General features: G+C 42.7%; 2 protein-coding genes across 2 annotated transcripts; both read left to right on the top strand.

Annotated features, from left to right (window-relative positions):
- Nucleotides 1–29,129: 29,129 nt before the first annotated feature.
- On the top strand, nt 29,130–38,925 carry SNRPB2 (small nuclear ribonucleoprotein polypeptide B2). The gene is made up of 7 exons (XM_082671454.1): nt 29,130–29,190; nt 31,363–31,452; nt 31,831–32,003; nt 35,635–35,775; nt 36,557–36,607; nt 37,982–38,070; nt 38,551–38,925. The coding sequence occupies exons 2-7, from the start codon at nt 31,389–31,391 to the stop codon at nt 38,708–38,710; spliced, it is 678 nt and encodes a 225-aa protein (XP_082527580.1). The 5' UTR covers nt 29,130–29,190; nt 31,363–31,388; the 3' UTR covers nt 38,711–38,925.
- Nucleotides 38,926–46,871: 7,946 nt separating this feature from the next.
- OTOR (otoraplin) lies at nt 46,872–49,402 on the top strand (the record flags this gene model as incomplete). The annotated part of the gene is made up of 4 exons (XM_082670827.1): nt 46,872–47,002; nt 47,369–47,508; nt 48,419–48,529; nt 49,379–49,402. The coding sequence occupies exons 1-4, from the start codon at nt 46,888–46,890 to the stop codon at nt 49,400–49,402; spliced, it is 390 nt and encodes a 129-aa protein (XP_082526953.1). The 5' UTR covers nt 46,872–46,887.
- Between the last annotated feature and the right edge of the window lie 22,687 nt (nt 49,403–72,089).

Here is a 72,089-nt window from a genome sequence, read left to right as displayed (position 1 = left end):
AGATCCCACTTTTTAGTTGCGGCACGCAACTAAAGATCCTGTATGCCGCAATGAAGATATCGCATGCCGCAATGAAGATCTCACGTGCCGCAACTAAGACCTGGCACAGCCAAATAAATACATATTTTTTAAAAAATAAAATAAAACAGGACCAAATGTACCCTGGAGATGAACTCAGCTTCTCTCTGTTTAGAATAGGCTTGGGTTCCCTCCTCCCCCCCGGGAAGGCACCCCAACTGATGCCGCTCCATGACCACACCTATGATTCCCCTTTGCTCCCAGCACTTAGGTGAGGGCTAGTGGTTTTGCCTCTTCCATCAGACTAGGGGCCCTCAGGTTCAGTCTGGCAGCCTCTCTGGGTCCTTAGCAGGTCACCATGCCGGGTGGTGGTGGTGGAGGTGGGTGGAGAGAGGCGGGACAGAGATGATTCACGGAGTAATAGCAATAATAACTCGCGTGCATGGAGGGCTATCTATCTGCTGAGCACGCTTCTAAGTGTTTTATATATTATTTCTTTATTTTTTAAAAAAACCTTTCTACTAGAAAGTAAAACAGAGACAGAAAATCAAATAAAACAAATAATGAACTATTATAAAGGAAATACCCTTAGGAACACCACTCAGCTCAATAAACAGAACCTCACTGGTGACCCTGGATCCTCCCATGTGTCCCATCCCAATCAGAACCTCTTGTTTCCTTTCCCCACAAAACAAAACAATTATTTTAACTTTTTAAAATTGTGGTAAAATACATAGCATGAAATTTATTTTATGCCATTTTTAGCGTACAATTCAGTGGCATTAAACACATTCACACTGTTGTGTACCCATCAGCACTCTCCGTCCCCAGACCATCTTCCCCAGTTGAAACTCGGTCCCCATTAAACAACACCCCATTTCCCCTCCACCAGCCCTGGCAACCACCATTCTACTTTCTGTCTCTATGAATTTGACTACTCTAGATCCTTCATATAAGCAGACTCATACAGTATTTGTCCTTTTGTGACTGTCTTATTTCACTTAGCATAGTGCCTTTAAGGTTCTTCGATGTTGCAGCATGTCAGAATTTCTTTCCTTTTTAAGGCTGAATAATATTCCACTGTATGTCTGTACCACATTTTGTTTATCCATTCATTTGTCACTGGACACTTGGATTGCTTCCACCTTTTGCCTGTTGTGAATAATGTTGCCAAAACATGGGTGTACAAATATGTATCCTGACTTTTATATAATAAACACTTTATTAATAGTTTTGTCATCCCATTGTGCATTTCCAAGCACTTTCATCTGGTCTTGACCATTCCTCACAATTTGATATTTCTTTTAATATACACGTTAAAAATGCTATTTCTTGCCCTGGCAAACCCTGTACAATAGGTATTATTACTGCCCCCATTACGCAGATGAGGACACTGAGGTTTCTCAAGGCCAAAAAGCTAGAACGTGGTGGAGCCAGAATTAAGATACAAATATATGGATTCCCACAAGTGCCTTTTTAACTACACTGGCCATTGTTTATAACTTTGGGTTCATTACGTTAGCACAGACATTCAAGACCCTAGATGCGTATTAGCATCACCTGGGCAGCTTTAAAAACAAAATCATGAAAGGGGGCCGCCCTAAACCAATTAAATTTTAAATTTCTTGCTTGTGGGGTTCCAATGTGTTTGAAAAGCATTCCAAGGGATTCTAATAATGCATTAGCGGGACTTCCCTGGCGGTCCAGTGGTTAAACTCTGAGCTTCCAATGAAGGGGGCGCTGGTTCCATCCCTGGTCGGGGAACTAAGATCCCGCATGCCCGAAGATCCCACGTGCCGTGCAGTGAGGCCAAAAGTAAAAGAAAAGCATTAGTACCTTCCTCATCCACCTGAGAAATCCTTGATTATTTGATAAGCATGTACATTTCCATTCAGGACCTCCAATAAAAAAATTCAGGAAGTAACACTTGCCTATTTGAAGTTAGAAAAAAATCCCCATCAAAGCGGTCCTCTTGCACTTCAGATATACCCCTGTATATTTGATGAACCTAAGAGTCAGGCTTCAGTTGTCATAGCAACAAGACAGGTGGGAAAGGAATGACCAAATACACCTAGAAGCCTTAACTCCCCTCTGCCATCCTGCAATAAGCTGAGCCTTTGTTTCACGCATTCAGACAAGTTATTGATTAAGTGAGCTTTTCTAGGGCAGATCCATGGAGACTGCTCTCTGAGGCACTACTTGTTGCGCTTGTCATGACCTGACCCATTAGGGCCACCTGGTCCTGGAGCAGTTGCAATTCTAACTTCTTTCCCTGGAAGCAATAGACCGAAGTGCACTTGCAAGGATGAGGTCATGCTTTATGGGATTTTGTGCAAAAACAGAAAAAGAAGTTAGACTTAGTTGCCTAACTAACATTTTCTGGTTATCTTCTAACTTTAAGCAGCCACATTTCAGAGATGCATTCCCTGAGCCAACCATTAGTTATTGCAGTAAACTGTTTGCAAAAATAGCCACTATAATTTCTCTTGCTGCACCCACACCCCCCATGCAATGTGACTTTGCAGCATCTTTCATCAAGAGATAAAAGCCTTGAGTCTGGGCTGGTCTTGGGACTTGTTTGGCCATTACGAGGTGGCAGAGCTTGCAGTGTGCTAGTTCCAAGCCTCAGTGTCAGGGGAACTTGCACACATTTTTTTGCTCTCTTGGGATCCTTTCCATCATCACCATGATAACAAGTCCAGGCTAGCCTCCTGGAGAATGAGAGAACATGGGAAGCAGAGATGAGCACCTGAAGTACCTCTAGATCAGCCAACTCAGCAGCTGACTGAGATGCACGGGTAAGCCCAGCCAAGACCAGAAGAACCAACCAGCAGAGCCCTACCCCCAGGGCTAACCCACAGAGTCATAAGCCAAGTATTCATAAATGGTTATTGTCTTAAGCCACTAACTTTGGAGTGGTTTATTACACAGAAAAAGCCATGTGACATGTGTATATGCACTAACACAGTAAAGTCTTTATTTTCTTTTAAGTTTAAAAGATTTCAAACATTTACTGAGTGGATGTCCAGACTGTGATACAGAAACAAAGTGAGATTTCATCCTTACCCTTCAGAAATTAATAGACTCTTTTGAATAACGAGGCACCCTGGGCCTTTTGCCATCTGGACAAACCAGTTCAGACTTGCTGAGGAGTCCTAAGAAAGCTTCAAATTGCCAAAACAATTCCACATGGCAATGATCTGAAGGTACTAGAGAGAGAAATTTGGGATTCACCAGTACAGAAGTGATGGGTAAAGCTAGGGAAGTGAATACATACTCTGGGAGAAAAAGCATACATAGTCTGGTTTGGGGTGGAGGCTACTTCAGGTGACATAGTCCTAGAAAGCCTCTCTGATGAGGTGGCATTTGAGCTGAGCCCCAAATGACAAGAAGGAATGCTCAAGGATCAAGCCAAAGAAAAAGGATTCCAAGCAGAAAGATCGGCAAGTGCAAAGGCCCTGAGGTGAGGAGACAAGCTCCTCAAGGAACAGAAGAGTTAGTGTGGCTGCACCAGGCTGATCAAGGAGCAAGCAGGAGAGGCAGTGGAGAGGTGGGCAGGGTCCTGTTGCCTGTGGTAAGGGCTCTGGATTTTAAGTTAAGTGCAATAAAGAGGAAGTCACTGGGCTTCCCTGGTGGTGCAGTGGTTGAGAGTCCGCCTGCCGAGGCAGGGGACACGGGTTCATGCCCCGGTCCAGGAAGATCCCACATGCCGCGGAGTGGCTGGGCCCGTGAGCCATGGCCGCTGAGCCTGCGTGTCCGGAGCCTGTGCTCCGCAACGGGAGAGGCCACAACAGTGAGAGGCCCGCGTACCGCAAAAAAAAAAAAAAAAAAAAAGAGGAAGTCACTGAACAGTATCAGGCAGAAAAGTAGCATGATGTAACGTACATGTTAAGGGAATCATGTTTCCCGCTGGGTGAAAACTGGATTATGGGGAGCAAGAGTGCTGGGTGCAGTTAGGAAACAGGGCAGTCTTGAGGAGGATGGTGGAGGCTTGGAACTGGGGGTGGCAGGTCATGGAGAGAAGAGGGTGAGCTTGGGAAATAGAAACCAGTAAACAGAGAAGGCACTTTCAGTCTTCAGAACTCAGTATTATGAGCTCCTTAGATGAAACGTGCCCTTAACATAAATACGCTATAAATACATAATGACATGGATATCTTTAAAGGTGACATTTCACCCCATCATTTTTTAAATTCAAGTGGTAAGAAATGGGAAGTTGATTGAATTATTCCAGCTCTTCAAATCCTTTGAAGACTATGATGATTCCAAAGGGAAATGATTATGTTTGGTGATGAAAGTGTCAAAGTTTTCATTTATCGACCGATTTAAATGGGGAGTAATTTTCCAAGTAGAATTTTCCCTTCCTTCTTTAGAGAAATTAATGCTGCTCAGGGATGTCATTATGGTAGAAACAGATAAAGAGGTCGGTATGATATGACCTGGGTAGAGAGTGAGTTGCTTTCTATTGTATAATGAATGCAGTTGAAAATATGGTCAATAGCGGGACCTGCCTTTTGAGTGTGTACTCTCTTTCTGGGCTTGCTTTATGGCTAATCTGGTGTCCTTTAACATCGTACTCCTTGAACTCAAGAAACAGAATATCTGACAGGATGAATTATCATATAAAAATATTGTGATTAAAGCTATTTCCCTTGGACACAGCCTCACTTTTGTGGTATGCCTGCCATAAATACCGAATGACTCTCATCATGAGAAAACATCAGACAAAACTAAATTGAGGGACAACCAGCCTGTCCTCTTCAAAATGTCAAGGTCATAAAGAACAAAGAAAGGCTGAGAACTGTTCCATATTAAAGGGAAATGTCAGCTGTATGCAATGTTTGATCGGAGATGAAAGAACGTTATTGAGAGAGTTTTTGCAATTTGAATACGGGCTGTATATTTGATCACATTTTACCAATATTGTAAAATAACCAGGATTTGATAATGGTATTGTAATTACAGAAGGGAATGTCCTTGTTCTTAGGATACGAGGGCTAAAGTTCTTAGGATATGAGAGGTAAAGAGTTATGATGTCGGAAGTTCTGAAGTGGTTCAGCAAGAAAAAAAAGCAGGAAAAAATACATAGAGATGTGTGGCACAATACGTTTGGTAGATCTAGACAAAGGGTAAACAGGTGTTCACTGTTTCATTTTTGAAACTCTTCTGTAAGTTTGAAATACGTAGTTTAAATAGAACGTTTAAAAAGTTAAAAAAAGAAAGAGCCATTTTCCTTAACAGGTCACCTCACAGACTGTAGTTTCTATGTTGGGCAAACACCAAAATTAGGTATTTCTAACTGTGACCGCTCACACAGAAGGAAACCACAACAGCACAAGGAGAAACTGCTCAGGAATCACAGCAGAAGGTTCTGGGATTGCTCTCATCCAGACCTTCTGCGTGTTGATATCTGAACCTATTCTGTCCCATGTACAGCCCCAGTTCTTCTCCTGGATATTTTCAGGATCTCTCTGTTCTCTGTCTATGATTGTTCTCTGGTTTTCTCCCCTCCGCATCTCTTTGAATGTCTGACATCCTGCATTCTGCTCTGGGAATCATCTCTGATTTTAGCACCTTAGAAAAAAGCCACCCGTAGTGAGTCCCTGTGGCACACTTAAAGACACTCCAAGCAGTGATTTACGTGCTGGGGCTACAGGACATGGAAGGGTGCCCCCCAAGGCACTCCAGAGGGACAGTGCAGCCCGAAGACTTGCAGGGAGGAATGTGGAAGGAGCACTGCTGAGAAGCTGCGGGAGCCACATCCTCTGATGTTACTTTCTACAGAGCTGCAGGGGGATCCAGAAGAGCTGAGTTTCCATCTTAGCTGTTTCAGGATCCAGCTCTGTGACCTTGGACTTCTCCCTTAACCTCTCTGGGCTTCATTTTCCTTACCTGTAAAATGAATGCTGAGGCCCTCTCGGGTTTAAATTATTCATTATGACCCTTCAAACTCTCTGATTCAACTCCCTCTTCATGACATCATAGGGTGTTGCAACCTGAGGACTGTCCGTGAGATGTGCAATCATCGATTGATCACTGAGACATGGTGAGCAGGTTCTATGAGCCCAGGCCTGTTCACAGTGGTTACAATTCAGAATCCTGTATCAAGCAGACCTACTTTCAAATATTGGTTCTTCCTGTTCTTAGTTGCTCTCAGAATTTGGACAAGTTATTTACTCTGCCTAAAACCTCAATCGTCTCATCTGTAAAATGGGATCTGTAATGGTACTTATTCTCAAAGGTTATTGAGAAGATTAAATGAGATAATGCATAGAGTACCACATAATGAGCATTCATTAAAAATAGTATTTCTAAATACTATTAATGATATTCTATTAGAATGTCAGAAAAATCCCTTTCATCCAGGATACTCTGATTGAACTTACATGATTGAAATTCATTTAACAACCCGACAACAGTGCAGAAAGGCAAGAAATTTAGTGATAAAGTCTGTGTGTCAGAGACAAACAAGATTCTAGTAGGTGAAAAAGTTTTGGCCAGGATTGGAATTATTCCTGGCTTAAATATTCAAAGTACTACTAAGTATGGAACAACTTAAAAATATATATGTAAAATCTTATTTATTTTTAAAATGTATTAAATATAAAACTAATACATGGATACATCTAACTTGAAAAAATAATTTCAAGTAATACAGAGTTAGGAAAAGTCTTCTTTATTGTTACCCAAGTTTCACTCCACTCCCCAGATGTAATCACTGTTATCAGTTAGGATGAATTTTTTGAAAGATTTTGTCCTTCTATTTATTTTTGTTTAAATATTCTAAAGCTGGGAAATAAAGGGCCGAGAGTTTGTGACTGTTACGTTGGTTAGTTGTTCCCTTTATCTATATGAAATATCTCTTCGGGACTTCCCTGGCGATCCAGTGGTTAAGTCTCCGTGCTTCCAATGCAGGGGGTGTGGGTTCAGTCCCTGACTGGGGAACTAAGATCCTACATGCTGTGCAGTGTGGCCAAAAAAAAGAAAAAAGAAATATCTCTTGTCCCTTTAATGCTTTCCAGTTCTAACTTTGCCTAGAAGTGTTGTTTTTCAGTTCTATTTTGGTAGCATGTACCTCCTATAGCTTTTATATGTATTTATTTTCAACCTTTTGACATGCTTATACTACTGATACATCTCTTGTTGATAACACAGGAGTTGGGCCTCTTCAACTTGCGTGATGGTTTTCTTTAGTTCTGTGATTTCTTTTTCTAGTATTGCGTTCAGAGCTCTCACTCCATTCACTCTGTTCTCTCCTAAAATTCTCATTAGATGTCGGCACTTCTGACTTGTTCCTCCAAACCCCTTAATTTTTCTTCTATACCCCATAATTTTTTTGCTTTTTAAATCCTGCATTCTGGTAGAATTCCTCCCCTTAGTCTTCCCGGCCACTGGTTTATGTTACACCAATGTCTATTTTGCTGTTCGGCCCATTACTTAGCTGTTAATTTCAACAGTACATTTAAAAAACATTTCCTAGATCTTTAACTGAGCATTTTTCATGGCTACAGTGTCTTCTTAGATTTGTCGTAGACTAGGGATTATAATCAACTCTGTTTCTTTTTTTTTTTTTTTTTTCTTTTTGCGGTACGCGGGCCTCTCACTGTTGTGGCCTCTCCCGTTGCGGAGCACAGGCTCCGGACGCGCAGACTCAGCGGCCATGGCTCACGGGCCCAGCCGCTGTGCAGCATGTGGAATCTTCCCGGACCGGGACACGAACCCGTGTCCCCTGCATCAGCAGGCGGACTCTCAACCACTGCGCCACCAGGGAAGCCCAACTCTGTTTCTTAATTTGTTGAGTTTGGTGCTGCTTTTCCACTTGTTGATCCACTCAAATGTTTGCATATTCTTGCCGATTTCCTATTGCCCCGACTCTGTGACTATTTTGTCTTCGCCATGACAACCCATTCAATGATTCATTCATTATGTTGCATATGGGGGATCTGCTTCTAGGTGGCGTGGACCGCAGCCTCTCTCCAGGTTGGAGAGTAGCAGGTGGGCACAGGATGTGTTGTTCAGCAGGGCACGCCACCTTCTGGACAGGAGCAATATCTAATACGTTTGGTCACCATCGTCCTCGGTGTTGTCCCTCCTGTCCCATCTGAATGCCAGATTCTTCTGCTCAGACTAAGATGGTCCTGTTGAGCACTTTCTAGCCCCGCAGAGAGTTGGAAGGGGAAGAGGAGTCAACTGTTCAGTTTGTCTGTTGGTGGTATCCCAACCAGAGATCCAGAAGCCACCACACCCCAGGTCCCCTCCCACCCCTATCTTTGCCACCTCTAGGCTGGAAGCGCCCCACATTGTACAGAAGTCCTCTCCTACATGGGTTTTCACTTTGTATGGTACAATTTTACTTTCCTTCTGATCTACCAAAAAAAACCTCTTCTTGTTTTCCATCCTGATTATATATTTATTTTTAAATATATATTTCTCCTATAATTTCTAAGATGGTGCAATGGGAAGAAGTTACAGAATATTGTCGGGAGCCTATCTCTTTCTGAAGCGACTTTAAAAACTGTTTTCTTTTAAGTTTTATTCTCAAAGAGCACAGGAAATAGTGTTGTATTTATTTATTACAAGGAGTTATCTTTATATTCTGTCAGGGTTATATTTCAACTCCTTGAAAGCATATTCATTATAGAGATGCTCTTGTTAAAAGAGAAACCTTTGAAGAATGCCAAGGGTTATCTTGGCAGAAATCCACAGTAAACAGAGCTCTGGCTCAAAAAGACAACAATAAGCAGTTTTCCAGATAAATGACCCTGTAAGAGAAGGCACAATTCTGCATCCGACAGTGTTGCGTGTGTGTGTGCACGTGCATGCATACGTGTTTGTGCTCTTAATAGAAAGTTTTATTTGCAATTTCATGTTAATTAGTGGCCAGTTATTGGCCAAGACTTGATATTAAGTTAGGAAATAAGTATAATGAGAACTTGTATCCATCCCATGAGGAAGATTCTCTTACGGAGAAAACGAAATATAACTTCTGCCTTTTCCTCCATAAAATAGCAAATTCAGCACTAAGGTTCTGCTCTCTTGTATATAAAGTCTAGGTTTCAAAAGAAACCTCTGACCATTTACTCTGACTGGCAATAGTATGTTCTCCCCTCTTGAACTCACTTCTATGCTTATCATTCATTCTTACATTCACTGTAGTGGCTAATTTTTGCTTTGCAATAAACCACCCTAACTATTATGGGGCTTAAAACAACAGTCATTTATTCAGCTCAGGCATTGACCGGGTGCTCTTCTGTCCGGGTGGGGCTTCGCTGAGCCCAGGCGGCCTCACTCACACATCTGTGGTCAGTGGGTGATTTGGCCGAGGGCTGCTGGGCTACTGGCAGAGGTGATGGGGATATTGGTCTGACTGGTCCACTCATCTCTCATCAGCTTGCAGCCTAGCTTCCACTCCTTCACGGGGAAGCTGGGACCCAACAGCAGAAAGAGGGTAAAACCGAAAGCATGAGCCCCCCTGGGGCCTGAGCTTGCCTCACACCTGTTAATGTCCCATTGGTTAAAGCCAGTCAGTCACAAGGTAAAGAATATATTCAAGGAGTGAAAGAGGGAAAGAATTTGTGGCCATTTTGCAATCTATCAAGTCACATTATAGCTAATTCTATGAATTCAGTTTACCCAGACACATTTAAGATTTCTCCACAAAATTCAAGCGACGAAGAAAAAAATATCACGGGGAAATTACAGCAATTACATAGTAATTTCTTATTCTGAAATAACACGAGATTGGGTAGGAAGACTGAGTTCCAGACCCAGTCCACCATTTTTTTTTTTAATCAATGTGATTTTGGGCAAATCATGTAGTTTCAGAATTAGATTTTTTTTTTTTTTTTTTGCGGTACGCGGGCTTCTCACTGTTGTGGCCTCTCCCATTGCTGAGCACAGGCTCCGGACGCGCAGGCTCAGCGGCCATGGCTCACGGGCCCAGCCGCTCCGCAGCATATGGGATCTTCCCGGACCGGGGCACGAACCCACGTCCCCTGCATCGGCAGTCGGACTCTCAACCACTGCGCCACTAGGGAAGCCCAGAATTAGATTTTTTAACATTTAAAATGAAGGGGTTGGGACTTCCCTGGTGGTGCAGTGGTTAAGATAATCTGCCTGCCCATGAAGGGGACACGGGTTCTAGCTGTGGTTTGGGAAGATCCCACATGCCACGGAGCACCTAAGCCCGTGCGCCACAACTACTGAGCCTGCGCTCTAGAACCCACATGCCACAACTACCGAAGCCCATGTGCCACAACTACTGAAGCCCACAAACCTAGAGCCCGTGCTCTGCAACAAGAGAAGCCACCGCAATGAGAAGCCCACGTACCGCAGCAAAACATAGCCCCCACTAGCTGGAACTAGAGAAAGCCCGTGCAGCAACGAAGACCCAACGCAGCCATAAATAAATAAATTTAATTTTAAAAATAAATTAAAAATAAAATGAAGGGTTTGGACTGGATTATCTCTGAGGCCTCTCTTCTCACTCCATTATTAATAAGAAGAAATTTGACATAAGGTGTATAAAAGCAAACAAATTCTTTATCTGGAAGAATTTACATGAACAAAAATTCTTCTGCACCCAGCAAAAGTATAGGAATTTCTATTCCAAGAATAGAAGTATTCTATTTAGACATACTTAATACAATAAGTATTCCCAGATTTGGACTTTGGATACTTAATCCCCAAAGAAAAACTTTCATCTCTCTTTCTCCAACCTGTCCACTCCATCTTTGACCAGATTTCCTATGACAAGATCAAACCAATGGACTTGGGCCTGACCTTCCTGCCTTGCTGTGCTCTCCCACCTTAGGTTACCTTTGATCTCGTTGAGACAGACTGTGTCCTCTACCTTCTTCTTGTTCCTAGAAGTTAGTGTCACATGTCAATCATCAATAAACATTGGTTGAATGAATGGAATAAAATTGAGCTGATTTTCCACACTGAGTAGATTCTGCATATGTTTCCTTGAGGACCAGAACAGCATATTTTGGGTGAAACTGGAAAACAGTGGCAGCTACACCTCCAGGCTCAGTTAGAGGCTTTCTACCTCCAACATAAAGCGATTTGATTTGCTGTGGCCATGGGAGTGGGAATGCACTTTGCTCTGTAAGATGGAGGAGCAAGCCTTGCATTCTCCAGAACACGAATCAGAGATCCCATTCTGTTTGGAATAGAAGAAGGTGGTAAGGAACTCAAAGTTCAGCCACCACCTGGGCATCACCGATCTGGAACGCTAAAGGCACTTGAACCTCAGTTCTCTAAGGCTGAGCCTAGGACTGGCGCCAGCCCTCTCAGCAGCAGGGAGGCAAGTCCGTTCATGCAGCCCTGTTGGTCTACACATATATACTCCAGCCCATCTCCCATCAACGGCACGAGCACCAGGAGGGAGACAGGGAGGAAAACAGTCTCATCATGTTCTCCCAACAAAGCCAGCATTTGGATAATCAGCAGGTGACCAGCAACATTTTTTTGAAAGTCATTGGCTTTCCATCCAAGGTCTGTCATTATTCCGTCCTGGGTTTTGGCCAAGATTATCTCTGAAAGTAAAAGATGGAAATAAGCAAACTCGTATTGAACAATGAGATTTCTTCCATTTAACTTAAATAAGCAAGAAAAGCAACAACAAAATTCAATAGCAAAGGAAAAAAAATCCCGGTCATTTTCATTGACTCATGATAGAGCTACTAAATTTAATGCAAGATAACTTATTGATTAACCCAGTGAAGTAGGTACTAGAAACGAGTCTTGCAGGGGAAACAAAATATCTGATTTGGGAAAAATTATATGCAAGAGGTTCATGTTCATTTTAAACCTCAAAAGGTAAATAGTAATGAAAAATTGAGGGCTTAAGCTTGTGATTAAAACTGATTTAGGAGTGGCCTTACCCAAAGCCAAGGAAATGCAGTAGGAGTCCTCATTCTCTCTCTTGCATGGTTGTTCTCCAATTAATTAATTAACCCTTAATTGTTCCACACCATACTCCTGTGAGAGGGAAAGCTGGTTAAGTCCTGCCATCTTAATGAGAAGGAACGCGAGGCAATGGGATGTAAAATGATCTCTTAAGTCACAGAAGGGTCCATGTTAGAACCAGTGCAGAACACACGTCCTCCCAGCTTCCTGTCCTGTGCAAAGAAGGGCGTCTCTGAGTAAGCAGATGGTTGCCCTTCGTTCTCCACCAAAGGCAGCCTTTTTGACTTAAAGCAAGAGGAAGTTAGATTCTGCACCACATTTTCTGCAGCCTTTCAGGACAAGCAGCTATGATGCCATGTACCATAGTACCTGGATTTCCCAGTGTTGACTATTTGCAAAGGGTTTGAAAAGGAGAGAGAAAAATGCTCGTATGTAAACATACACTGATCATTATTTTCTTATGACTGGCTGCCTTCTAAAGGGAGCTAGACATGTAAAGTTGGGAGCAGATTTTCAGAGCACTGTGAAGGTAACGCATTGTGATTTCCCAGCCACACTTACAAACATTTCTAAGTGGTTCTTCCGCAATGTCTCGAGGGATGGAAATAAATAAAGTAAGTGTTTTGGTGGATATAATACACTATTGGGTCCCAAAGCTCTTTAGTTCAAGATTAAGAAGACTAAGAGAAATTGTAATCGGAATAAATCTGGAAAACTGGAAGGAGTAGGTGCTCTTAATAAGTTTGCAGATAGATCGTGAAATCCCATTCAAAGAGCAGGACCAACTTGGCTCCTAGCGCTACCTTTATTCAAATTCATGGAAGGATAAATCAACAGTGTTTGAAGTGCCTCAGAGCGAGTATGTATGTGACAAGCACAAAAGAATTACTGAAGGCAGGAATCCAGCTCTGTGTGGCAGGGTTACTGAAATCCACATTGTTCACTTTTGAACTATTCAAAGGAAAAAAAAGAAAGAAAAATATAGTATAAGCAGATGTTTCCTTTTCAATGTTTTTAGCAAACGCTCTGAGCAATTGGACACAGCTGCTTCCTTTGGCCCACACAGGCCACCATTGTACTGCAGGTGGTGGACGGCTGGATAACAAACAACATGGGGGATGCTTCAGTGTAGTTCACCCGCCGCACTACTCGGCCACTCCGAGTTCAGACCTTCTTGTGAATCTTGACGTGGCTGGGGAAAAGGAACCTTCCAGCCCCAGCTTACAGGGATGAAGTTAAGGTCCCACTATCTTGCTCAAGGAATCAAATCGTCTTCCCAGCTGTCATGGGATGACTTGTGTCCATGCCCTTCCCTCTTTCATATGTTCAGAAAGTGACTATATTTGGAGATGGGGTTTTAAAGAGGTGATGAAGTTAAAATTATGCCAAGAGAGTCGGCCCTAATCCAGTTTGACTGGTGCCCTTATAAGAAGAGGAGATTAGGACACAGAGACATCAGGGATACACAGCACAGAGCAAAGGCCACGTGAGGACATGGAGAGAAGCTGGCCATCTGCAAGCCAAGGAGAGAGGCCTTGGGAGAAACCACATCTTCAAGGACTTCCAGCGTCCAGAATCGTGAGAAAATAAAATTCTGCTGCTTAAGTCACCCGGTCTGTGGTACTTTGTTAAGCAGCCCAAGCAGACTAAGGCACCAGCTCTTGATCCTGCACTCACCTGCAGAGGAGCAGAGCCCCTATATCCAGGCAAGCAATAGGAGAAACGTTTGTTGAATGAATGAATGAATGAATGAAAGAAATGGACATGCCTCTCCTTCAGTTTCCTTATTTCTCTAAAAGAGGCACAGTTCCAGTAACTCCATCCCAGTACTATGGCTGGACATACCGATCAAGGGCTTAGCACATTGTGGCCGGCACATGGGAAACCCATAAAAGTGTTTGCTCTTATGACATTTACTATTAAGCTTTGAATAGTTTTCGTCTTTCGGTGGCTTTATAGACAATGAGCCTTAACGTAGGCAGTGAGATGCATTCTTGAGCACCGGGAGCATTTTACTTCACGCAGTTCCAATAAAACTCGGGCTGTTTATCTCTATTATGCTCAGTTGGTTTGTGGACCAGAAACATCACAGAAATTAGAAATGGATGCGATGGGTCCCATCACATCTGTCTCATTCTTTAATGGTTGGATTAGGTTGTTTTATGACTGTATATCAGGAGTGGGAATGGAGGGAAGGAATGAACCCATATTCTTTACTTTCCCCACTCTTCCACCTCTTGAGTCCCCGCAAATGCACTGGACCCAAAGCAGGCAGAACTTGGGTCTGGACTGTGCGTTGGGTAGAAGAGGGTGGGGTGGGAGAAAGGCCAATTTCCTACAACAATGCTTGTAGTATAATGAGGGTTAGAACATTCACGGTTTTTGTCTTAACGCTTCCACTATGGACTAGATTTTACTTATCCTTGCTCAAAACTTTCCTTAGCTTCACACGATCACATTAGCTATCCCCCTCCCTCCTACAGCACAAGCCCCCTGGTTAAGCTAAGAGAGCCAACTCTTGGGATCCCTATGTTTCCTGATTATGGAGTCAGCCTTCTTCATGCTCCATTAATCTCTCAAACCAGCCTCAGACTTGGGCTGCGATCAAAGTGTTTCCAATTTTAACCTGTCTGCCTTCCATGAAGCTTTGTTTATGTGATGCTGTCTTGGAGGGCCCCATGCCCCTTTTGTGTCCCTGTGTCAACTTCATTTCATCACTGCATTATTATTAATTTGAGGTTTCTCACTGCTGATTACCTGTACGTTTGCCCGCATCCGGCATCCCTGTTAGGTCAGGAGCTTGTGGAGAGCTCACCTGGCAGGGTTTGCATTTTCTGTAACCCATATGTGAGCGGAGAGTGCTTACTAACTAAGTGATGGGATGAGAGGGGCCAGTCACCCATCCATGTCTACCTTTGATCCCTCCGCCCATCTGTAGCACCACGATTGTTTATTTTCTCCCTTGATTATTCTTTTCTGAGCAGTCGGTGTAGTGCAGCACATTGAAATTGACAAGTATGCCACTGAGAGGTAAGGCAGAGAGGGAGAGTGTTTCAAGTTTTAGATTTTGATGCCGTGTGCGTCCAGGAAAAGCTAACAGTGCAGGTTCGGCTGTTAGGTGGGTGGGGAACACGGCACACAAAGGTTGCATGAGCTCACAGCCGCAGCCATAATAAGGTGAACCGAGGCAGGTGCCAACGAGGGAAGAGAAAAGGGGGAACTTGTCCCAGCCAACTGTCAGCCCTGAAAGCAAAGTGTGCTAGCCGGGAGAGCTGTTGACAAGGGAAGACAGAAAGAGGATGATGGACGAGAAGGTGAAGGAGAAATCTAGGAAGTACGGCTGCAGCACAGCCTCCCGCCTCTCACCTCTTCAGGAAAGGATGCTCTGCCCCACCACACACTGCTTGCCCCCCAGGACGTGGGACACGTGGATAGTCAGCTCAGGCACAGAGGGCTGGCTGGTCGCAGGGTCCCCTCCCTGGCAATCAGAATTTCCTACTGTGAACTAAAGTCAAAGAATTTTCTTCTAGTCTTTCCAATGGAATCATAGAAGCATAGGATATTAGAGCTACAAGCAAGTTTGGAGATTTTCTTATAAACCCTTCATTTCACACTGCCCAGTAGCACACAGGGAACTCGGAATGGGTGATTACCCACTGTTTGCCAACCACAGCTTGCCATTTCTGTGTTTGTTTTCCAGCGTGCTTTTTATTGAAGTATAACATCCTCAGATAAAATTGCACAAATCATAAGTGCATGGCTCAGTTTGTGTTTCACAAAGGGAATCCATCTACCCATGGAACCAGCATCCAGAGTGAGAAATACAATGTCCCCAGCACGCCAGGAGCCCTCATCGTGCCTCTTTCCCAGGGCAACCCCTTCCACCTCAGGCGACCTCCATCCTGATTTCTAATTTCTAATCCACTTAGCAGTTTTTGAAATGTATATAAATGAAACCAAACAGCAAGACCCCTTTTATGTTTGGTTTTCTCCACCCAGCATTATATTTGTGAGATTTATCCATGTTGTTGCATGTAGCAAGAGTTGGTCCATTTTTGTTGTCATATAATATTCCATTGTGTGAATATATACTTACTCAATGTCTTTATCCATTATACTATTGAAAGACACGTGGGTACTTTCCAGTTTGGGAATACTATCAGTAGTGCTCTGAACCTTCTAGTGCATGTTTGTTGTTGCTGATTTTGCATATCTTTATGCATATCTATTGAGCATTAAACTTGGAGTGGAGTGCTGGGTCATAAAATATTCCTACATTCAGTTTTAATGGATACGGTCAAACAGTTTTTTGTTTTTTTGCGGTACGCGGGCCTCTCACTGTTGTGGCCTCTCCCGTTGCGGAGCACAGGCTCTGGACGTGCAGGCTCAGCGGCCATGGCTCACGGGCCTAGCCACTCCGCAGCATGTGGGATCTTCCCAGACCGGAGCACGAACCCGCGTCTCCCGCATTGGCAGGCGGACTCTCAAACACTGCGCCACCAGGGAAGCCCGGTCAAACAGTTTTCAAAAGTGGTTGTACTAATATACACTCCCCCAACAATGTATAAGTATTGTCTGCCCTTTCCATTTTAGCTATTCTAGAATGTGGGTTACAATTTGCATTTGAGACTCACAGGTATGGAGTGAGGTTTTTTTTCCCTTGATGGAAACATTCAGTGAGCTGGTTAGTATACTCTCCTCTGGTTTCTGATGCCTACTGCCGGAGCAATCTACAGGACTCTGCCAACCTGGAAACGTTTAATGCCTTAGGTGGAATGATTCAGAGAAGGTATGAGGCAAAGAAGTCATACTCAATTTGGAAAGTTAAGAATTCTACATATGACACTAACAGGCCACAAGTAACTACTAAAGTGTTTGGGACTAATGTTAAATGTTCTCTCAGTGTGTGTTAAGTATTGGGTACTAATTGTTAAATGCAAACAGTAGAATTGGTCCCCGAGTGCAGAGAGGGGAGAGACGACAGAGCACTGGGGCCAAGGAAAGCTTCAGGAATGAAATGGGACTTCGGGTGGGCCTGTGAGTATAGGATATTTGCAGGCAGAGAAAACTAGAGCAACATTTCATGACATTTTCTGTGCAGATGGGCGTGCACATCTGTGTCTATGTAACACTGAGCAAATATTTTAATGTTGACAATTGCCTAAATTGTCAGCACCTCGAGGAGAGGCACGATTATGTTAGAAACACGAGGCGCAGGCATCAGCTCACGGAACATTTCAATGAAAGTGCCATCCTTTAAGTTCCAGATTGTCTTCTTGTATCCTGCATTAGCTGCGACTTCAGTCATTTGGAGCAAAAGGCGCTCTGAAATTAGGGGGAGGTTTAAAACATGGTTTGTATGTTGTCGTCAACTGTTTAGAGTAGGGAAATGGATTCTACCGATTTTTTTTCCACCTCACATTTTGAAATAATGAAGTAAATCTCTCATTTCTTGTAGGTACTTAAAAGGAATAAATGTTATCACAATTACATATCACTAGAAAGGTCACTATGATGCATTTAACTTGGTGGGTATCTTTTTTTACCTCTTAAGTAGGAAATGTAACATAGATGGCCTTGCCTCCAAATACTAATTTTTCACTTTTTGTCTTTAGAAAACAAAACCACAGGCAACATCTTCTGCTTAGGAGTACATTTCCCAGCCTTGTTTGTAAATAGGTGAGCCCATATAACTAAGTTCTGTCCAAAGTGATATAAACAGAAGTATAGTCTGAGACTTCTGAGAAGCCTGCCTAAAAGACAGTGGGGTAAGCCTTCCTCCATCTTCCTTTCTGCTGCCTGGAATGTGGCTACAATGGCTGGAACTCCAGCAGCCACCTTGGACCATGAGGTGATCTTTTGAATGGATATGGAAAAATAGAGCAAGAAAACAGAGCAGAAAAATAGAGGGAAAACTAACCCATGAAGACTGTGGAACTGTCCTAACCTGCTGATTTTCAGTTGTCTCTTATATAATAAACCTTCGTGAGTTTAAGCCACTGCAAATGAATCTCTGCTGTTACAAATCAATCTCTGTTGAACATGACGTTTCCCACTGATGCAGATGGATAGAAATGTATAATCCATACTTTCCCAACATGCAGACTATGGCCATTCAATGGATCCTGATGGTGTTTCCCTCCCCACAGGCATCCCAGTGGAGAGGGATACGCACCCAGCCCCATGTTTGGCTTCCTGCACTATTCATGAATGTCACTATTAGGTCAGTCCTGTTTATTCCCCTTCCCTTGCTTCTGGGTTGATCTCAAGACTATGGGAAAAAGAAGAAATACCTCTCCTCCCATAAGGAGGAGAAGAAATACCTCTCCTCCCTTCAGACCTCTGTTATGACCTTTGTATCAGAGACATCCATGGCCCAAAAGACTTGAGGTACCTTGCGGGAGGCATGATTATGTTGCCTCGACATCCTACCCAAAGATATGAGAAAACCGTTCCTCTAGAAAGCTCATGTGGCAGTTTGTATTTTCCAAAAGTGAACACAAGAATATCTCTGGTCCCACATGAGCTTCAAAAAATTGTCCACTGGCTTCCCTGGTGGCGCAGTGGTTGAGAGTCTGCCTGCCGATGCAGGGGACACGGGTTCATGCCCCGGTCCGGGAAGATCCCACGTGCCGCGGAGCGTCTGGGTCCGTGAGCCATGGCTGCTGAGCCTGCGCTTCCAGAACCTGTGCTCCGCAACGGGAGAGGCCACAACAGTGAGAGGCCCACATACCGCAAAAAAAAAAAAAAAAAAAAAAAAAAAAAAATTGTCCACGTCTCTCATCACAGGTGGAGTCTATGGCCCCTTCCTCAATACCTACCCCTCCCCACCACGTGCATTTCTAGTTCCAGGAACTGACAGTCACTGAGCAGGAGTGTCACTACCTATACTTTATCTGTTCAACTGTTTAGCTGTAAAAATACCACATACTCTGCTCAGAGGGCCTCATTATTATCAGGACAGAACCAAAATGTTGCTGTTGGGATTCATGCTCTGTGAGAGAAGGCAGGGACCGTTAGGAGCAGCCATTCATTTTATAGATGAAGACACCAGGCCCAGGGAGGGTAAGTTAATTGATCAGTTCGCACAACCAGTGGCATGAAACAGGGCCTTGATTTCAGGGCTGTCCCGGAGCCAGCTTGGACCAGCCTGCAAGGATCGATTTTGAAATTTTCAGGAATTTTGCAGGCCTGTGGCCATGGTGGGAATATTTGCAACCTGGGAATTGGCACACTCTCCAAATCAGGGCTTTCCTCTCCTCTCCTCCCCCCTGGGGAGCTAGTTGTCACACGTTTGCCAGCACACCATTGGCCTTGGTGTTCCCTCCTGTCTTGAGAAATGGAATGGAGGTCCCCTGGGCTCTAGGCTTTTCTCTCTGTTCCTGCTAGCCAGTTGTCCTGCACTCCCTTGCTTGTCCTTCAACAGGCTACAGTTCCTCCAACATAGGGCTTGCCGTCCAGATTGCCCTCCGAAACCTCCAGACTTGTCTGTCCGAGCTTGGCGTCTCCACCTGGACGTCTCAGAGTCATCTGAAGTTTAACCTGTTCCAAGTAAAACACCTGATTGCCTAGCTGCTTCCTCCAGGCTGCTGTCACCTCAATACCATGCACCACTATTCCCCAAGCATTCACACTGGAAAACAGGGAGGCATCCTTGATTATTCCTTCCTTTTCCTCATATGGTGGAATTGTGCCCCCCAAAAGATATGTTGAGAAGTCCTGTGAGTGTGACCTTATTAGAAATAGAATCTTTGTACGTGTAATTAAGATGTAAGTTAAGATGAGATCACACTTGTGAAACACTTAATGAACAGAAACCTCAATCAAATGGAGTCCCGAGACCAGAAAAGGGAGCTCTCACGCTCTGTGATGGTAGCAGAGCCCAACAGGAGGAAGAAAGACTCTCCTCTTGCCTGGGGCGGACTCAGCCAATGAAAACCCATGGACTCTGTTTACTATGGCCCTGCCAAGTTCCTTTCCTTCTCTATAAAAGCGCCTTCCTTCCCTTACGTATGGCTCCACGTGGTTGCAGACCCCCAAACTGCAATTCTCTGCTGATCCCAAATAAACCCATCTTTGTTGGAGAAATATCTGGCAGTCTGTTTGTTTCAGGTCAACATACTGGAGTATGGTGGATCCTTAATCCAATACGGCTGGTGTCCTTATAAAAAGAGGAGAAGAGACACAGAGAAACACGAGAGAGACACCATGAGATGACTGATACAGAGATTGGAGTGATGTGTCTGCAAAGCTAAGGGGCACCAAGGCTTGCCAGCAACAGCAGAAGCCAAGAGAAAGGCACGGAATAGACTGTCCCCTAGAGCTTCAGAGAGTGCATGTCCCTGCCAATACCTTGATTTCGGACATCTAGCCTGCAAAACTGTGAGAGAATAAATTTCTGTTATTTTTAAGCTGCCCAATTTGTGATAGCTTTTTACAGCAACCCTAGGAAACTAACACATCTCACAATCCCTAGCCTCTCCACGTTTTTTCCACCAGCAAGACCTGTCAATTACGTTTCTAAATAGAACTCCAATCTGTCTCTCTGCTGCCACATTAATTCAGACCATCTTCATCATCAGCGTGGACACTGCAACAATTTCCTAACTGGCCCAGACTTGACCCCTCCAATTCATTCAGAAAGATCCACACAGAACCTCAGATCACGTTCCTCCTCTGCTCAAACATCTGATTTCCCCTGCTCTTAACATAGCCTCCAAATATCTTAACATGGCTTGCAAGATGCTACCTGATCTCTTGATATGTGAAGCCTCACCCTCTCCCTCCATGCTCCAGATACACTGGCTTTTTTATTTTTTTAATTTTATCTTTTTATTTTTTTTTTTGCGGTACGTGGGCCTCTCACTGTTGTGGCCTCTCCCGTTGTGGAGCACAGGCTCCGGACGCGCAGGCTCAGCAGCCATGGCTCACGGCCCCAGCCGCTCCGCGGCATGTGGGATCTTCCCGGACCAGGGCACGAACCCGTGTCCCCTGCATCGGCAGGCAGACTCTCAACCACTGCGCCACCAGGGAAGCCCCAGATACACTGGATTTTTTATTGTTTTACTTTTAATTTTTTTAGTTCTTCAAATTTGGCAAATTCCTTTTCATCTCAGGACCTCTGCAAGAAGTATTTGCTCTGCCTGGGGAACTCTCCATTGCCTTCCTCCTACTTACTATCTTTCTAACTGCCTGTTCCTTCTTACCTTTAGGTCTATAAAATCTTTCCCTCCACCTCTGCTTTTTTCTTTCTTTCTTCCTCTGGTAGATTGCATTTTCAAAGATGGTCACATAGAAGATTCACATATCCCCCACCTTCCGATGGCCCAAGACACTGGAACTCTGGAGGCAGCCCAAATATCCTCAGAAGAGTGCCCCCAGGAGAAATAAGCTTAACCATGATGGCATCATCAAGTTCCCCCTGATCACTGAGTCAGCCATAAAGGAGATGAAAGACAACAACTCACTTGTGTTCATTGTGGATGTCAAAGCCAAAGAGCGCCAGATCAAACAGGCTGTGAAGATGCTCAATGACCTTGATGTGGCCAAGGTCAACACCAGATCAGGCCTGATGGAGAGAAGAAGACATATGTTTGATTGGCTCCCTTCTATGATGCTTTGGATGTTGCCAACAAAATTGGGTTCATCTAAACTGAGTCCAGCTAACTCTAAATATAAATTTTTTTTACCATAAAAAAAAAAAGATGGCCATAATGGTAGCCTCCTTTCCACAAGCTTTCTACAGTGTGAATTTATCATTCCTACAGCAAGAAATAGAATTCAGTTTCCTTTCACTTGAATCTAGGCTGGCCTTATGATTCACTTGTAACCAACAAGAAATCGTTAAAAAGTTTTGTTGTGTGATTCTCCAGTCTAGGTCCAAAAAGGCCATGAAGTTTCCACCTAATTTTCTTGGGATGCTTGGTCTGGGGGAACCTGGCCCCCGTGTAAGAAATCCAACTGCCCTGAGACCACCAGGCTGGAAACACCGTGCCTCGTCACTCCAGTTGACGGTCCCTTGTGAGCTCAGTCTTTTAGCCACTCCTGCCCCCAGACACGTGAGTTCAGCTGTTGGGAGCCTCTAGACCAGCCCACCCACCAGCCGAGTCCCACAGAGTGTTTCAGTGGCTCTAGAATAGAAGAATCACCCAGCCACACCTTGACTCTGAATTCCTGACCCACAGAGTCCATGAGAGATAATCAAACAGTTGTTGTTTTAAACCGTTAAGTCTGGGGGTAGTTTGTTATCCACAGTAGCTACTCACAACTCACAAACATTGACTTATTGGGCTGACACCTCCGAGAGATCGGAGGCTCTGTGAGAGCAGGTGGCACATCTGTGCTGCTCACTGCCGGGTCTTCAGCAGTTAACACAGGATGCGCAATGTTATAGGGGTTCAATAAAGGTAAGAGGGTCCCAAAGTCTTAGTGCACAGACTTCTGGGCTACCCTGCACTGAGTGAAGCAAGAGAGGAGCTCTTGTCTTAGCCACTTGTAATGGAATCTGACATTTGCAATTTCAGTCATGAGGAAATAACTTAGAACTAATTTCTTTCTGGCTTCTAAGCTGACCAGTCTTATTTAGAACCTTCTACTGAAATGATAAAATGTATTATAAGCTATATTAATATATTTCAGTAGCTGAAGTAATTTGGTAATTTTATATGTTGGAAAGTAGCTTCATACTAAAGCTGAAAAAAAAGGCTGTGATTAAAGGGAGACTATCCAATATCAATAAGAGATAAACACTATTTCTTATTTTTTTTCACCATCCATTTTAATAAACTCATTAACCCGTGTGATGATGTTTCTGCCAGGGGATATTGAAGAAATTTACACATTCACCTTTCTATCTGGATTCCCCAGATAGAAATAATTTTCAGGGTTGTCTTGTCTGAACATAATCTGCAATTTAAACTGGAGGCTTCATTTTTTTTCTTTCAAATTCCTTGTGATAAGAATCCAAACTGTCTCATAATGTTAAATCTTGCCTGAAATGTTTTAAACATATCCTGGTCCCTTGTTGCAAGATGATTCTGACACCCTAAAATTAGAATGTGAACATGACATCTCTTTATTTCTTCAGAACCCTTCTCTGAAGGTATCTGAAAATGCTACCAGCCACTAATTCTTCTCTCAGCTAGGTTTCAAGATATTTTCTTATACAGTCCTTTTACATAGGTGCTCAATAAACCTGGGATTAAATTACTCAATGAAGGTCACTCAGAAGATAGATCATACAGTTATAAATTGATTACTTTGATTTTCCCTTCAAAAGGAATGATTCACCTCACATACATAACCTCTCATGCACTTAAAAACAGTCTGTAATTGTGAAACTGTTTTATAAAACTCTTTTGAACTTTCTAAGAATTACTTCTCAGAAGTGGTTTAAATTAGTGTACAAGTCAGGATGGGTTAGGCTATGCCACATTAACAAATATCCCCTAAATCTTAGTTAATTATTTCTTGCTTATGTTACATGACCAATTTGAACTGATGTATGTGTGTGTAGGGGATCTGTTCTCTGATGCTGTAGTCACTCGGGGATCTAAGCTTGACAGAGATTCCATCTTGGATATGTTTCCAAGAGCACAAAGACAGGAAAAAGGACACTTGGTAAATTGTGCACTGGTTTTTGATGCTTCTGCCTGAAAGTGATGCATATCTCATGTCCTCATGCTTCGTCAGCCGAAGCAAGTTACACAACCATGCCAATTTGCAACGGGTGTGAAGAAGCATAAGCCCTCCGTGAGCCTGGAAGGAGACAAGAACCGGCATGTCTGTGCACAGTTGCAATGACTACTAAAAACTAGAAGGTGACCCAGGACCTCACAAACAACCAGGCAATCTCTTGTCACGAGGGAACAAAAAGTCCAGACTTTCTCACTCTCACTTAAGATTTATTTCCAAGTGCCCAGGTGAAGGCAGTTAAAATAAAGGAATGTTTCAGATAAATACCACCTCCTTTGAAAGAAAGTCGATTTGTGTTTGCATACCATAGTATTCTGTATCTGGTAGTGGCCCCAGAGCTAACTACTGTGGGATACTGGATAGTAAACCAAACACTCTTAAAAAGGAAACGCTTAGGGTCTTGCAACCCAAAATGTGGGAATGGCAACATCAGCATCTGGTGGGCGCTTGCTCTAAATGCAGATTCTCAGGTCCTGTCCCAGCTCTACCAAATCAAAAATTGATTTTAACAAAATGGTTAGGTGATCCATGTACACGTTAATATTTGAGGAACACTGGATTGATTAGGATATCTGGGGTATGCCCGTGAAATCAATGACATAACATGCTTGAAATTACATAATTGAGGTCCCAATTTTAAAAAGGTCTCCTTTTTAAAATTTGGAGTTTTAAATTGTCATGGGCTCAAGATGCAAAAAAATTTACAGCGTTGAATCATGGAAGCAAAACCTGCTGTACTTAAGAATTTTATCTGCCTAATATTTTGCTTGTTGGGTGGGCCTCATAGGACTGGCATCTCATTTTTCCAGTCTTGAAGGGAATGGCAGTCGTGTGATGTTACTTTAGTGGACTTCAAGGAGAGGTCAGATTGTACCGTGCAGAGCACAGTTTACACATAATGCTGAATAGTAAGAAGTTCAGGTTTTTCCCCAAAATTCTTTGAATTAGTCCTCAAGTCTTCAAAGGCAAAATACTGCTCCCAAGCTTTATGGAAAGCAGATATTATTATAGCCTATCTCAGATGCCACCTATTTTGGGGAGAGGGTATTATTCTCATGTATGTGAAAGACTTCCTATTATTAACATTAACAATGTAGTACATATCAGAGGTAATAGTCATCACTTCTGGTTTTTTTCTTCCCTAAATATGAGTATTTCCAAAAAGAATAAAACAGAAGGATTGAAGTGAAATGAAAGGAAATAACTGCATGACAGGATTTCCTCCCTGAATTGTGGGGCTGCTTTTTATGAAGTCTCAGCCAACGTAATCCCAACCAGCCAGGAAAGGTAAACCTGATGTGAGGCTCAACAATAACGCTTCAATTTGTTTAACGCTTGCTGTGAAAATAATGTCACTCTACATAAATTTCTTAATGTAATCACCACCTGGGGAGAGAAAGAAGATACAAACAAGTTGTCATATATTTTGCGGTTCTATCTAACATAAATAAGCCAAAATTTATCCACCAGTTTTATGATGTATTTTCCTTTAAACATGGCTCTGCCTCAAAACGACTGCAGCAAGATATGGAAAACATTAATGAGAGACATAAAACATGTGCAGATAAGCTACAAAACTATTTCTGTATTCAGAGTCACTAAGAGATGCCTCCGTTAGCCTGATAATCTAGACGTCTTGACACCATTTTATTCCCAACTGTTGGTAGTAATTTTTCTGCTACCCCTAAAATAAGCAAGTTTCCTCGTCAGTAGCTACATTAAGCTTGGCTAGCTGTTATAGTGCTGCCTCTGGGTTCAGTTCAATAAAAATCCTGTTTCACAGGAAAGTAAATCATGTTGCCTAACTGAAATTTAAGATACTGAACTCAGCAGAACTCAGAGCAAACCAGTTTGCTCTTCCAGCTTGTTTTTTTTGTTTTTTTTTTTTGGCGGTACGCGGGCCTCTCACTGTTGTGGCCTCTCCCGTTGCAGAGCGCGGGCTCCGGACGAGCAGGCTCAGCGGCCATGGCTCACGGGCCCAGCCGCTCCGAGGCATGTGGGATCTTCCGGGACCGGGGCACGAACCCGCATCCCCTGCATCGGCAGGCAGACTCCCAACCACTGCGCCACCAGGGAAGCCCTCTTACAGTATTTTTTAAAATATGTGAGTTTTTCAGAAATAGACTCACAGACATAGAAAACTAACTTATGGTTATCAAAGGCAGGGGGAGGGATAAGTTAGGAGTTCGGGATTAATAGATACACAGTACTATATGTAAAAAGATAAACAACAAGGACCTACTGTATAGCACAGGGAACTATATTCAATATCTTGTAATAACCTATAATGGAAAAGAATCTGAAAAAGAATATATATATATATATATATATATCTGATTCAGTTTGCTATACACCTGAAACTAACACAACATTGTAAATCAGCTATACTTCAATTTTAAAAAGTGAGTTTTTGACATCTGACTTCTGATATGACCCTCAAGAGGTGAGTTTGGTTATAAAGGAGTGATGGTTGTTTCACAGTGCATCTAACCAAAGTTTGGGTGTTACAATGCTCTTAATATAGCTACGTAACCAGGTTGTGCAATGCTACTCACAAAACCAGAAAAGCTCCTTTCTTCCCTTCTTTTCTTTCCCAGTGCTACTTTCAATGACTGTTTTCTCCAAATCACTCAGGAAACCATTGAGGACCATTAACAGGCTATTGGAAAGCCCAGAGCAACTGCCCAAGGACAGGAAAATGCACTGGCTCTTTTAGAACCTGGGAAAGAGCCTACAGATCATTGCCACTGAGCTGGCATTAGAAGATTTCCTTCTCACAGTGTAATGTATAGTAGCCATTGTTCAGTGATTAACAGAACACTACAAGCCCTCTGTCTTTAGGTCTCTGCATTTCCTGTGGTATTTTCTGCTCAGGTAGTGTCTTTGCAAAGTCTTACCTTACCCTTTTTCAATAGTTATAAAGAGCTCTTAGCCAGATCCACTTATATAATACAGAATTGCCAACCTCATTATCATCAAACGGAATTAACTAATTGCTCAGATGACCAAACTAATGTGCAGGGCAGCTTGTCTTTTGCTATTCAGAAATGTTTTTATTTAGTTTATATTCTCTTTTAATGCATTAAGGATATTCTCTCTAACTCCTTAACTGAGGCAGGACTATTTACATTCCTTCAAATTTTTATATCTACATAATAAAATACTGCTTTTCTGTGATTGCTTAATATTATTTCTTACACTTATGTGCATCTTCCTAACACATCACATTTGTTCAGTGTTGCCTAATTATCCATGAAGCTTCATTCGCTTATTCAATACATATTTATTATCAGCCACTTTTCTAGTTACTGAAGGTACTTCAGTGAACAAAGCAAAGAAATATCCCTACCCTCAAGAAGCTTACATTATTTTTAAGTTGCTTTTAAAATAAAAGTCCCCAGCTTAAAAAACAAATCTATTTGGCCTCTTTATCCATATGTCCAAGTTATAGCTAGTATTTGGAAATAACACTTATGAACCCATTATTTGGTGCCTGGCGATGTGCTGATTACTTCACATTTTGCTCTCTTAATACTCACAGTAACTCCAGAAGGAAGTACTGTTATGATCCCTAGTTTACAAATGACGACAGTGAGGCTCAGAGAGATTAGTTAAGGGGAAGATATAAAATTTGATTTTTCTTAGCTCTCAACAACCATTTCACATTCTAAATGATGCTTTACACACATTTCATAAGTGGATGAATGAATGTATGTACGTTTTGGAATTCCCATTCTGCTTGCCATTAAACACCAACAACTTGATGACGTTAGAACAGTCAACCCATTCTGTGGGGAGAGAAGAAGGTGGGAAGGGTGGTAGGGAATTGATTTTTTTTTTCAGTGAGTTTAGGCAGATGATTTTATTGGTGTTTGGTTATTACTGGAGGTGGTTGCCTTATCAGGTGAGAAGCTGGACAGAAACAACAATTCCCTCCACTTTGGGGCCTCAAATTAGCTGCCTCTGGGATTCAAGCTCTTCAGTAAAGTGTTGGAGAAGAGTTCCCTCAGAGTCCCAAGAATTAGAGAAGACTTGAGGGGTGGATACTGGCCACCCTGAAGGTGATGGTAAACTGGCGGCAGCCTGAGCTCAGAGAAGGATGAAACCAGGGCATCTGCCCCTACAGTCAGCATTAGGGGCTGTGCCTGTAAAACTTTTCAGAGGAGCCCCAACTTATGATGGTTCGATGTATGATTTTTTTGACTTTATGAAGGTGTTAAAGTGATATGCATTCAATAAAAACCAGACTTCAAATTTTGAATTTTGAGCTTTTCCTGGGCTAGCGATATGCAGTAGATACTCACTGTGTCCTAATGCTGGGCAGCAAGCCACAGCTCCCAGCTGAGACAGGAAGTAAGGAGCAGGGCATAACCATTAAAAGAACGACACAGCCATCGAAGATACAACAAACCTGGTTAGAACCTACTAGACCCAAGATGGTGGAAGATTTGACTTCGAGTAGACCTTGGGCCTCATTATACGCTCATTGTAATACATTAGCATATGCTAAACGACATGATAGTTCTGAGGCCAAGTAAAAAAGGCCCAAAAGTGGGTTGTACCCCAAGTCCTGGAAACCCCCACCCGTTCCCCAAAATAGTCGAAATAATCCTCCTACTGGGTAGCCTATGAAATTACCCAGTCCATAAAAACTAACCACACCCACACCCTGGGGCACTCTCGCCTTCTGAGATGGACTGCATTCTGCCTATGAAATGTGTATCCCTCTCAATAAACCTGCTTTCACTTTACTGCCACTGCTCTTGAATTCTTTCCTGAGCGAAGCCAAGGACCGTCACTTGGTGCCCATCCCAGGGACTCGCCCAAGATCTGGGACATGACCATCCTCTCTGGCCCCATTTTCCTGCAACACAGGGCAGCCATGTGATCATGAGGGTTAACTACATTCTGTACCCAGACTACCACTGTGTTTTTCACTTTCAGTGCAGTATTCAACAAATGACATGAGATGTTCAACACTTTACTGTAAAATTGGCTTTGTATAGATGATTTTGCCCAACTATAGGCCAATGTGAGTGTTCTGAGCACTTTTACGATAGGCCCGGCTAAGATGTGATGCTGGGTAGGTTAGGTGTATTACATGCATTTGCTTCTTATAGTTTTCAACTTACAGATGGGTTTATCAGGACGTAAATCCATCATAAGTCTAGGAAGATCTATATAAGATTTGGAAAGATGGAAGGCACCTGTTGCATGCGACAGAACAGCGCAAACTCATGGTGAGGGAAATGACCACCGCCTTTCCCTATGCTCTTACTCCGCGGCCCCAGAATTCCAGTTTAACCCCCACAGGATTCCCACAAGCCTCCTTCCCTTTTCTCGGCTACCCTTCGCACCTGTTCTCTCCGCCCGCCATGTGTGCACGTGCGCGGAGCGATTCTTAACTGCTGCTTTGGAGACCGCGGGGCATCGATCCACTCCGGGCTCGGCTTCTTCACTTGTCGGCCCTCGATTGAGGCGCCTTGCAGCGTCACTTCCGGTGTCTCGGCTTCCGGCTTCCGGCTTCCGGCTTGTGATTCGTACGGGACGCCGCGGACGCCTCCGGTGAGTTGGAGCGCTTTATTCTTTTGTTTTGTTTTGTTTTGTTTTGTTTTCGGTACGCGGGCCCCTCACTGTTGTGGCCTCTCCCGTTGCGGAGCACAGGCTCCGGACGGGCAGGCTCAGCGGCCATGGCTCACGGGCCCAGCTTGGAGCGCTTTATTCTTAACTTTCGCCGCTTTCCTGGCTGCGGGTTGCCATTCGGCCATACGCTCTCCTGCGAGAGCTGGGGGTGGGCAGGGCGCGGCGCCGGGGCCGGAACGTATTCGCGGAGGGTCGGCGAGGAAGCGAGGGAGGCATGGAAACTGACGCTTGGGTCTGGCTAGGCCCCTGGACTTAGGAACCTTGTCTCTGGCGGGACGGGTCGGAGCCGGGGATTGTGTGGCCGCTTCCTGGGGCTTCGGGCCGGGGCCGTGGGCGAATGTGCTTGGGTCTGGAGAGGCGGGGACCCTCGCGCATATGAAGTTACGGATAACTGGTGTTCTTTCGCTGGTGCGAGTCGTTTACAGCTCGCTCTGAGCCTTCAAGTGCTTGCCAGAGGCTCCCTTTTGGATCCGGGAGGCGACTCCCGGTACCCCAGCAGCCCAGGCCACCATCAAACCTCGCGTGAGATAAAGCGAGAACTTTCCCTCTGATCTTTCTGCCTTCAGTTGGATCCTTGTCACTTCTCTCTCGTCGTCGTTCGCGACCCCAGTCTCCCAGGTTTCAGTTTAGGGCGTCGCAAGTCTCTGAGAAGCGTTACCTTTCCCCTGTTACCCGCACAAGTACAGTCCTTGTCTGTGGGCTCTTTCCTTGTCAGTCATTCTATGCTGTGCACATACTGTGGGTGTAAATGTTCATGGAACGAAGAAATATGCGGGGCACCAAGGAAATAAAGCAAGGTCACAGTTTGCAACTAAAACAGTGGGGAAAAATGAAATAGTGTGGTGGGTGTGAAAGAAAAGTGCAAGAGACAGAAAACACGGGCTGAATTCTTAGGCCTCCTGTTTATCAGCTATGTAACTGGGAAAGGACTTGCATTAACCTGTAAAAGACATTAGTAACAGCTGTTCGAAGTGCTTACTTCTGATTCCAGAGCTGCTAGAAGTTTATTTCATTTAGGCTTTCTAGCTCTACTGGGTAGATTCTGTTACCATCCCCGTGTTACAGATTTGGACCTGGGAGATTAGAACTTGCCCTCAGTCAAGCAGCTAGTAAGAAGCATAGACAGATTTGAATTCAGATCCGACTGGCTCTAGAATCTGAGCTCTTAACCATCAGGTGGTACCGCTCCAGTCTCTCATTAGAGGTGACTTTGGAGTGAGGGCTGTTGGTGATAAATTAAGTAATAGTATGAAAGGGCTTTGTAAGAGTACCCATGAAAGAGTTCTTGGCAAACTTCATTAATGTTCTTTTTTTTTAAATAAATGTACTTATTTATTTATTTTTGGCTGCGTTGCATCTTATTTGCTGCACGCAGGCTTTCTCTAGTTGTGGGGAGCGGGGACTGCTCTTTGTTGTGGTGAGTGGGCTTTTCATTGTGGTGGCTTCTCTTGTTGCGGAGCCCTGGCTCTTGGCACGCGGGCTTCAGTAGCTGTGGCACGTGGGCTTAGTAGTTGTGGCTAGCAGTCTCTAGAGCGCAGGCTCAGTAGTTGTGGCGCAAGGGTTTAGTTGCTCCGCGACATGTGGGATCTTCCCGGACCAGGGCTCAAACCCGTGTCCCCTGCATTGGCAGGCGGATTCTTAACCACTGCGCCACCAGGGAAGTCCATTAATGTTCTATCTTTATGATTTTTACTGGATATACATTTGCTAGTTTCTTTTTTCTTCAAATCTCAGTTTTTAAATTTTGTTAAAAAAGAAAAGTTATTAGGTAGATGGGAGAACAGTATCACTTGTCATAAGTGAAAGATAAGTATAAAAATAAATAAATGTATGGAATAAAAGAATGTTATTAAAATCTGACTAGATAATAGTGCCCCACCAAGTTTTCAGCCTGAGAACTGTTCTCCTTTTGTTTAAAAAAGAGGGCTAGGAAGTCCTCGAGAGATTTTAAATACTACTGCCAAACTGATATTTTCTGACATTGGGGGTTGAAAGAGTTGAAAAGTTAGTACCCTTGTGCTGTGTCCTTAATGCCATACTATCATACGAATGAATCCTCCCTGTTTAATAACGGAATATTTACTGTCTCTTTAGACTATTTGAACAGTTTAACCCACAACATGGATATCAGACCAAATCACACAATTTATATCAACAATATGAATGACAAAATTAAAAAAGAAGGTAGGTGCTTTTTTTAAAAAAACTGAAGTGTGTTTGCTTACAACCATCTTAAAAATTATACAGCTTCAAAAATTCTCATCTAGTCATCTTTCTCAGTGCCTGAAATAATGTTTTATCCCTTATTGTGTAAGGATTTTAAGGCTTTTTAAAGATAAAAATAGGTAGGGGCTGAAAATGTGTTGAATCTGTTTTCACTCATAGTTAAATGGTTTCAAAAACTTAAAATTAGACCGCTAATGGGAATAGTATGATGTTTTTATTAAAATATGTAACGTTGTATAAATAAATGGGGGGGGCACTCAGTGCCGTGTCATTTTATGAAGAATTTTGTCGTAGTTTCATTCACAAATAACTGGTTTCCCCTCTAATTTTGTGCAGAGTTGAAGAGATCCCTGTATGCCCTGTTTTCTCAGTTTGGCCACGTCGTAGATATTGTGGCTCTAAAGACCATGAAGATGAGGGGGCAAGCTTTTGTTATATTTAAGGAACTGGGCTCATCCACAAATGCCTTGAGACAGTTACAAGGATTTCCATTTTATGGCAAACCGATGGTAAATCATTCTTATTTTGGCATTAATCGCTGTTAATGGTATGATAGATGTATAAATATACCCTTGAAAATATGGCTGTTGCTTTTTGCCTTCAGTGAAGAGTGGGTTTCGGTTTATTTTATTTATGTATTTATTTTTATAGAAACACAGTAGTAGAGCTTATAATTCACTTCTTGATTTATGATAGTTCAAATAGGCAAAAACAAAATACATTGAGATGTAGAATATTTTAAAAACAATGGCAGTATAGGCAATATTCTCATCTCAAAAGAACTAGAAATTAATAATTACTCAGAAGATTAAAAAGAAACCTCTGTAAACTTGTAAACCAACACAAAACAAAAATCGTGGGTCAAAGAGGGAATCCAGTCTGAAGTTTCAGAAAGTACCATAGTGAAATACTGCGTGTCAGAAGCTATGCAGTCAAAGCACTGATCTGAGGACAGTTCATAGTTGTAAAGTCATAGGTTTTATTAATGAATAACAATGAATGGAAATTAAATAGTCACACGTGGAAAGTTTTAAACTCAGGAGTGACATGAGATTTCACATTTAGCTGCTGGATGAAGATTGGATTGTGGGGAGGGCAGAATGGAAGTAGGGAACTCAGGAGGCATTGGTATTAAGTCAGAGATGGTAGAGGATTGGATCAGGGTGGAGACAGTGTATATAGCAAGGGGCTCTAGGTGTGTGAATAGGTACGTAGTACCTTGGGTGTGGATTTCAGTGCTTTTCTTCTGGAACTGGAATGTGATGGGAAGGGATGTTGGGGAAAGAGCCGAGGCCCAGAGTTTCAAGGACCCATGTTCTCAATCTAGTTCTGCCATTAACTGGCTCTGTGCTCATGTTCACTTTCACCTGTTTAAAAAAAAAACAATAATAATAAGCAAACTGGATATTCTTTGGTTTAATTCAGAAGCGAGCAAAAACTCTATAAAGGACCAGATAATAAATATTTTAGGCTTTGTGGGCCACATACGGTTTCTATTGCATATTCTTGTGTGTGGGGGGGGGGTGGGGTGGGTGTGGTTTTTTAAACAATCCTTTAAAAATTGTGTTAAAAAAAAAAAGAAAAGGAAAGAAAAAAGTACTTAACTAATAAGCCATACAAAATCAGGCCATGGGCTGGATTTGGCCCATAATCTGTAGTGCAGACCTCTCATCTGATCTTTTTTTTTTTTTTAATACAAATGAAGAATCAGGCACAGAAAGCTTCTATTACTGTAACCAGTGGCATCATCAGGACTTGAAAGCTAATCTCCTGGACACACAATATTGTGATTTTTTCCCCCTAAACTAGGATTCAGCACCCTATCTGTAAAAGGGCCAGATAGTAAATATTTTAGACTTTATGAGCCAGATAATCTCTTTTGCAGCTACTTAACTTTGCCTTTAGGGCCAGAGAAGCAGCCACAGAAGGTGTGCAGATCGATGAGTGTGCTGTGTCTCAAGAAGACCTAACGTACAACACCAGGCAGTGTTGGCTGTGGTCAGTAGTCTGAGGACTTTGGTACCACGCTGTTTAATTCAGGACTGAGCGCTGTTTGTCTGTTACTGGAGCACATTTTCTTCCCGTCCTCCGTCCAGCTCTCCTTTTCCCATCATTTCCCACCTGACTGGGCACCATATATATAGAAAGTCCTGTTGCAGAAAACTGGGGGATAGTACCTGCATACCCCAATTTTCAGTAAATTGGCATTTCCTGAGACCAGTTTATCTTTCTCAGTAGTGTAAAGAAGTAGCATAAGTGAGATCTCAGTTGGCAGTAGCATAAGACTGGGTTTTAGTTTAAATGTACAGTTACATTAGTATGAAGGAACAGTTTCTTCTCGTAGAGGGTGTTAGGGCTGTTTGCTAGTTGGGATGACAAGTTTGCATGTGCCTGTGACTGAGATGCAGGAAGGCTGGAAATCGTTTGCTGCGTTTGGCACCGGCTTCACCTTGCCAGCTAATTATTTAAAATCAATGGAGAAAGCCCGTTAAACTGATCTCATATTGAAGGTATTTTAGGACGTCTGTTCTGTGCCTTCAGGAAAGTAGTAGATACTGCCAAATCTCCCGCATCCTGGAAGGAAGAAAAGAATGTTCCTTGAGCTGTCTTGATTATACTTACTTAGGTGGTTTCAGTTGCCAACACACCAGATCAGAAATGAACAAAATTTTCTATAACTTGGAACTCAGAACAAAATTATTCTCTGTGATTCAAGGGCATTTGGTTATTTAATTCCAAAAATACCTCAGTAAAGTAGAACCATCTTCCTAAGGACTTCTGTCATGAAACCTTTGGTATAAATGTAAATCTTGCACCTTCTCTAAGCTGTGGGTGGACTTTTATTCCTGACCAGTATTTAGTCTAGACCAGGGTTTTCAGCGCTGGCACTTTTGCCGTTTTGAACTGAATACTTTTTTATTGTTGGGGCCGTATTGTTCATGGAAGAGTGTTTAGCAGCATCTCTGGCCTCTGCCCTCTTAGCATGACGACACACAGTGTCTCCAGTCAGCGGTGCCAGCTGTCTCCTCTTGGGCAGATTCACCTCTGGTTGAGAAATGCTGCTCTAGACCAGCCAGCTAAGAGCGAGGGCTGAGGTCAGAAATTTTCACAGGTCATAGGGACAAATACAGGATCACCCAAGATCTGTTCAGGTCAGGAAGAAGGGAGTTGGGCGGGAATCCCTGGGAGCAAGTCAGAGTTGGTCCCAAACTATTTCTTTTGGTTAGATGATGACATGCAAGACTAGCAGAGTTGCTCGCAGGGTAAGTCCACTTGGAGCTGCCATGGTCCAGCAGCCAGAGGAAGCCTCAGGGACTGAGGTATCGTGGGAGGCCTGCCGCCCCCCTCGGTTCCCCCGAACATTCAACTATGCAGTAATGCTTTAGGCCAGGGCCATACTGCTCAAAGTGTGGGCCCACCATCCCCTTTGTGCTTGTTAGAAGTGCAAAATCTCAGGCCTCACCAGACCCCCTGCATCAGGATCTGCACTCTTACAAGCTCTCCAGGTAATTGGATGCACATTAAAGTTCATGAAATGCTGTCCTAGACCAGTGTTTCTCAACGCTTGTTCCGTCGTGTGTGCTGTGCCTGCTGGCTGTGGCGTATTACTCATGCAAGTGACCTGGTTGCACTAGCTGTGATGCCATCTTTTTGTTTCCTTTCAAAGCTTTTTAAATTTAAGTGGATGCCACTGTTAGTCATTTCATTTAAAAATAATAGACCAGATTCAAGGGAAAGTCATTCTCAATCTTTGGTACTTTAACTTTGGAAGTAACAAATTCTATGCATATATGGACCCTCTATGTGTCCCTGTAAGGGATAGACAGCTTTCCAATGCAGTTTTCTCTGTTCTTTTAAATGGAGAGGGGTAGTGGTGCAGATATTTCAGTCCTGTTTTTCTCATATGAAAATCTATGGTTTTTTCTTACAATAAACACAGTTGAATCTAACTTTGTCCCAGTTGTGAATCATGGGTCACAGTTTATTTTCATTTGGTGCTCAGTATATTTGATAGATTTCCTTAAGTATGTGTTTAAAATTAGCTCGTATTTGCATAATGAAATTTGAAATATTAATGACAAGTGTAGAAACAGCCGTCAGCATGATGAAAAGTAACTTGTTTTCAAATAATTAAAACAGCGAATCCAGTATGCAAAAACAGATTCTGATATAATATCTAAAATGCGTGGCACTTTTGCTGACAAAGAAAAGAAAAAAGAAAAGAAAAAAGCCAAAACTGTGGAACAGACTGCAACAACCATGAACAAAAAACCTGGTCAGGTAAGATGGGCAAAAGTTCATTTTTGTTTTTTGGTGTTAAAAATTTGATAGAGATGTCTGTCTTCCATTTGAGGGGTGATCTTTGAGGCACACATGTACACATGTGTGTGTTTAAAGGTAGATTTTTAAGAAGCTGGAATGGTTGAATTCTAAAATTCCAATATTTGTGTTTAAGCAACAGATTAAAATATAAACCTTTACATATGCAGATTTATATTGAACAGTTTTTTTTAATTTGCATGACATTTAGTTCCATCATTCTCTAAAATTTGTTAATTTCTATTGGCTTATTTTTCGAGTTCTGTGTATAAATAATACTGTAGATGTTATCTTTAATCATGAGTATGCCACTGAAAGCTGCTTTCTTTGAACAGTTCAGGAATTCAAAATCTAATTTAAAGTACCAGATAAAGATGAAATTATCATCCAGAAAGTAGTTACTTTGGGATTGAAAGTGATTAGAAATCAGTTGTACTAAGTATAATGCTTGACTTTTTTCTAGTTGTTTTTAAAAAAAGGGAAAGACTGGTCCTTATATTTCTCCATAATTTTAAAGCTTAGAGGTTGAACTTTATGATATAGACCTTTCAAAAACATTTGACAAGTTAAATACATAAATGTTGGAGTCAGAGTTTTAAGATGTAAAATCTCAGTGAAAGTAAATAGATTTAAAAAATCTGTTTGTTAATCTTATTTTTATGAAGTAATTTAAAATGTAAATACCTGCTGCTTTTTTAGAGGGGTTGGAAATGTTAACTCTTTCTCTATTTCTTTGGGTTAGGGAACACCAAATTCAGCTAATACCCAAGGAAATGCAGCACCAAATCCTCAGGTAATATTTTTTTCCATGTGATACTTACTTTAAAATAAAATTACAAGACAATAACAATAATTACAACAACGTGCATGTCTCCAAAAACAAAATGATTCCATGTATAAGCCACAATAATGTGGAAACTCATTCATCAAAACGTTTTAATTTTCTTTAAGAGGGAGAAAACAAAACCTGACTTTATTCCTTGCTTCCCATGGTGAGTCAATGACAGAATCAAAACGATAGATCCTAAGCTCTATGAGGTCAAGGAGCAAAATGGTTGTTTACCGCACAGTACATGGCCCAGAGCTTTCCAGGCTTGTGGCTTGGTATCCATTCCCATTAGCTGAAGCACTAACCCATCTTTTCTCATAGAGCAAAGTTGTTTTACAGTTAAGTTGCCTTTGCTCTTATTTCCTCAGCACATACATATTTAAGTCTCCTGATATAGACTTATCAGGAAACTCTTTACCAAAGCTTCCCAATAAAGGCCTCAAAAAGAAAGCCTGAGTTATGTACTAATGGTTTCCCGATTAATCCCTTGGGTGCTAGGGTCTGACAGGGTCCTTATATCCAGGGAATTCCTTGCACCACTGAGGTTTTCCTCCTCTGATTTTAAGTTATTTGCATTTTCTTGCATTGTCTACTCTTTTGAAGTCTTTCAATAATTATAGTCCAGTTCACAAATGCCAGCACTTAATTCTCTAAGCCCTAAGTTGTTCTTTACATTTCATCTTTTTTCTTCCACGAAATTAGCCTGAAGACAGAGGCTCTTACATATAAAGGCCTTTTCCTATAGTTCCGCTTAACAGTGTCTGTATGCACTTACTTGTATGTAACTAGATGCCATGTATATCTCATTTTCTCAGAAGAAAAAAACATTAAAAATTGCCAAGCAGTGGTTCTAAGTGGAAATCTTTCTATTTCCAGATTTTCTCACACACTGGGAGGTAGTGAGCGATAGCGCAGAGGATTGAATATCTGAGGGTTAAGCAGCTGAGGATGGGTGACACCGATGCCTTCTCTGGTTTGTTAGGATCGGTTATATAATCCAGACGACAGAATCCTCCCGTTCCAGCTGACCTCCAGATGCTTAAAACTTAAATATTGTTTTAAATACCGTTAGTTAAATACTTAAAAACTGTTAATAAGATTTATAATCTTCCAGATATTTATTAAGTGACTTGAATGTCTACCTTGTTTGGTTACTGTTAGGTTTTTGCTTATTTCTCTGGTGTCACTGTTTCTCAGCTTTAGTGTTTGATGTAGTAAGATTTCACAAGCCTTAAACGGTAGAATGTAGTTTTCTGAAGTTTAGATTTTAATGTAAGAGCCAAATGGTTTACTGTACTTTTTATATTTACAAACTAACTTTGCCTTTTTTTTTAATAGGTCCCTGATTACCCTCCAAACTATATTTTATTCCTTAATAATTTACCAGAAGAGACTAATGAGATGATGTTATCCATGCTGTTTAATCAGTAAGTGTTTTCATAAACAAGTCTGTGTTCTGAGAGTCTCCTGACAGGACAGATAGCACTTCCCTGGGTTGAATCCGTTTGTATATCACACAGTAACTCCTTACAGCTTCATTGAGTTGCTCCAGGATTAATCATGAATTGAAGCCAGTCTGCAGATTTAGCAAATAAAAAGCTAGATTACCTGTAATGTTTGAATTATTAATTCTAGTTGATGAGTAAAACGGGAAACAAAGCTTTGATGAAATGACAGAAACAAAATTAGCTTACATGATTCCTGCAGTTCTTTTCATGGTATTAATTATAATTTAGGCTCTTTCATCCCACTCAGGATTCTTGCTGGGATGTGATACTTTTCCTGGACTCATATCAGGAAGTTGCTTACCAAATTTAAACACAGACATTTGCGTATTTGATATCATCTCTGTATTTACATGTATATAAATTGTTTACATATATAAAAATTGTTTTAATTCTTTATAGGTTCCCTGGTTTCAAGGAAGTACGTTTGGTACCTGGGAGGCATGACATTGCTTTTGTTGAATTTGAAAATGATGGACAGGCTGGAGCTGCCAGGGATGCTTTACAGGGATTTAAGATCACACCATCCCATGCCATGAAGATCACCTATGCCAAGAAATAAGATTTGGGATAGCTGCCTTTAAAGGACTTGGTGTTATGTATAGTTTTCGTTTTGATAACATTTGGTCAGGCCACTTTAATAGTTGGGGGTAGGGGAAAGTGTATGTGAAATTTTTGTAAAGGATTTAAAACATTACCTAGTCTTTGTTTAGCCTTAGTGAACTATGAACTGTGAAGGCCTTAATTTTGTACAATAAACTTTTATTTGTATTCTGTACATAATATTTCATTTATTGGCCCACTGTCCTATCATCAAATGCTTATGCTAGTCTAGAACACATCTTAAGGTATATAAAACTGTAATAGGATGCTTTTCTTGTGTGTTTTTTTTTTTTTTTTTTAATTCATTCAGTAGCCAGGACTTCCTCTGACCACAGCCAGGAAATGTTCTCTCTGATTTTTTTTTAATTAATTAATTAATTTACTTATTTATTTGGGGCTGTGTTGGGTCTTCATTTCTGTGCGAGGGCTTTCTCTAGTTGCGGCAAGCGGGGGCCACTCTTCATCGCGGTACACGGGCCTCTCACTATCGCGGCCTCTCTTGTTGCGGAGCATAGGCTCCAGACGTGCAGGCTCAGTAGTTGTGGCTCACAGGCTTAGTTGTTCTGCGGCTTGTGGGATCCTCCCAGACCAGGGCTTGAACCCATGTCCCCTGCATTAGCAGGCAGATTCTCAACCGCTGCGCCACCAGGGAAGTCCCCTCTTGTGTTATTTTGGAGTAGCTAATGGTAGATGCTTTTCTAGTGTTATTTTGGAGTAGCTAATGGTAGAGAAACATTGAACCACTTTAATAAAAGTAAAGGAGAATTAGATCAAGCACTTGATTATATTTTCTGTAATGTTTTATGTGTATGAACTGCCATCCTGGAATTCATTTTTTTGTTTGTTTTTGTTTGTGGGATTTTTCTTTGTTTTGGGTGCACCACACGGAGATCTTAGTTCTCCGACCAGGGATCGAACCCAGACCCCCTGCAGTGGAAGTGCCGAGTCCTAACCACTAGACCGCCAGGGAATTCCCTGTTTAGTTTTTTTAATGATTCTTTTACTAATGATAAAAGTGATATCCTGGATATGAGAAGAAGGTGGGACCTGGGCAGGATCTAAATTCCTCTTCATATTCATATAAATGAGCATAGTATTTGCTGGTAGTAGACATTTCACAAATCTTTTCATCCAGTTTTTAATTGAATAAAGGCCATTTAGGAGTAACTGTACTTACTGTTTTCTGGGAAAACAGATGGAAAGGGAATATTGTCTTTAGACTTCACATTTTATGCTCTTACCCTCTTGAGGCAGGGTCGTTCCTAAGGAATACCTGCTCAGTTATTAACCTCATTATTGAACAACCTCCAAAGGAAAGATTTTTAGTCTGTAATCTTTTTGAAGACTAGTAGGCTGACTTGCAAAGGTTGCCAATCCTAATCTTGCTGCCTCTTTGTGCTTCTTGAACACGGATGCTCAGATATTTCCAAAGCTCATTTTCTGTAGTATTTGATTTCTACCTAAGGCTATTGATTCAAGTCCCCTGCTAGCAAAACCACAGGTGTCTGTAGAAGTGGACGATTTTTTATGTATAGTGCATGGTAAAGTGACTATTAATCACTTTTTGTGTTCCTGTTTTAATATTTCCTGGAACAAGACTTTTCCTTATCACTTAGATTTTTTTATGTATTGAATATATATGGGATACATATTTATAGGAAGACCACTTTCAGAGTTATGTAGATTTTTATCACATCACTCTTGTGCATACATGAGGAGGAAAAAGCAGAATAATTTTTATCCCTTAACTTTCCACCTGCAGAGTCTGATTCTTATGAATAACTTTTTAACCTAGTTGTCAAGTTCATGTATGTCCGTAAAATGTATTAACAGTGAGTTACTAGAAAAAAGACCATGCTCTTGCATGTTGACAGCAATGCCATTTGCTAGTACATTTTCTAACTGCTTGCTCTCAGTGACTGTCCTTAGCTTGTCTCAGAAGATGTTTCACAGGACTTCCCTGGTTTTGCAGTGGTTAAGAACCCGCCTGCCAGTGCAGGGGACACGAGTTTGATCCCTGGTCCGGGAAGATTCCACATGCTGCGGAGCCACTAAGCCTGTGTGCCACAACTACTGAGCCTGTGCTCTAGAGCCCGCGAGCCACAACTACAGAGCTCGTAGCCCCCGCTACTCTTAGTACTCTATCAATAGTTGATGAGTTTTGGCAGTTGTATAAGTTGTGTGAGAGTCATAATCAAGATATAGAGCGTTCTGTCACCCCTCAAAGACAAGAGCTGCCTTGTGCCCCTTTGCAGTCAGTCAGTCCCCCCATCCCGACCCCAGGCAGCCACCCATCTGCTTTCTGTCACTGCGACTGTGCCCTGTCTAGGATGCTTTTGAGATTCATCTCTGTTGCGTGGATCAGTTTGTTCCGCCAGTGGATGGGCATTTGGGTTCTTTCCAGTTTGGGGCCGTTAGGAATAAAGTGGCTGTGAATATTCACGTACAAGTCTGTGTTGGACATACGTTCTGTTAGAAGAAGATTTCAAGCAGAGGAGTGACATTTGATTACTTTTGAAAGCTTTTTATTTTGAAAAATTTTCTGATTTATATAAAAGCCGAAATAGTACGCAGAGCTCCCATACATATTTTTGAACTGTCGAGGAGAAATTTCCCCCTCTACCCCTCCTGAGTTCTTGTGGCTGGACTAATAATGAAATTGATACAAAACAGATTAACGGGGGAAAAAAATTTTTAATTCATGCAGACAGAGGTCTCATAGAAATGAGACCTAAGTAGTGGCCAAAGCAGGCAGCTTTTATACCTTCTAGAGAAAGAATAAACTAGAGATGAAGTGACACGGCAAAGAAACTTAGGTTTGGGGTGCTCAATTAGTGAAGAATCTGAACAGTTCGACCCTGAGGTAGTAAAGGAGTAACAAGGCTTGTTTATACAAGCTTCTTGACCTGAATTCCCTATCTCTGGTGAAAGGGGTGTCCTACCTCTAGATGCAGGGGGTGCATCTTTCACATGAGAGGTTTATTTCCTGCTTTCTGGTTGGCAGAAAGGAGGGTCAGGGTGTCACTTTTGCATTGGCGGTTCCTTAAGTAACTAATTCAAAATAATCAATATACCTTATTTCGGGGAGGCCCACCCTGAGCCCTAGCAGAACCATTTGACAGTGTGTTGACCTGATCGCTTGTTACCCCCTTAAAAACTTCAGTGTGAATTTCCTAAGTACAAGACCACTCTTCCACATAACTTCTAGATGACCAGCAACATCAAGGAATAACATTCATCCAATTTATTTTTTTGTATTTTATTATATTTTATTTTTGGCTGTGTTGGGTCTTCGTTGCTGCGCGGGCTTTCTCTAGTTGTGGCAAGTGGGGGCTACTCTTTGTTGCGGTGCGCAGGCTTCTCATTGCGGTGGCTTCTCGTTGCAGCACATGGGCTCAGTAATTGCGGCACATGGGCTCAGTAGTTGCGGCATGCAGGCGCTAGGGTGTGCAGGCTTCAGTAGTTGTGGCACACGGGCTTAGTTGCTCCATGGCATGTGCGATCTTCCCAGACCAGGGATCGAACCCGTGTCCCCTGCATTGGCAGGTGGATTCGTAACCACTGTGCCACCAGGGAAGTCCCCATCCTATTGATTGATGTCCCAATCATGACCCGAGAATCCAATCCAGGATCATGTGTTGAGTGTAGTTGTCATGTCTCTTTAGTCTCCTGTCAGTTCCTCAGCCTGTCCTAACCTTTTATACTAAAAATAATGAATTTGCAACAGTACCTCTGATTGCAACCCAATAGCACTGAGTTTATTCTAGCCTTTCCCCTCTCCTTACTTGTAACTTATTCTTCTCGAGGCCCATTAATCTCCATGTATTTAGTAACTATATTTTGAAAAAGATTCGATCAAACTAGGATCTTCTGACCATCCTTAACTTACTGATCTGTGGGAGTTGCACGGAGGGTCTAGAGGGAGCAGATGTTGTTATCCATTAAATATAGCAGTTTTCAACTTGAATTTAACTTTCAACTTTGGCTGCATATTAGAATCATCTGGGAGATATTTTCAAATACCCATCCCTAACCTACACCCCAGATAAATTAAATCCCAATCTCTAGGGGTGAAACCCAGTCGTCAATATTTCTTAAGCTCCCCGATTGAGTCCAACGTGAGTCAAAGTTAAGAACTAACAAAGCAGATTTCTACCTTTATGAAGTGGCTTATATGATTAGATTATTAGTTTAAATTATATTTTTCAAAGGTAGTCTATAGAAGATAGCGTCAAAATGGAAACTATTCGGAGAGTCTCACATCTCCATTTTAAACTTAAAGGCCTAAAGTATTTTGTTTGGGTACTTAACAGGCATTTTGTCCCTTGAAAATGTTGTATCCAGCAAAGACCTGATGACGAATGTGAAATCCTGGCTAAAAATTTGTGCTGTATTTGATTTGCCCTCGAGCAGCACTTCTCAAACTTTAATGTTCATACGAATCACTTGTATCTTGTTAAAAAGTCGATTCCGATTTAGCAGGACTGGGCTGGGGTCTGAGAGACTTTATGAAGTGATGCTAAAGTTGCTGGTCTGGAGACCATGCTTTGATGGCAGGACCCCAGCATCTCTGCCCTAATCATTTAGTCAATGAGTCTTAATTTGAGGGGTGTAATGAACATCTCTTTAGGCCTGATAAAACCTAGGGACTTTGCCCAGAAAAAAAGAGTACACATGCATGTATACACCTAAGCATTTAATTTCGGGGATCATGCATTCATTCAATGAATACCTATTTACGAGTACCGAGTATTTTTCTGGGTGCTAAAGATAGAGCAGTGGACGTCCCCACCTCGTGGAGTTTTCATTGTGGTGTCAGGGGGACAAATCACCAAGTAGGTAAACAAGGCATGCCAGGTAGTGAAATGTGCATCAGAACAGTGACCACTGGTCAAGTGATGGATGGATTGGGTTGCGGGAGTGCGGGACTGGCTCTGTTAAACTGGTCTGTCGGTGGAGACATCTTGACTATCAGAGAGCAGAAGACCAGTATCTGGAGGAAAAGTATCCCAGGCAATAAGCTTAGAGGGCCTAAAGGAGAAATGAGCTTTGCATTTTCAAGTGGCTGGTGTGAGGGGGAGTGACAGAAGGTGACCTCAGAGGGGCGGAGGGGCCAGATCATGCAGGGCCTTGTACGTCAAGGCGAGGAGGCTGTTTCCACCCCGTCCACTTGTCCAAGCCTTTTTTTTTTTTTTTTTTTTTTGCCGTACGCGGGCCTCTCACTGTTGTGGCCTCTCCTGTTGCGGAGCACAGGCTCCGGATGCACAGGCTCAGCGGCCATGGCTCACGGGCCCAGCCGCTCCACGGCATGTGGGATCTTCCTGGACTGGGGCACGAACCTGTGTCCCCTGCATCGGCAGGCGGACTCTCAACCACTGCGCCACCAGGGAAGCCCAAGCCTATTTTTATTTTATTTATTAATTTTTAAAATAAATTTATTTATTTATTTTTGGCTGCGTTGTGTCTTCATTGCTGTGCGTGGGCTCCTCATTGCAGTGACCTGTCTTGCCACAGAGCATGGGCTCCAGGCATGCTGGCTTCAGTAGTTGTGGCTCACGGGCTCTAGAGCACAGGCTCAGTAGTTGTGGCGCAAGGGCTTAGTATCTCCGCGGCACGTGGGATTTTCCCGAACCAGGGCTCAAACCCATATCCCCTGCATTGGCAGGTGGATTCTTAACCACTGCGCCACCAGGGAAGTCCCTGTAAAAGCCCATTTTTAGACCCTAAAGGAACCACAGCCTCCACTTTAAGAACCCCAGACTGAGAAGCTAATTTAGGAACTAAAGGAAAAAAAAATGTCTTTTGGGGATTAAAGGCTCAAAGAATCTATCTGAAAATCCAGAAGCAGGAGGGAAGTAAGCTCAGGGCAGAGCCCTTCTCTGGACCCTCCGAATGTGCTGTGGTAACTCGAGTGTGCTACCGGCCACGACAGCTTGCTGAGTTATTCTAAGTTTAAATTCCTATTTGTGAGCAAAATTTTACAAAGAGGCCTCTAGTCTTCACCTGGTCTCTGCCTACTGCAGAATGCTGGGACGTACCAGGCCTGCCCAGGATGCACTCAGAAGGCTTGGCATCTCTTTTCTTAGTTCTCCACCTTCAAATGGCCCATGATGGCTTTGTGTCAGCATCAGCTTAGTTGTCTAAGTTGTTGTGACAGCTCAGACGTGTCTGTATTCAACGTTTCACTCTGCTTTGGGGACCTGCCTAGGGTGTGGCCATCTGAGTTTGCGCAGTCTTCATTTCTGAAAGTGCCTCTTAAACGGCAATTGTCTTTTGACTCTCCTGTGTTGACAGCTGGCTGGAGACTGTCGCAGTCTGTAAAACAGCTGCCTGATCAGGATAAAGAGGATTTTGATCGATGCTTTCATTTTCCGAGAGATCCTCTTAGGCCCCTAGATTATAGGAAGAAAAAATGCACTGGCATTCTGCTTTCAAAAATGATTTCTAATTCACCCCTTCCTTGAAGTGAAACAGGAAATAAAGAATTTAAAACCCCAATTCTAAGTTGATAGTGGATGCATGGAAACAGCACTGGACTACAGTCCTGCTGGCTGACCCTTGGTGTGGTTAAGAAAGGCAGCTCTGGCCTGTGCTGGGCCTCAGCTTCCTCGTCTATAATGAAGATATTGGATTTCACGAGCTTCCACATCAGGGCCAGCCGTGTAAGAGATCCTCCCTTGAAAAGAACACGCCACTCCCACCCCTACACCACACACACCCAAACGGTAAAACTTTGTTACATACTCACACATCCCTAAAACAATCAAACTTTTTCATTGTACTATATTTTGCTTTACCAGTTTATCCCTTGGAAAATAGTTTTGTACCTATTTTGTAAGTTGAATGCTCGTCCCTCATTTTGTCAGGTGACAGTGTTTCGGGGGAGAGAAAAGGGTGTTCTGCTCTAAAACTTTATCAGCAACCAAGTTCGACAGGGCAGCCTGACAGGGCCTCTAGTCTAGAAATAATGAGGGGGCAGGGGGCCACCTTATGAGAGAAAAAAAATCCCAAACACCCTACGACATGCAGAAACCTATTGTCTCCTTCTCCCAATAGAAAGTAAACCCTTGGGTCCAGACCTTTTTTAATTCATGGCTGTCTCTAGTGCCTACAACAGTGCCTGGCACATAGCAGGTGTTCAGGAAATATTTGTTGACTAGATGGGGACAGGTATTAGCGCTTCAACTTTGTCCTTTTTTTTTTTTTTTTTTTTGGCTGCATCACGTGGCATGCAGGATCTTAATTCCCCAACCAGGGATTAAACCCTCACCCCCTGCACTGGAAGCACGGAGTCTTAACCACTGGACCACCAGGGAAGTCCCAGCGCTTCAACTTTGATGACTTGTAACTGTGCCCCTCTTCCCATGGGAAAGATGCCCTGAAGCAGGCCAGGGAGGCATGGGGGTTCGAGGAGAAACAAACCTCCAGCTTTACTCCCTCCTCTATGAGCCATGAGCGTTTTGAGACTGAATTTCAAAAATCTCCGAGAGAGGAGGTAGAAAAAAAGCCTGTTCCATTTTTCCCAGCCCACCTACCCCTTCTCCCCCCACCACCCCCCATTAGTAGGGTCTTGTTGTGTTACAGTCCATGCTTGCCCCAACAGACATGACTCCTAAGAATCCTATCATGAGTGATTTGTAAATGTAAGCATCCTTGACTTATCTATTATATAAATCCAGATGTTTATTAAATGTTTAAATCAAAATTATTTGTATTAAGGGTATAGATCTCACATCTTCAACAGTTTCCTGCAGTTAGTACATCTTTGCTCATACATTGAAAGACTATGAGGTTTGAACTAAAAACATTTTTTAAATGACTTGAAATTCTCATAGTTCTTTCAACAATGTCTTCCTGATACAATAAACCACAGTGAAAGTGACTTTAACAATGGTGGATCATTTTGGATACAATTTCTGTGTAAAAAAGACACAGAGTTTGAGTCTCTTTGGGAAATCAGATGCTAACTAGCCCCTAGAGCCCAGTAGCTGTTATGAAAGCAGAGAAACGGTAGCCACCTCCCCATTGGCCGGGGGACTTACCCAGATGTCTGGCTTTCACATAAAAGACAGGAAGCACTGAAGTCAGTCTCCACTTCCACTCAAAGGGCAAAAGCAAAAACAGCAAAAAAGGAAGATGGCAAGACTATTGTTACTTTTCCTCCCAGGTCTTGTGGCCATATGTGCCGTGCATGGAATATTTATGGACAGACTTGCTTCCAGGAAGCTGTGTGCAGATGACGAGTGTGTCTGTAAGGACTTTTTTATGCCTTTCCTTACCTTTCTATTATATAATCAAAAAAGAAATATGCAACAATAGCATAAAATCTAATTGTACTTGTAAGTGAATTTTCTCTAATGTGCATGGGATTAGCATTGTTTCTCCTGGTCTGTGCCTTTTGTGTCTTACCATGAAGAATTCACTTGGCTAAGATTCTGCTGGGTGCTGCTTTAATACCTTAGTTATCTTCTGGAACTGAACATGAGCTATAAATTAGGAGGTATTAGTCACTCTGATTTCCTAGTTTTCTTATATGCTCTGCCTTTTTGCTGTGATAAAATCCAGGAGCCAATGATTTTTTCTTCTAGATAAACATTTCAGTGTGTTTTTCTTCCAGATACTATTTCTCTGGCCCGAGCTCAAGAAGATTACAGTGCCCCAGACTGTAGATTCATTAACGTTAAAAAAGGGCAGTGGATCTATGTTTACTCAAAGCTGGTAAAAGAAAAAGAAGCTGGAGAATTTTGGGCTGGCAGTGTAAGACGAGATTATTTAATATATATACACATCTTGACATATGTTTCTCTTAATTTTTCCTCTGTTACCTATCTGCAATGCCTTTTAATATTTAAAACTAGCTGTTAAGAACAATATAGATGCTGTGGATACCAGTGCAAAAATTCATATCTATTTGCTTTTATTGCATTTTGAAGAAACAAAGAAAATTTCATAACAAAACCAAATGTAGGTTTATTTGATGGTTTGGCAAGAAATCTAGTCAAACACATGGGGGCTTGAACATCCCAAAGAGTTTGAAACTTATTCAAAAATATTTGAGTGGATTTGCCAAGTAAAAGGCATGTGTACTGGCAGTCAGGCTACGTTTCAATATTTTTAAGGAAACTTTAACACCGTCTTTAATTCCAAAGAATCTGCTTTCTTCAGTTAAAACGTGCAGGGGTGGGCCCTAGGGAGGGATGAAGCCGGATTGATTTACTGTCCTCCACTGCAGCTGCAGCTCCAGCACCAGAGATAAATTCTCAAGTAATAAAGAATTAAATCTTAGATTCACTTGAGACCTGTTCATTTGAATTTTTAAAAATAGAGAGAGTCCTTTAAAAGTCCTTTAAAATAACAGTGTCTGTTTACCTTTTTTAAAAAGGTGCAGACTTTATTTATGGGTTCCAAAAAAGATTTCAGGCAACTCACAAGATTGCATAGAGCAATGCTAAAGTAGGGAGACCAGGAAGATTAGGCCACAAAAGAACACACACACAGTTTCTGTGGGTTGACTTCAAATCTGGGTCTGAGCCCCCCAGAATCCAGACTGAGAAGCAAAGCACTGGCAGTTATGTAACTCTCATGGATAGCAAAGAGGATGCCTGAGGGTTTCTAAAAGACGACTCACATCAGCTTTCCCCTCACTGTGACACTTCTGGGCACTCAGGTTTATGGCGATCAACCTGAGGACGAGATGGGAACTGTGGGTTATTTCCCCAGCAACGTGGTCCAGGAGCAACACGTGTACCAAGAAGCCACCAAGGAAGTTCCCACCACGGTAAGCGTCCTGGAGGTGCCAGGGAAGGACTCAGATCTCAAGGTAATAATGTAGATGTAGGCAGGTGGGAATAATGCATCATGCAACTTACGAGGTGCATCATGAAAAGCCCCCCGACACTTTCAGTGGTGACATCTCTAGACAACGAGATTTGGGGGAGTTTTTATACCTACTATCAATGTCGAAAGGTTAGTGAAATTTCTCTACCAACCCCCTTTGTTTTAGATGCAAGTTATCCTGGAAAGGGCTCCATGTCACAAAGAAAGAAACCAACATAATATTAGCTGACTCTTAACTCATGGGTACACTTGTTGACTAAAGACTTGGGCTGAGAAAAAAATCAGCACCTGTATTTGACAAAATCAAAACATTCTGGAAAATGTTTGAATGCCTACTTTTGTGATAGATAGACTCTACTTATGCATGAAAAAAAATTGTACTCTTCCTAATGCCCTGGGGTCTTGTATACCCAGAACAGAAATAAAAGATCCCCTTTGAGCTACTTTGCAAGGTGGTTCTTTTGAAACGATTCTCCTGGAGCTAACGGCTGTGCAAAATAACTTCAAAACATTGCCCAACCTACACAAATGCGACTCGCTTGTCATCATGTCTTAGCATTGAGCTTGAGAGTGTCAAATAACCATAAATTAAAAGTGTATTTGAGAATCTTCACTTTAAGTAGTTTTTGACTTAAAGTAATACTTGTGTCATAGTCTTTGGGGTTCAGACTTTGCTTATTTTAAATCCAAATTTCCCTTTGATGACATATGATTTGAAGTAAAGAATCTACATCTGTTTTCTGACCCTGCACGCTCAGCTCAATCTTTTTTTGCTTTTGTTTTCTTCCAGGATATTGACTTCTTCTGCGAGTAAGAAGTTAGACAAATTTGCAGATAGAAAGGAAACACCAAAAACAAAGAAAAAAGCGAAAATAACCAAAAAATACACGTCCCTAATTTCTGACTTTTGTTTCAAGGGTTTCGCTTGGGGCTGGAGATAGCAGATAAAGGGAAGGGGAGGGCGGGAGGAGAGAGGAAGGAGGGGGAAAGGGCAGGGGGGAGGGGGTGTTCTCCGAGCCTGGTCTTCCCACCCACTGGGACAGGGTGACCTTTGGCTAAGTGGATGAATTGAAAGTAGACAATTTTTTTCAGCCTAGAGAATCTTCTCTTACACAGGGATCATATAGAAGGTAGTTCATTTATAGTTATTTCTAAGTGGTAATTCTTCTAAGCTCTTTGGAGCCCCATATAAACTTAGGTCATAGGTCTTTTCTTTGGACATGACGTTTTCTACTTATTTGTCTCTCTGGCCAGTTGGAGTATTATAATGTACACAAAGGGGCTATGTCATCAAGGAGTATTCTAGGATTGTTGTTACTTTTAATATTTGATGCCTTTGGGATGTGAAGCTGTTGGGGAAGAAAAAGAGCTGTTTGGACTCATAGATGTTTGGACTATGCCTCTAAATTTCTCTTTAAAAAAATGTCTCACAAATTATTTCAGTTGAATCATTTGACCTTCTAAATGATCAACTTACCTCTCCCCCAATTTTAAATAATGTTAAATTTTAATTTTCATAAATTAAAAAATTTAAATTTTAGTAAGTGGTTGTGGGATGCTTTATGAAGTATTTGCAGTGGAATAGTTTCCCCTTATTATGTGCTGTTACTGGATATTATTCAATCTTCAAGTCGAAATATACAGAAAAAAAAAGTCTATGGGTTATTTTCTCCACTTCTATTTCAACTTCGAATTTCCTCTTCCTGTGCAAATTCCCCCATCAAGGGTGCTGTGTTAAGAAATCTGGCGAGGGGATACAGGTGTGGTGGTCCTGATGGACCCACGAGTTCTTCTCCCTGTAACTGGAAATCGGCTTTGATTGTGTATTACTAATGTAATCCTTTTGATGTAGTCATGAGCTTTTGTTTGTTTACATGTAATGTAACGTTAAAATGCCTGTACTACACTCAAAAATTTGTTCACAATTTCTGAGTTTAAAAAATTTTTTTAAAAACACTTTCACCTTGAGGAATAGAAAGTCTGGGAGGTGGGGGTTGGGAATGGGGTTTGTTTCTCAGTTTGCTGGGGTCTGAGCATCCCACAGTCATGAAGAGAAGGGCATTTAGGACAAGTTGGAGGCTTGGACCCCAGAGTCATTGTCCAGCTGTGCCCATTGTGACTTTAGGTGAATATGTTTTTGCCAAACTCTTAGGGAGGTCAGTCAAATAAAATGGTACCCCACTCCCAAGAAAAAGCCCCCTAAACCCAAACCCACCTACTATTTTTTTTCTATCTCACTTTATTCCGTAAAAGATTTCATGCAACATCTAGAGCTCTCAACACAATTTTAAGCTAAGAGGCATTTATCCAACCTCTGTTTCTGCCTCTTACTTGCTGGCCCTCCGTTCCAGACACCCCATCACCCCTCGAGACACCCAGCGCCCCCATTGTGCCCTCACTCTGTCCAAAGCCCCTATCTGTCTGGCTTCAGGCATCCAGCCTGGAGTGCCCGAGGCACACGGCTTCCAGCTATAGGCTCCCTCCTGGCCCAAATCTGCTCCCACCCCCAGGACTGGTCTCATGTAGGAGTTGGAGGTCATTGATTGATTTAAATCTCCTTGGGGGCTTATCTGCAGTAAAAGAATGAAAGCACTTGCAGGAACTTTAAACACCACCTTTAGGCTCTGGGAAAGCAAAATGCCATCCCTGGACCAGTAGCAGGATGGCCTCACCTGGAAGCTGATTAGAAAGCAGAGTCCCAGGGCCCACTGCAGACCTTCTGAATCAAAATCTGCATTTTAACAAGACCCTCAGGGATTCATGGACACATGTAGGAAGGGAAAAACTTCCTTCTACTCTTCTAGGCTCTTTGGCTGGACATAAGAGTTAAAACTGGTGTAGGAAAGATGAATAGGGGAAAAGCATACACATTTAATTCCGTGAGACTTCTGCTTATGGAAGAATAAGGAAACAATACGGGGAGTGGACATGAGTAGCGTAGACAAGTCGATTCCATGAGCCCACTTAGGGCAAGTGGGAGACTGCCTAGAGCAGGGCTACTCAGAGTGGGTACCAGCGCAGGACAAGGCCAGTACAGAAAGCCATCGAAGGCGAAAAGAGTCAGGGCATGGTGGACGCTGGCAGGCAAAAACCTGAAATCTTGCTTATGGGATGTGTGGAATTGGTGGCTCAGAAAAATTGGGTGATGAGAACAGAGCCCAGGGCACCATGGAAGAATGTGGGATGTACATGTCAGTGCCGCGGTTTCCTATCTGTGCATGCCTGAATATGGTTCTAACCTCTCGGGACCTCTGTTTTCTTGACTATAAAAGGCCTTAGGGACTTCCCTGGCGGTCCAGTAGTTAAGACTCCGTGCTTCCACTGCAGGGGGCTCAGGTTCTATCCCTGGTTGGGGAACTAAGATCCCGCATGCCATGCAGCACGGCCAAAAAATAAAAGGGGTTAATGACAACTTCGTGGCTGAGTTGTTGCAAATTTTAAATACAACGTGTGCACAGGGTCTGCACATGGTAGGACCCCTACGTGGCAGCCACTATTATCTGACCCAAGAGGGCTGCATGAGAATGGCCGTCACTCCTGGAGTTGTGCTCTAACCCTCCAGATGCTTCACTGATCAGAAACTGCAGTTCCCCATCGGACCATCTGGAACGTCTACATCAAAGATATTTGTAACATTTTCCAGATTGTGTACTTTTTCCTAGTTTCATTTTTAAAAAAAAAAATCACCTGAAATTCTCATAGTCCCAAGTCATTCCACCAGCCATTCAGGGATATGGTGTACAATATACGTGTATAATTTAGATTTGAGATCCCAGTTCTGGACACAGCCCTTCATCAACACCAGCATGTGAGGGTCACCACACCTTCTAAAGATCAACATATGTAATTTGCTCACCCATGAAACCTAGAGCCAGATGGGCTTCAGCCGTAAACTAATCGTATTTAGGCTCGGCCAAGTAGGGTTGTCTCATTTGTATATCGCCATCCTAGCAGGGGTATGAATTACAATGCCTCTTGGGAAATCCAGCTCAGAAAGGGGGTGCCCCACCAGAGCGTGAGGACTTGGGGTCCGTACCTTGATGGCACTCGCTGTATCTGCAGAGCCGGATGCTGTCTCTCTGCTCTCTGGATGCTGGAAGTTCAGGTCTCTGGCCAGACATTTTGACCCTCACTCTGTTGAGAGCCTTGTACAAGACCCAAAGCACATGGCAGTGCAGGCAGCCACTGGGAAGAGAGAACGCCTCCTCGGATCACAACAGAGACCCAGGTGGAGACTGAGGTACTGTGGTTTCCACTCCTTCTTGAAAAAGGTATGCGTGAGCAGAATGTATCCTAACGAGGAGGTTATTCTGTATAGATTACTAGAGTACATGATGTTATATTGGATATACTTTTGCTATGTCAAATATAATAAATACAAGTAATCCAAACAGGCTGCACTTGGTTCATGCCTCATGTTATGTCAAAGCCAGTGGAATTCCTGCAATGGGAATCATTGTAGATTTCAGACCCCTTGTGACTCTTCCATATCGTGTGGGACGAAGGCTCAGACTTCTGTTGTTTGTGTCACCATGTTTGTGTCATTTAACCTCTTGCTTCCCAATTTGCACATCTACACGTGGGAATAATGCCTTTGAGGATAATAATAACTAACTTTGAGGGTAATTATGAGGATTAAATTAAATGAGATAGTGTTTGTAAAATCACACAGCACAGTGCACAGTAGGCGTGTAATAAATGCTAGTAAAATTAACTTTTTTAATTTAAGAGGCTTTTAAAACATTTCTGAAACCTTGGGAGAACTACAGATTTTTCTTTAGGTGAACCAAAAGTATATCTTGAGCACCTTCTCTTTCCAGAACACTTCTGTTTTTCTCCCTAGGTTCTTTGAAGTTGTTTGCAAGACATTCTGCAAATACTTAGCACAAAGATGCAGACACACAGGCGCACACAAGCTTGACAAACGCGCACACACACACACACACACACACACACAAGCTTGACAAACGTTATATTTAATGTCTGAGATGGTACCTCTTCCCTGCCTTCATTACTAGGGAAATGTCTCTGGTGCTCTGTCAAAGAAACATTTAAAAATACCTGGGCACCAGGGAGATATTGTCCCCTTATAAGCCTCAGTGCTCTCTTTCTTCAAATTCTTCCCTCTCTCACCCTCCTGCGTCCTCAAAGGATGTTGCAAATGGCAGGAGGCCATCAGACTCTCCTGCTATCTGATGCCCAGCTAAGAGCGACTTCACTTGATTTCAGCCGCTCCTTCTGAGTGCCTGCAATAGTGACATATCCTTGGGATGACTAATAAATTAGTGGCTAGAGGTCTTTTGGGGTAAACCTCTTGCAGTCCTGCAGAAACTATTAAGGTTGACCCAATTAACGAGTCCACTGTTCTGCAAGGCACCTCGTTTTCAGAGTACAGGCTTCAGAATTCCCTCCCTTGGCTATTTCCCTGGAACAAACATTCAGCAAAAGGCAAGAAAAGGCAATTTAAGGCAAGACTTTGATTACCTGCTGAAAGCACCGTGAGCTCATCTCTCCCCACCACTGGGCAGCATATTACTAATGTAATAGCGTTCCTTTTTGTTAAAAGTCATACCTCTTGTTCAAGGGGCTGGTGGCTGGGCGAGCTGCTTTTTTTTTTTTTTTTAAGTAAATCTCTCTCTCTCTCTTTTTTAAAAAATATTAATTTTATTTATTTATTTTCCTTATTTCTTTTTTTTTTTTTTTTTTTTTGGCTGCGTTGGGTCTTAGTTGCAGCACACAGGATCTTTTTGTGGCGTGCGGGATCTTTTTCGTTAGGGCACGTGGCCTGCTCAGGTTTCTCTCTAGCTGTGGAGCGGGCTCCAGGGCGCATGGGCTCTATAGTTTGTGGTACATGGGCTCTCTAGTTGAGGCGTGCGAGCTCAGTAGTTGCGGTACATGGGCTTAGTTGCCCCCCACCCCGGCATGTGGGATCTTAGTGCTCCAACTAGCGATCGAACCTGCGTCCCCTGCGTTGGAAGGCGGATTCTTTACCACTGGACTGCCAGGAGAGTCCCAGGCAAGCTGCTTTTGCTCTCTGCAAACCTGCAAGAGGTAAATCAGAATCCCCATCAGATATTAAGATTAGAGATCCATCTTTTCCATTCCTGGCCGTGAATTCATAAGACCCTTTCCTAACCAGGCCTAACAAGGGTTTCTTCCAACTTGCTATGTGAAATGGCAAAGTGAAACGGAGTCACTGAGGGGATTGCCAGGATGGTCAGGCCTCCAGTCAACTTCTACCACCAGCATCCATATTTTAGCGTCCCCACCCCCTTCCCTGCCCCAGTGGCTTTTGTGAAGACACAGTTTGTGCGAAAAATACTTGAGTCACAGTTGACTTAGTTCGTCGTTCACAGTGTGGTTACATTCAGCAGCTGGTTTTGTGCAGTCAAGTTTTCGAAAAGCCTAGAATATTTCATAGGCTTAGAAAAAGGCAAATTGAAGGTGTCAGTGCCTTGGGTGTCACGCGCTCCTGACCCTTGATAAGTGTGGGCATTTATTGCTTCTCGTGTTTATTGGCTGTGCCCTCATGGATCCAGTTCAATACAGGGAAATAGGAAGCTAGTTCATGTAGTATTTAAACAAATCTCTGGAGGGAGTGGGTATTTCAGCTCTGAATGGAAAGAAGACATAGGAGCCAGCACTAGGAAGAAAAAATCTCATTTCTTCAACAAGCAGACTTATCTATCTGAAATGCTGAAAAAAAAAAAGAGAGAAAGGAAAATCACACAAACTAATACTATTCCATGTTCTACCCTTGAAATACAATTTTCGTGACTTAAAGACCTTTCCATGCTACTACGTCTTCTCAGCTGTATCACCTACAAATACAGTGGTGTAGCGGTAACTTAACCAGGAAAATGATCTATTGATCCACACACTTTATATAACCTACACTCTAACCCATTATTAATAAAGACAGGGAAGGCTCCCCAACCCATGATTTAAACATTTTTCTAAATGGAAATGACTATTCTGTCACATGTGAGCAATTGTTTTAATCATTTTTCTCAAGAGTGTGCTACGCTAAAGCCAGTGTATTTTGGAGGTAAAAAATGAGCTTGTGTTGTTAACATCTCCCCCTCCTCCCCCCGCCCCGCCCCCATCTCTTTTTACCCTCTCTCTCCCTTTTTCCTATTTGCTGCAGCATGTGAATTTATTCTGGCCAAATGAGTCAGTCGAGATGGGAATGTTAATTTGTTTGAGCCATCCTATATCAAGCTGGAAAAAAAAAAAAAAATTGCATGCCAGCTTTTCAATTTCTACAAACCCAAGACAGAAAGCCTGAGTCAGGGTCCCTGGACCCACTGTCACTCAGCCCTTGTCAATGCTCTCCTGCTGTTTCTCCTCTCTTCTGCCCCTCCTGACTCCAAAATGACTGAAGAGTCGTTTAATCTGCTCCTGGATCTTTCCCTGAGCCTCAGGTTACTAGTATCAGTGCCAGCATAAATGGATCAGCAGACAAAACCTTGAATCTTGACTCCCAAGGACCACAAGAGACACATTGGTTCCCAGAACCAGCCTCAGCCGGGCTCAGAGGGACAGCAGACAGAGAACAGGTCAGCTGGATAGACTCGCGATGCTGGTCCTCCTTCAGGAAAAGGCAGGGGCGCGCTGGGACCACTCTGGGTAATTGAGTTCCCAAATCCCACTGTTACCTGAAGCAGACAGATAGATGATCATGGGGGAAAGGAACCAACTTTTTTTGCGCATCAACTGTAAACCAGTGTCTTAGATGAGGTTCCCCAGAAGCAGACCCTGAGATGAGGTTTCATGTACAGTGATTTATGGAAGAATGACTTCCAAGGGGAAGCAGGTGAGGGAGACAGGGGCAACAGGAAGGCGGCAGGGGGAGACAGGGGGGACGGTTTGGAGGGGTGCAGTTCAACAAGGAGCAAACCAGGCAAGGCCTTGAAGCCATTGCTCCAGCCTCCACCCACCCAGGGCTCAGGTGCAGGAAGTGACATTTCGGGGGCCATCCAGACCGAGTCAAGGCAAGCTGAGCGTTCTTCTGGCCCATTGGTCATTGTTTAAGTGTTGCAGTGGTGGGACGTCATCTCCAGGCAGTTCTGGTTCTCTCTACCTTAGGGCAAAGCAGACTGGAAGAGGCCATAGGTGCTGAGATGCATGAACAACACTGCAGTGGCATTCAGGGGTGTTTCGGGGGTGCACCAACTTTACCTTCTGTAGCCCCAGCTCTGCACAAGGTCCTCCATTTCACTTCATCCTCACAGCATCCTATCCCTACTTTATCCTTTGTGACCAAGAGGAGGCTAATCTCGTCTCTGATTTCCTCCCCAACCTACTTCCGTGGACCCTGAAACTTTCTGGTGTGCGTCAGTGAGAAACTTTGGTGGGACCAGGGTGACATCTACTGGTGAACTTGGGATCTGGCCTACAGAGAGAAGTTTCTAAACTTGAGTCTGCAAGTCAGGGCGTGAGCGTCCTTCACAGCATTCAGAATCGACAGTATGGGGCGCCTCCTGAGATGGACTCTACTACACACTCCACCCCTCCCCTCCATCACACACACGCTAAAAATCTGCTTGTCCCATGGCATAGATCAGGGTATTAATACACCATTACTGCTGACCTTGTAATAAATTCAACTGATTTTAAAATTCACACATTAGGGCATCACTGACTTTTCACTTTCAGACTCATTTTTCATGTTTTCCTTGCATATGGAGCCCTGCAGAGTTTATAGATTGTTTTAGTTGATTTAATTCATTTATATAGGAAAGCAGCAATAGCACCTTGAGCTCAGAGTAGAAGCTTCTCTAGAAAACAGTTAAGACAACCCACAGCCCCCTCCAGGGGCTGAAGGCATAAGACTCAGCATCCCAGATCACTTTTTTGTAAAATGTAGGGACAGGGATCTATAGCCAGACAACCTAGCTTCAAGATCACAGGCCGTCCTCGGCACCACGCTGGAATAAGTTTAAAGGAAAGAAAGTCTGGATTTCTACTTGATCTAATAGGGTGGCTGTCTACTGAGGGTACTTTGACCCCATCCCCCAATCTTGGAGACATTTGGCAATGTCTGGAGACATTTTTCTTTTTATTGAAGTATAGTTGATTTACAATGCTGTGTTAGTTTCAGGTGTACAGCAAAGTGATTCAGTTACATATATATTCTTTTTCAGATTCTTTTCCATTTTAGGTCATTACAAGATATTGAATAGAGTTCCCTGTGCTATACAGTAAGACCTTGTTTTGTTTTTGTTTTTGTTTTGTTTTTTTTTTTGGTACGTGGGCCTCTCACTGTTGTGGCCTCTCCCGTTGCGGAGCCCAGGCTCCGGACGCGCAGGCTCAGCGGCCATGGCTCACAGGCCCAGCCGCTCTGCAGCATGTGGGATCTCCCCGAACCGGGGCACGAACCTGTGTCCCCTGCATCAGCAGGCGGACTCTCAACCACTGTGCCACCAGGGAAGCCCTAGACCTTGTTTTTTATCTATTTTCTATATATTAGTTTGTATCTGCTAATCCCAAACTCCTAATTTATCCTTCCCCCACCCCCTTCTCCCTTTGGTAACCATGTTTGTTTTCTATGTGAGTCTGTTTCTGTTTTGTAAATAAGTTCATTTGTATCTGGAGACATTTTTGATTGTCACAACTGGAGCAGGGCACTACTGGCCTCTAGTCGGCAGAAGCCAGTGATGCTTCTAAACATCCTATAAAGTACAAGAAAGCCCCCAACCAAGAATTATCCAGAACCAAGTGGCAATAGCGTCCAGGTTAAGAAAGTCTACTGTAAGGGGTGATACTCATCGATAAATGAAGTTTGAAAGAATAACAAATCCTAGGAAGGCCTAAGCAATTACCTTCGGTTGTGCTTGTTTCCCGAGTCCACTCTAGGTTGTATTTGTTTTGTAAGGAACCATTAGGTAGAGCTGGATACCTGAAAAATGGGTCTGTGTGAACTTATCCTGACACGCATACCCCACACCTTATGACACAGCACAGAGAACATCCGTTTTGCAATCAGCCTGTTACAAATGACCATTGGCAAATCCCTTTCTCCATGATCTTAAACACAGTCTTTTTGCTTCATGCTCTAGCTCTGCATGCCCCTGCTTCCCATGTAACATTTCACCAAATGCCCTTCATCAGCTCTGGCAGGGCTCAGGGCTAGTGAAGGGCTGACACATGATGGGGGCTGCAAGCTATTTGCATTTCTTCCAGCATTTATTTTCAGTCCTAGAGGACTTGGAGACTGCTTAATTGCTTTCCAAACAGCTATCATGTCCTCCTAGCTTTACAGCTTCTTCCAGAAGATGATTATAATACCCTATTATTTCTCAAGCAAAAATAGCACTCTCTTACCCTTCAGTAATGCATGCATTGTCAATTTCAATAGCACCAGCTCCCTTTACCTAACAGGGATCTCTCTTCCCCTTTACTTCTCCTTTGCTATTGTCATCCTGTTTAACCTTTCTTGGGAGAGCTTCCTAGGCACACAGGTATATTTATAGAGTCTTTGTACATTTGTGGCTACAATTAAAATTTAAACACAGCACATTTAGCCTAAGGTTGACATTTCTCATTCCATAGAGGAAGAATTTACTTAAACATTGATAGCTAAATGTGTGATGGACTTTTCAGTGTGCACTTCAATTCTGAGAAGGGGAGAAAGATATCACACAGCTCTCATCTGTTAGAATTGTGGGTTTGTTTAAAAAAGATACGTAATTGGAGACCTACAGCCGAATTTGAAATTGGTTACTTTATCTCACAGAGGAAGCATAAATGAATGTAGACTTTTGAATGAAATCCACACTTAACCTCTGCTTGTCATGGCTCATGAGCTTGAACGGGGCTGCTGTGATTTTTTTTTTTTTTTGAAGCTGCTATTGAATTTAAGTTTAAAAGAAAGAAAACATTCCTGCCCTTCTCTGTAAAATCTCCTGCCTTCACATAACAGAATACTATAATTTTCAAAGTGGACAATCTGAAAAACAGGAAAGCAAAAGATGGCTAACATACACACTACAGGCTGGAATTTGGGTTTGGGTCCTGCAAATCCTACACTCCACGCCTTCTCCCCTCCCGAGACTCCTGACAAGGGAGGGGCAGCCACAAGGTGAAAGAACCAAGTGAGTTGCAAAATATCAGCTTAATTAACCACTGGACAAGCATCCAAAGATGCCCTCATCTCTAGTACAGGGCTTCTGAGGCACAGGCTGGACTGGAGAGCGTGGCTCTGATGGGAAGTAAGGTTTCTGCATTCCTGCTTCCTTGCGTCTCGGTCACCTGGGTCTGTGGCACAGGATTCCACTGACCGTGTGGACAAATGGTGGATCCCACTCAACTACAAATGGAGAAGTCACGCAATAGAGAGAGGAAGCAGAGCAGATGCTCCTGACACCTGGCCCATGACAACTGCATCTCTTTGCCTGATGGCCTTTCTGGTCACTGGAGTTGGCTCTACACTTTCAGGGCTGTCTGGAAGTATCAGAGGATTGACACCCCATAAAAGGATACCTTAACAAGTGATGGATGGGGGTTGGTGTGTCATTTATCAGCACTCCACCCTTGGAGGGGATAACTCCTAGATGTATAGTCTACACTAGATGTCCCAAGTGAAACTGAGGTCCAAGTGCCCACAGGGATGACTTCCTTGATAACACACCCTTTGTGACTGTATTCTCCTTCCTGCCTCACTTTCCCACTTCCCTATCTTGAACCCTGGAATCACTATCCCAAAGAAATTACTTCCACTCCTATCCTTGTTTCAGAGTCTGTTTCTTGGGAAACCTAAACCAAGACAAAAAGGATGACTGGTTCCATCTTTAACAGATAGGCCCTCTCCAGAGAAGCTGGAAGCAAAACTGAACGTAGGAAGAAGGCCTGGTGTGCAAAGATGCAGGAGGCGAAAAAGAAGGTCGGGCAGAGCTGTATGTCTTCCAAGCCCAGTGGTCCCACGCACTAGTAGAACTTGCTTAGTGAGCATCTCAGCTTCTGACCAATAAGATTTGCAATTCCTTCTCCACTCAGGGAAGAGATGGTGGAAGGCAGAATGGTAGAAATGTTGGGATTTTCCCCTCAGGCCCCCATCCCAGACCACCCCCCAAAATAGAAAAAAGCCAAAACAAAAAGATTCCCCTCCCAACAGCTCAGGTTTGTCCCAGGCTACTCCCACTTCAGAGTGGCAAACATTCCAAGGTGTCTATGGTCAGAATCCCCTGCAAGCTCCTATCCCTGCAGGAGGATGGAATAATATTTGACTTCCAGACACCTATCGCTTTCAGATTCATTGCAGTGGGACTTACTATTCAAACAAGATGGTTCTTCAATTCCTCCCCTTCCTGGTATGAACAGGATTCCGAGCTATGAAAAACTTCTACTGCAGCCTTTTGAGTGTGTCTTATTAAAAGGTAAGATTATGGGCTTCCCTGGTGGCGCAGTGGTTGAGAGTCCACCTGCCGATGCAGGGGACATGGGTTCGTGCCCCGGTCCGGGAAGATCCCACATGCCGCAGAGCGGCTGGGCCCGTGAGCCGTGGCCGCTGGGCCTGCGCGTCCGGAGCCTGTGCTCCGCAATGGGAGAGGACACAGCAGTGAGAGGCCCGCGTACCGCAAAAAAAATAATAATAATAATAATAAAATAAAAGGTAAGATTATGCTTGAAGCAAAGTTGAGGCAAACATTGGCTTAACACCTTAGTACTCAACAGGCAGGGAATATTTTCTCAAGTCAGGAAGCTGAATAAAATGGCTGCTAGGTTAAGAAAGGTCTTTACTTAAAGGTCAAACCAAAATATAATGGGAAAGATAAAAACAGTTTGAAATAGGATTATTTTTAAGAAAAATAGGGGGGAAGCTTGTTCTAGGTGGAGATTTATTTCTTCTTTTAAAGCTTCAAAACTTCATGCATCAGTTTTAGAAATAATTATTCTCAAAGACAAATGTGTAATTGCTCCCTGTGCAGTTAAGTTGGTCCTCAGCGCCACCTCAAATTTAAACAGGAGAAAAGCTCCCAACCAACCCCTTTCCTAGCACGACCCAACTAAGTGCCCTGCTTCTTCACAGCACCTGCTCCCGTGTTCCAGATTGCCAGACCTGGATCCCATTTCCCCAGGGGACAGGTGGACTGGGGACTAGAGCAGCCATTCTTTAACGTGTTATGGTCCAGGAACTTGACGTTTCACAGGTACAACTAGCACAGGTGCTTTTCTGCCAGAGGAAGGAATGGCAGAGGCTGGCAGGTTGCTGGGGAGGACACCCAGGTTTGGGAAACTCCTCAGTTTTCCTAGTCTCAAGTGTAATAGGTCACCAATGCTTGGAGCAGACCCCAGGCAATGCACATTTGTCCCATGACCAAATGAATGAAGAGGCGGGGATGCTCTTTGGTGCTTTCCTAAGCCTTGGGCCACACTCTCCCATAAGAAGTTCCAGTACCTTTTCTCATCTTCACCTGATTTAATCAAAGCCACTCAGAAATTTGTTGGACTTGTTACCTGGTATAAAAATGACATTCTGATATACCTGGATTTAACAAATGGTTGTGCCTCTCAGAGATTTATGGTAGGTAATTAACTTTTCCTAGATTCACTGGTACTAGTTAAGTTTTTGAAACAATGCTTTATTGGTTGGTAAATAGTCACTGTCCTTAAGCTCTTCAAATGTCCTTTCACTGCCACTCCCGCCTCACAACTCCTCCCCTGGGATCACCAAGACCTCTAACAGTTCCAAGTTTCATGCCCAGAACCGCATCTGTCCTCAGGTCTCTGCTCCATTCTGATAGGCTAGTGTCCACACAACCTCAGTTGTACTAATTTAGTGGGACTCCCCTCTCTGCACTTCCCTTCTTTCTGGGATCTGGCTCTGCAAGTCCTCATTGCCTCGGTAGCTCTCTGATGACTCAAACATATTTCATATGTTTTCTCCAGCTTTTGGGGTTGTTCTTGGTGAGGGTGTTGGTGGGCAATAAGCTAGTCTATCACTACTAGAAGCAAGAGCCATCTGTGGACTTTTTATGTGAAACAGATGAATCACTATTCGATAAGCTACTGAGAGTTTGGTTACTTGCAGCCCAATGAATTCCTAACTGATAAGCTTGTTATTGCTAGGACCCTGCCATGTGTGTGATCCAAGCTCATTTGATCTTTGTGACATCTTTGGCATGTAGGCTAAAGGAAGGAGACTCAGCAGGCTGCCTGACTGGAGGAGAGAACCATCAAAAGCAGAATCTTGGAATAAGTAAGTACTTCAGGGTAATCAGAGGAAGATAATTTGGATTTCTTCATTCTGGAAAAAAAAGAGAGAGAGAGAGAGAGAGAGAGAGAGAAGAGATCCATAAAGTGTACTAATGGGATGAAAGGGTTATTAAAGAGAAAACTTTGGAAACTGCTGAGTGGTAATATTTCTAATGCAAATTAATGATGTGCTGGGAACGCAAGAGGAAGGCATTTCGTCTTAGCTTTGCCATTAAGCACAAAGCCAAAACTTTCGGCACATGATTTATAACCCTAAGAGTTCTGCAGATTTCATTAACAAGTACTAAATAAAGGCTGACACCTTCCAAGGTGTCACATAGCCTGGGATATGGAAAGATAAGGGGCTTTTTCCAAGGTCAGGCTCCAGGCAGAAGGGAGCCCATGGATATGAGTAGGTTAAAGGAGAAACATAACACACACACACACACACACACACACACACACACACACACCACGATATGGGTAGTTGGTAGGAATCTAAATCTCATGCCCTCAGTGAAGGACTGTATTTTCTAAAGATGGTCCCATCATCATGTCCCACCCTCCCCCATACTCTTCTTTCAATGGGCATAAACTCTCCTCCATCAAGAGGAGGGTCTCTGTTCCTCCTTCACTTTGCATCCAGGTGGTGGTAGTGATGCTATGTGACTTCCAAGGTCATAAAGGACTGCATTGCTTTTGCTGGCCCTTTTGGGATCCTTGACCTGGGAATCCTGTCACCAGCCACATGGAAAGGCCACTGTAGATGTTCTGGCCACAAGCCCAGCTGAGAGTCAGCCTTGACCACCAATCATCAATATTAGCAGCAGCAGCAACCACCATGTTGATGAGTGAGGCTTCAAAGTTCCAACCCCCAAGCTCTGAGCTGCTCCAGGGGAGCAATGTGGAGAAGAGATGCGCTGTCCCCGCCAAGAACATCCCAAACTGCAGGCTTGTGGGCAACAAAATGTTGTTTTGAACCATTAAGTTTAAGAGTGGTTTGTTATATAGCAAAAACAAGCCCTCCTTCCCTGCCTCTGAGTGTAATGCTTCCGAGAGTCGCTCAGATCTCATTCATGACAGAAAATGTACCCGAAGAGACAGGGTCTACCAAATGCATGAGCTGGTCCAAGTGGATGCATGAAGGCAAAGTTCTGGGTCTTAACAAAGCCTCAACCTAGCCCAAGATCTTTCCTTATGGGGATGATTGGTAGAAATGCTGGCCCCAGCCTTTTAGGGGTCCTGGGTTCAGTTTCCCTGTTGGTGGCTTTACTTTTGTATTTGTATATGAAGTGATATTTCACTGTAGTCTTTATATGCATTTCCCTTATAACTAACAGTATTTAGCATCTTTTTATGTGTTTATTGGCCGTTTGTATACCTTTTTTTTTTTTTTTTTGCAGTACGCGGGCCTCTCATTGTTGTGGCCTCTCCCGTTGCGGAGCACAGGCTCCAGACGCGCAGGCTCAGTGGCCATGGCTCACGGGCCCAACTGCTCCGCGGCACGTGGGATCTTCCAGGACCGGGGCACGAACCCGTGTCCCCTGCATCGGCAGGCGGACTCTCAACCACTGCGCCATCAGCGAAGCCCGGCCGTTTGTATATCTTTTTTTGAGAAATGACTGTTCAAGTGCTGTATTTGGTTTCTCATTGAATTGTTTATCTTTTTTGGAGGGGTTCTTTCTATATTCTCTGGTTTCTGGACTCTTATCAGATATATGATTTGCAAATATTTTCTCCCATTACGCAGGTTGTCTTTAAAATGTTGTAGGAGTACCTTCTGATGCACAAAAGTTTTCAATTTTGATGAGTCAAATTTATCTCTTTTCTTTGTTACTGCTTGTGCTTTGGTGTCATACTTGAGAAACCATGGCCTCATCCAAGGTCATGAAGATTTATACCCATTTTTAAAAAATTTATTATTTATGTATTTATTTTTGGTTGCATTGGGTGTTCATTGCTGTGCGCAGCTTTTTCTAGCTGTGGCAAGAGGGGGCTACTCTTCGTTGCGGTGCGCAGGCTTCTCATTGTGGTGGCTTCTCTTGTTGCAGAGCACGGGCTCTAGGTGCGCGGGCTTCAGTAGTTGTGACTCGCAGGCTCTAGAGCGCAGGCTCAGTAGCTGTGGCACACGGCCGTAGTTGCTCCGCGGCATGTGGGATCTTCCCGGACCAGGGCTCGAACCCGTGTCCCCTGCATTGGCAGACGGATTCTCAACCACTGCGCCACCAGGGAAGCCCTATACCCAGTTTTCTGTGATGAGAAAACAGACTTTTTGAGGCGTTTTACAGTATGACAATCCTGCTCACACCCAGAGTCTGGACATTTAGATAAAAATCTGAGTTTAGGATACCCACCCCAATTTCCCACTTTGTTTTTCCCAGGAAAATTACTAAAAATGACCACTTAGAGTTGAACCCGAGAAAAGTCTGCCCCAACCAACAGATGCTTACTACCCTGCTCTCTATCTCCGGCTCACTTGTAACCTGAAGTGGAGGACTGCCCTTCCCCCAGCTCATTGTGTCCCCCCCTCCCCCATTTCTGGGATTTGTAAGTAATAAATCTTGTAACTTCCTTTATGTGAGTGTATTGAAACTGTGCCTTCAATGAAAATGACCCTGGGGTTTCATTTCCCCAAAGTGGGAGCTTGGATGCTGAGGGAGCTACTTGCCAACCCCCATGGGTGGCTTGTGCCTCCTCATGCAGCAGGTCATGATCTGTGTATTCTTTTCTTTTTTTTTTTTTTTTTTTTGTGGTACGCGGGCCTCTCACTGCTGTGGCCTCTCCCGCCGCGGAGCACAAGCTCCGGACGCGCAGGCTCAGCGGCCATGGCTCATGGGCCCAGCCGCTCCGCGGCATGCGGGATCCTCTCGGACCGGGGCACGAACCCGTGTGCCCTGCATCGGCAGGCGGACTCCCAACCACTGTGCCACCAGGGAAGCCCTCTTTTCTTTTTTTTTTAAGTCTTTATTGAATTTGTTACAATATCGCTTCTGTTTTATGTTTTGGTTTTTTCCGCCGGGAAGCATGTGGGATCTTAGCACCCCGACCAGGGATCGAACCCTCACCCGCTGCCCTGGAAGGCAAGTCTTAACCCCTGGACTGCCAGGGGAGTCCCGATCTGTGTATTCTGAATTTAATACACCAGCTATGGGCTCCCCAACACAATTTCCTTCCACAAGTTTTAGTGTGAGGTAGGAGACCAAATTCATTCTTTTGCATGTGGGTATTCAGTTGCCCCGGGAACATTTGTTGAAAATAATATTCCTTCCCCATTGAATAATCTCGGCACCTTTGTTGAAAATCAATTGACCATAGATGTATGAGTTTTATTTCTGAACTCTCTATTTTATTCCATTGATCTGTATGTCTACTTTTATGCCAGTAATACAGTTTTGATTAGTGTCTTTACAGTGAATTTTTAAATCAGGAAGTGTGAATCCTCCAATTTTGTTCTTCTTTTTTCAAGATTATTTTAGCTATTTGGGTTGCCTTACAATTTCACATAAAATTTAGGATTAGCTTGTCTATTTTTGCAAAAAAATGCAGTTGGAATTTTGATAGGAATTAAATTGAGCCTATAGATCAGTTTTGGGAGAATTGCCATCTTAAGAATATTAAATTTTCCAATTCGTGACCATGAGTTTTTCCCATTTATGTAGTTTTTCTTTAATTTCTTCAGACAATATTTTGTAATTTCAGTGTAAAGGTCTTGCAATTCCTTGGTTAAATTTATTCTTAAGTATCTTGTTCTTTTTGATGTTACTATAAATGGAATTATTCTCATAATTTTATTTTGGTTTGCTCATTGCAAGTAAATAAAAATACAGTTGATTTTGTATATTGATCTTGTATCCTGCAACCTTGCCAAACTCATTTATTAGCTCAAATAGTTTTTTCATGAATTTTTAAAAGGTGTTTTCTATGGGAAGGAAATCCAAAAAAGAGGGGATATATGTATAGGTATAGCTGATTCACTTTGCTGTACAGTGGAAATTAACATAACATTGTAAAGTAACTATACTCCAATAAAAATTAGTTAATTTTTTTCAGAAAAAGGTGATTTGGGACTTCCCTGGCAGTCCAGTGGTTAAGACTTCGCCTTCGAATGCAGGGTGTGCGGGTTTGATCCCTGGTCGGGGAGCTAAGATCCCACATGATTCGCGGCCAAAAAAAAAAACATAAAGCAGAAGCAACATTGTAACAAATTCAATAAAGACTTTAAAAATGATCCACATCAAAAAAATCTTTAAAACAATTTTTTAAAGCTGTTTTCTCTATAAGATTATGTCTTCTGCAAAAAGAGATAGTTTTACTTTTTTCTTTCTCATCTGGATATGCCTTTTATTTGTTTTTCTTGCCTAATTGCCCTGACTAGAACTTCTAGTACAATGTTAAATAGAAGTGGTGAGTAGATATTTTTGTCTTTTTTCTGATCTTAGGGGGAAAGCATTCAGGTTTGATCACCATTAAGCATGACGTTAGCCGCAAGTTTTTAATTGATGCCCTTTATTAAGTTAGTGGCTCCAAGGTTTTTTCAACAATACTGACTGAGCACCTACTGTGTGTGCCAGGCACTCTTCTAGGCCCGAAGAAAATTATGGTGGGAGAAAAAAGAATCTAAGGGGGTGGGAGTTGGGGTGAAATAGGTGAAGAGGATTAAGGGGTACAAACCTCCAGTTATAAAATAAATAAGCCCTAGGGATGTAATATACAGCATAAGGAATATGATCAATAATATCGTACTAACTTTATATGGTGACAGATGATTATTAGACTTATCATGGTGATCATTTCATAATGTATGCAAATGTAGTCACTATGTAGTACTCCTGAAACTAACATAACTATATTTCAATTAAAAAAACAAAAACAAAAAAATGGTGCCCAAGCTGTTCAAGGACAAATTTAATGAAGATAAAATCATGACTCACAAAGAAATATAAAATGAAAATGAGTCTAAGATTTTAACTCATTAATTAATAAGAAAATGAGTAAGAGGCTACAATTGGTTCAAAAGAGAATTCCAAGAATCATATATATATAGGCAGTAAGGAATACTTAAAGCGAATTTCCAAATGAATGCAAAATTGATCTACCTATTGGGCAATAACTAATTGCATTCTACAGAACATAATTCATTAGCATGTGTATGGCCAAGAATAATTTGCTTTGTTATCAGTTTTCTATAAATTACAGCATTATGAACTAGTTCAAAGTCAGTGAAAGGCAGAGAAAATTCAGAGGCAATCTGGAAGGACACTCTAGAAACCCCCACCCCCCATTTCAAAGTCTTTCCCAATTTTCTCAAGTAATATTCAATAAATAGCTGTTCAATGAATGGACGGTGAACTAGAAACAAAGGAAAAACATATTTCAAGAAGAATAGCGTGATCAACTGTGGCAAATGCTGCCGTGAGCATGATGAGACTTGAGAATTGACCACTGGCTTTGGTAACTTGGAGGTTTTAGTAGGGTTCTGGGCGTCAAAGTCCAATTAGAGTGGGTTCAAGGACAAACAGAAGCTGAGGAAGTGGAGAGAATTAGGCCACTCTTTGGGAGTAGTTTTACTATAAAAGGGAGCAGAGAAATAGGGAAAAGTGAGGTCAAGAGAAGAAGTTTGTTTGAGCTTTTTTGTTGTCGTTATTGGGTTTTTTTTATTTTTTTTTTATTTTGGGTTTTTTTTTTTTGGCCACACCAAGCATCACGTGGGATCTTAGTTCCCCACCAGGGATCGAACCCGCACCCCCTGCATTGGAAGCACGGAGTGTTAACCCCTGGGCCACCAGGGAAGTCCAGAAGATGTTTTAAAGGATGAAATATAACGCAGCATTGGCATGCTAAAGGTAACTCAGCAAAGAAGGAACAAAAGAGGGCATAATTGGAAGAGGGAAGTTCAAGAGTATTTATTCATTGCAAGGGGGAAGGAGACCAGTATGCAAGTTGAGAATTGCCTGAGATTGAAGAATAGACAGTTCATCTGTTAAATATCAGGATGGTAACTGGAAGGGTTTTTTTCCTTGTCTCTGAAATAAAACAGGAAATTCCTTGGCTGTCTAGTGGTTGGGACTCCACAATTTTGCTGCCGAGGGCCTCGGTTTGATCCCTGGTCAGGGAACTAAGACCCCTTAAGCTGCTCGGGGCCGCCAAAAAAAAAAAATGAAATAAAACAAATGCAAACCCTAAGTCTGAAGACCATTTAACAAGAGCCACCAGACACGCCTCAAAGGAACATAAGAGGTGGCTAAACCAGCTTGATGTGATAGTGGTCACCCCACCCCTACCAGGCGACTGTGCTGTCAATCTGGTAGCTACCAGCCCCATGCAGCTACTTAAATGTAAATTAATTAAAATTAAATACAATTTTAAAATTTCAGCTCCTCAGTTGCACTGACTATATTGTGTGTACTCAATAGCCACATGGAGTTAGCGCTATTGCATTGGACAGCACAGACGTAGAATTATTTCCAGCATCGTGTAAAGTTCTATTGGACAGCATCGGTCTACAAGAATTGGTGGAGGAAAAATAGCTAGAGCAGGGGGTTCTCAGCCTACATGGAGAATGCTGTTACGTTCCCCCACTCTGTTGCCTCATTGATTTTTTCCCCCATTATTTGTTTGGACGTGCTTCAAATCTGCTGCTCTTCCCTGGGCCGATCTGAGCAGGAAAAAGGAACTGGAGAGAGGTGTCGGGTGATGAGAGGACAAGGAGGAAGCAGCCAGACAGTGATGGAGAGACTTTCTCTTCCAACTGTTGCAGGAAGGGGGACCCCTTCCAGGGCCCGAGAGTGGGCTCTTGTCTAACACTCGGAAATGAATTGTCCAAGGAGACACATGCGCTGACAAAGCAAGAGACTTTATTGGGAAGGGGCGCCCGGACGGAGAGCAGGAGGGTAAGGGAACCCAGAACGACTGCTCTGCCACATGGCTCGCAGTCTTGGGTTTTATGGTGATGGGATTCGTTTCCAGGTTGTCTCTGGCCAATCATTCTGACTCAGGGTCCTTCCTGGTGGCTCATGCATGGCTCAGCCAAGATGGATTCCAGCCAGAAGGATTCTGGGAGGTTGGGAGGACATATGGACTGGCGTCTCCTCTCCTTTTGACCTTTCCCGAATTCCCGAATTCTTCCGGTTGATGGTATCTTGTTAGTTCTGCATTCCTTACCAGGACCTCCTGCTTAAGATAACTCATGCAAGTGGTTACTATTGGGCCTGGCCAGGGTGGGCGGTTTCAGTCAGTGCTTCCCCTAACGAATAGGGTTACCTGAGCCACACAAATAAGTAAAAACTGGGAACTAACATTCAAAGGCTAATAAAAAAAAAAAATAGTGATTTTGCTCTGGGTTTAACTTGTAAACTCAGAAAGAAGGTCTTTCCTGAATGCCTCATACAAGCCTTTGAAGGCAGGATAAATTATACTCTGAAGTTCTAGAACATAGAACTCGTTGTGGTCTTTTATTTTTTTTTTTTTTTTTGCGGTACGCGGGCCTCTCACTGTCGTGGCCTCTCCCGTTGTGGAGCACAGGCTCCGGACGTGCAGGCTCAGCGGCCATAGCTCACGGGCCTAGCCGCTCCGCGGCATGTGGGATCTTCCCAGACCGCGGCACAAACCCGTGTCCCCTGCATCAGCAGGCGGACTCTCAACCACTGCGCCACCAGGGAAGCCCTCGTTGTGGTATTAAAAAAATGCACAACGGGAGAGTTGTGAGTTAAGTTTTATTTGGGGCAAAATGAGGACTATAGCCTGGGAGACAGTAACTCAGATAGCTCTGAGAAACTGCTCCAAACAGGTCGGGGAAAGGTCAGTATATATGTGATTTTGGTGAAGGGGGAGTACATGCAATCAAGCACATGTTTTTTGCCGAAGGTTTCTGCTAGTCTGTTGAGGGTTACTGCTAGTCACGAGGAGCAGACATCACCATGAAAGATTTTAGTGCTTTTCTACATATGAGGAGACATAAGAATTGGGCTCATAAAATCAGCTCCTTAAAGTATCTAACTATCTGAAGACCTGTTCTGCCAGTTTTTCCCAGAGCACAGAGCACCTCATTTCTGCTCTCCACCCTGAACTCCTTTCAGGGGGTGTTGAAAGTCATCAGCTGCAGCAGCACATGATTTAATCCTTGTAGAAGTAGGTGGCAAGTGCCAATTTGTAGTTGACATAGTAAACTTCAGTTAGTTAGAAATTTTCTCACTGATATAATACATAGTTGGACAAATCAATCTTTTTGTATCCTTTTGGTGACAGACCTGTTCTTTGGGGAACTAAAAGCAACTGTCTTTCTCTTGCCAATCTCTACAAACCAGAAATGTAACTACAGGCCCGAGGACCTGGGACTGAGCCTCATTAGCTCAGTCAGGCAAGACCTGAAACCAAGAGAAAAAATAATGACAAAGTGGTACTTTTAAAATTCAAACCGCTGGGAATGCTACCTCAGCCGAACTTTACAAATAGCAAAGCCTTGGTCATCTGAGCAAGCAACTTTAATGTATTCCAACTGTTCTTTGTAAACTAGTAAGTTTATATTGTAATACCTGATTCATAATTAAGTTTTTTTTTTTAAGTGAAGCCATGAGATCTCTAGTTTTGTCTGTTTATATGTCTGTGTGCACATTATACATATGAGATATCTCTACCTCTGGAAGGTATTATCAAAGTTGAATTTATAAAGAGCTCTATTTAATTTAAAAGAAAGCGCTTACAAATTAAATATAAAGAAACCAGCCAAAATGACTTTCAGGTTCACGTGAACTGGGAAATATTCAATATTAATTTGATACCTGGTATTATAGTTTGTTGATCTATTTATTATAGACATGTCTTTAGAGTCATTAAGTATAATACTTTATTGTACCTAGGTTTAACAGATGTTAAATAAGACCTTATATCTTGTTGCAAGGAAAATAACTTGATGAGACTTTATACGTAAATGAGACAAGAGATTTTGGGTAAACTCTTTCAAACTATATTTTAGAAATGTCTACTTAAGATGATCTTTACAGATATTTGGTAACTTAAAGTTCTAGTGTTGTGCTAATTTAAGTGATGGAGGTTTATTGAATAGCTATATAATTGCAAAAAAAATAAGATACTGACACATCAATTACTAAATAGAGAAACTAAAGGTATTTAGGACTATTAATGAAAATGTTTGGTGCCGCCTTGAGATGTCCTCTATAAGAAAATGAATGTATTTAGAAATTACCACTGGTATTTATGTTCACCAATCTACAGAATGCTAATGTAAAAGAAAGTTCATAATTGCTTACTTCTTAGTTTTCACTAAAAATTAAGGTTTTGAAGAGTTG

Source organism: Grampus griseus (genome assembly GCF_964374135.1).
Source record: "Grampus griseus genome assembly, chromosome: 14".
NCBI classification, from domain to species: domain Eukaryota; kingdom Metazoa; phylum Chordata; class Mammalia; order Artiodactyla; family Delphinidae; genus Grampus; species Grampus griseus.
The sequence above is the reverse complement of the archived record's forward strand: the minus strand, read 5'-3'. Positions and strand labels throughout refer to the sequence as shown.

Bases quoted from the DNA above. Each gene is read 5' to 3' on its own strand.
- SNRPB2 (XM_082671454.1), top strand. From the start codon at position 31,389: ATGGATATCAGACCAAATCACACAATTTATATCAACAATATGAATGAC. The intron at 35,776-36,556 runs GTAAGATGGGCA...TCTTTGGGTTAG, and splicing joins TGAACAAAAAACCTGGTCAG to GGAACACCAAATTCAGCTAA. The intron at 38,071-38,550 runs GTAAGTGTTTTC...AATTCTTTATAG, and splicing joins TTATCCATGCTGTTTAATCA to GTTCCCTGGTTTCAAGGAAG.